Genomic DNA, 68,677 nt, shown 5'->3' on the forward strand with positions numbered 1-68,677 from the left:
ACAAATTAACAACCTAACAAGCCACCTAAAGAAGCTGGAAAAGCAAGACCACAAAAACTCTAATTTCAGCAGAAGAATCCAGATCACCAAAATAAAAGCCCAAATCCAGGACATAGAGGACAAAAAGATAATACAAAAAAATCAATGAAACAAAAAGCTGGTTCTTCGAAAGGATAAACAAGATCGATGGTCCCCTAGCTAGACTGACCAAGAAAAAGAGGAAAAACCCCAAATAAGCACAATCAGAAACACAAAAGATGAAGTTACATCTGACCCTGAAGAAATACAAAAGATCATTAGAGACTACTATGTACACTTGTATGGAAACAAACTTGAAAACTCAAGGAAATGGAGGACTTACTGTCATCACACAACCTGCCTAGGTTGAAACAAGAAATTGAGACCTTAAATAGACCAATAACAATCAAGGAAATCGACTACATAATAAGAAAACTTCCTACAAAAAAAAGCCCTGGTCCAGATCGCTTTCCAGCAGAATTCTACAAGACATTTAAGGAGGAGCTGATTCCAATCCTACTGAAGGTATTTCAGGCAATTGAGAAAGATGGAACTCTCCCCAAATCATTTTACAAAGCTAACATCACATTGATATGCAAGCCAGGAAAAGACCCAACAAAGAAAGAGAAGTACAGGCCAATATCTTTGATGAACACAGATGCTAAAATTCTCAGCAAGATCCTAGCAAACCGGATTCAACAACATATCTCAAAAATCATCCATCATGACCAAGTAGGCTTCATCCCAGGGATGCAAGGCTGGTTCAACATTTGTAAAACCATAAATGTAATTAAATACATCAACAGATGTCAAAACAAAAACCACATGATTTTATCATTAGATGCAGAAAAAGCTTTTGATAAAAACCCTCGAACATCTAGGCAAATGGGGAACATACCTCAAAATAGTAAAAGCCATCTACGAGAAACCCATAGCCAGTATACTCCTAAATGGACAAAAATTGGAACCATTTCCCCTGAAAACTGGAGCAAGACAAGGATGCCCACTCTCACCCCTCCTGTTCAATATAGTATTGGAAGTCCTGGCTAGAACAATCAGAGAAGAGAAGGCAATCAGGGGTATCCAAATAGGAAAAGAGGAAGTCAAGTTATCTCTCTTTGCAGATGACATGATTGTGTACCTTGAAAACCCAAGAGAATCTGTCAAAAATCTTCTTACACTGATAAAGCCCTTTGGCAAAGTCTCAGGATATAAAATAAATGTGCAAAAGACAAATGCATTTCTTTACACCAATAATAAACAAACAGAAACCCAAATAAAAAGCACAATTCCATTCACAATAGCCACAACAAAAAAATGAAATACCTTGGCATCGTCCTAACCAGAGATGTGAAAGACCTTTACAATGAAAATTACAAAACACTGCTCAAAGAAATCAAAGATGACACAAACAAGTGGAAAAATATCCCATGCTCATGGATTGGAAGAATCAACATTGTGAAGATGTCCATCTTACCTAAGGCAATCTACAAATTCAATGCAATACCCATCAAATTACCAGCAACATTCTTCTCACACCTAGAAAAGACAACACAGGAATTCATATGGAAACACAAACGTCCAAGAATAGCCAGAACAATCCTCAGCAAAAAAAACAAAGCAGGTGGTATCACATTACCAGACTTCAAACTTTACTATAAAGCTACAATCATCAAAACAGCTTGGTATTGGTATAGGAACAGGCATATAGATCAATGGAATAGAATTGAGATTCCAGAAGCAAAACCTCAATTTCTCAACCAACTCATCTTCGACAAGGCCTCCATCACCTACCACTGGGGAGAGGAGAACCTATTCAGTAAATGGTGCTGGGAAAACTGGCTGACCACATGCAGAAGATTGAAACAGGACCCCTATCTATCCCCATGCACAAAGGTTAACTCCAAATGGATCAGAGACCTAAATGTAAAACCTCAAACCATAAGAACCTTAGAAAAGGAAGGACATATCCTCATGGAAATTGGAACTGGCATACAATTCCTGAACAAAACCCGAAACCCATAGGTCATAAGAGATAAGACAGACAAGTGGGACCTCATTAAACTGACAAGCTTCTGCAAGGCCAAATAAACCATCAAGAGAGCAGGGAGACAGCCTACAGATTGGGAAAAAGTATTTGCCAACTCCAAATCTGACAAAGGCTTAACATCTTGGGTCTACAAGGAACTAAAACGTGCTGAAAAAAAAAAAAAACAACCCCATTATAAAATGGGCCAAAGAAATGAACAGACACTTCACAAAAGAGGACATCCGAGCAGCCAACAAACACATGAAGAAATGTTCAACCTCACTAATCATCAGGGAGATGCAAATCAAAACCATACTGAGATACCACGTAACTCCAGTCAGAATGGCAATTATCAACAACTCAAAAAATAACAGCTGCTGGAGAGGGTGTGGCATAAAGGGAACACTTCTACACTGTTGGTGGGAGTGTAAACTAGTGCAACCTCTGTGGAAAGCAGTGTGGTGATTCCTAAAAGCTCTAAATATCAACCTCCCATATGACCCTGTAATCCCCCTATTGGGAATATATCCTGAAGAACTCAAATCACTCCATCAAAAAGATACCTGCACATGTATGTTTATCGCAGCGTTGTTTACAATAGCAAGAACCTGAAGCCAACCATGCTGTCCATCAAAAAAGGACTGGATTTTAAAAATGTGGTACAGATACATGATGGAATACTACACAGCCATAAAAAAGAACAAAATCATGAATTTCGCAGCAACCTGGATGGAACTAGAGTCTATAATACTGAGTGACTCTCACAGAAACAAAGATCTGAGTATCACATGTTCTCACTCGTATAGTGGACCTTGATCATCCAACGTATTACCATAAGAAAATGACTGACAATTGTGGGAAACTATGGGGGTGGGGGGATGGAGATGGGATTAATGGTAGTAAACATCTGTCTGGGGATGGGGAGACACCTCTTATAAACAAGGGTATCTGAACGAAACATATTTGTATACCTAACTCTTAACTGTACCCCACAATATCATAATAAAAAATATTGATTATAAAAAAAAGAAGTATGACAGTACAAAACTCCAAAACAGACAACTTGATTTCCATTAGATATAAGCTCCCAGAAGGCAAAGATGACATCTTCTTGTACTTTGTATCCCCAGGATCCAGAAGAGAATTCTCAAATTCTAAATTAGTTGTGTGTGACTTCATGAAGTTTTTTTATTTGAGAAGAGATATGAAATTCCTTTCATTGAAGGGTACATGGGAACAGTTTTCTGACTGTACCACTGCTTGGAATAAGGGGATTTAAAAATATATTTGGCATTGAAAAATCCATACATAAAAATAATATAAAGAGAAACAACACAGGAGGCTTTGGACCACATCTCTTTAAGGTACCACACTCTGGCTGCTCTTTCCACAGGTTTAGTGTGGCCACAACTGCGTAGCTGGCCTCACTCTGCTGCTGGGTAGGGACCTGGACCCCAGAGCTGCATACTAAGGGAGGCCATCATGGTCACCAGTGCTGTGGACAAGGAAGGTATGGAACCACAGCCCTGCAAAGACTGATGGCAGCAGCACATCTTTGTCTTCCTTATATCTGGAAGAGGACTTGGAGACCTGAAACGCCCTCCTGTCCTGAAGAGTAGGAGCCCTGACTTAACTAGGCCCTCCATCAGCTGTGGACCACACAGACTGTTGGGCAGTGCCTGGTGCAGAGGTTGACGCACCCAGAGTGCCTGACCACAAGCGGGTGTGCTGAGCAGGAGCTGCCAAAGGCTGGTTGGGGCTGAGGAACACCTGGGGGAGTCCCTGTGGGTTGAGGTTTCCCCATGGACCCCCATCCTGGCCTGGCACTTCCCTGCTGCCATCCCACCCACAGCCAGTGAGGTACCCTCTAGAGCTGACTCACAGTAGGGGAAGGGGGAAGAGGAACAGAGGCCTAGGGCTGTGGAGACGTGGACCAGGGAGATGCTGGGAGACCTGAGATGGGTTTTGACCTGCGGAGCCTACTGTATGTCCTAGACCCCAGGTCCTCTTGCTCATTTTCACCTGATGGCATGAAGTGCTGAGATGCATACCTAAAATAAATAGAATAGAGAAAATGTAAATTCCCTTAATGTTAAATAACCTCTTATAACTCATACACACACACACACACACACACACACAGACACACACACACACACACGTATGTTTGTATATGTGTGTGTGTATATATATATATGTTTCTCCACATATGTGTGGAGAAAACGTTTGCATACTAAGGTGTCAAAGTTTAAAACACGGTAACACTGTGAATATGGAGATGGTCTCCATTTTTAGGGGTGTGGGTTACATGGATGTATTTGTCAAAACTCATGAAGTTCTACACCATCAACGTATGCATTTCCCTGTAAACACACTAAACTCCAATAAAAGAAATATGCTATATTTTTTAAAAAGCAGCAGCAAAAGAAGAAAAGCTGCTACTACTCATGGCCGTGGAGGGGTGGCCTGGGCTGCTGAGTCTGGATCTATGCTCCTCCATCTAAGAGTGCCCTGGGGGAAGGAGGCATGATTCCAGGTGATTCCACGCAATGTTCTATAGCCAACCAGAGTCTTGTTTTAAAGAATGGCAGCCAGTTACATGGCAGAGTGTTCGTGTTAAGAATACAAAATTATGGGAGAAAGTTTCACATAAAGCAGGACTTCCAATCTGTAAAAAATAATTCGGACAAAGGCAGAAATTCATTTATTCATGGAATCAATGAACCACTCATTGAGCGTCTGCTTTGCTGTGACCCACATGAAGCAAAGTCTTACTGAGCTCCCTGCCCAGCAGCAACCCATTGAAGGGAGATGAGTGCTTCCAGGGAGGCCGTGGCAGGGAGGCTGTGGCAGGGTCAGTAGGGTTGGGGGGTTTGTGGATGTGACAGGCCTAGACATCTGGGGAGTTGGAAGAGACACAAACTGAGCCTTCCAGAAGAGCTGGCCCTTGGGCTGAGAGGTTTTCCGTTTTATTTGAGGTGTACCATACATAAAGGGTGGAGTATGGCATGCATTAATCTGCATGTAAGTTTGATGACTGCTTGCATGAATATCCCAAGATGCTGCCAGCCTCAAGTGTCTTTGTATCCATCCCAGTCTTCACCCTTTCCCGGTAACCACAATTCTGACTTCCATCACCATGAATTTGTTTTCCTGTCCTGGGACTTCATAGAGATCGAATCATACAGTAATTATTATTTGGGGCCTGCCTTCTCTTACTCCATGTTATGTTTATGAGATTCACATTGTTGTATGTATATTCTTTTTTTTTTTTTTGAGTTGGAGTCTCACTCTATCACCCAGACTGGAGTGCAGTGGCACGCTTCCAGCCAACGCAGCCTCGACCTGCTGGGCTCTGGCGATCCTTCTGCCTCAGCCTTCCAAGTAGCCAGAACTACAGGCACACGCTACCACACCTGGCTAATTTTTGTTTTATTGTGCAGATGAGGTCTTGCCAAGTTGCCCGGGCGAGTCTTGAACCCGCAGGCTCAGGCAATCCACTCACCTCGGTATCCCAAAGTGCTAGGATTGCAGGCTGAGCCACCGAGCCCTGCCACATGTATACATTCTTAAGAATTTGTTGTGTCTATCGTATGAACATACCTGTTGATGGGTGCTTGGGTTCTTTAGAGTGTTGGCTATTTTTTTTTTAAAGCAGGATTCATTGAGAGGACAGAAAAGCTCCCACAGTGGGAGGAGACCTGAAGGGGTTGCCTGAGTGTTGGCTATTAAGAGCAGAGCTGTGCACATTTTAGACATATCTTTTTGCTGACTTAAGCACTCATTTCTCTTGGGTATATATTGAGAAGTGGAACTGCTGAGACATAGGGTAGCTAAGTGTCAGCTTTGGTAGAAACTACCAAATGTTTTCCCAAGTGGTTGGACCATTCCGCTCCCTGACTCCAGCAGTGTCTAAGACTTCAGGTTTTGATCTGAGCTTTGATGCGTGGATTCACATGGCAGTTTGTGGTGGTGGCAGATGGAAGCTATAGTTAGGGAGAAAGATATTTTCGGTAAAAGGAATGTCATGAAGGCAATGGTAACCATGAAAATGCGCCACTCAGATCTCCAGTAGCTGAGAGCGTGGGATAGCTCAATGACTGTGCTGACTCTACCACAGTATAGACACTGAGGCCACATTCCCACAGTGGCTCTCAGCCAATGACTAGCATGGCCGGGATATTTGTCTAGTGGACACTTTTGACTCAAGAACTCCGAATCAGCCTGGTGAAAGATTCTTAGCACTATGGCCTGAGGTACCACCTCCTCATCCCCTCTTCTTTCCCTCTTCCCTTCACAGGAGTCAGACCTACAGCAGGTCTCCCTACAATAAAAGGCCAAAACCCCTTCTTCTCTCAGGACAAATGTGATCTTGGGTTAACTTTCTAGCTCTGTTCTCATGGAAGCCAGACAAGCCAGCTAATTGAATGTCAGGTGTGGTATCAGGCAAAACTGCTGATGGGAGCTTTTGACCTCTGACTGATAAACTACTGGAGTGGAAGGACTAAGAATAAGCTAAAACATATGGTAGAGAACCACAGCCTTAGGGTTCCCTAAGTGTGAAAACTCTTCTAACTGGGCAAGTCCCTTGAGGAATCCTGGGAACTGAAAGTGTGGGTGGTTGATTCCTATGGGACAAGGGGCTTCTGAGCCAAGGTGGCCTCACATCTACTGTGTAAATCTCATCTCCTCATCCTTCCCTCTCCTCTCCTCTCACCTGGGGGAGAGGGTAAGAGAGAGGCCCTGGATTGACGTGAGGAGTTCTCCTGTGGATGAGAACTGCTGACATGCCCTGCTGGCAGGTTAGGCGTCCCATCCTCCATCTTTCTAAGTGAATCCGACACCAGCTATGGTCTGTCCAGGTCATGTGAGTCTGAATGTCTAGCTGAGCCTAAGAAAAACCCATGCTGGATATGTCTCTTTCTCCCCACAGCCCTCTCCCACCTACATCCAAGCTTGTATCCCATGTCGATAGAAATGTGATATCAACCCAGCAAGTCAAAGTGAAATCCAGCCAACCTACTCACTTCACAGGCCTTGACACTTCCCCACTGTCATATCTTCTTGGTGGGCAATTAAGATTAACAGGCATCCAGGTTTCGATTGCCAGCCCCCTTCCTATCATCCAGTGAGAAGACTTGACCAAGCTGATTAGAATCATTTAATGAATGTTCCAAACACACCCTTCACTGGGCTACAGATAAACTTCATGGGGATGGAAGCTGATGAACCACCCATCCAAACAAACCCCACGATTACTCAGTTTCCAGAAACCTGGATACCAGAGGGGTCAGTAGGAAAAGCATGATCACCTAGCCAGAGAGTTTCCTTGGGATTCTCACTTTCCTTCCTCCTCCTCCTGCCCACTAAGGAACTTCTCCAGGGTATGGATGATCAGAAAGGGAGAAGGGGAGAGGGGTCCCAGCTCTCCAGCATGAAGAGGAGTGTTGGGAACACTACACCCCAGATGCAGTAAGACAACATGGAGGCACAGGCCTGCTCAATAAATAAACAGTTCCCAGAAGTCACCACAGCGGGATCAGTGGGTCCAGGGATGCCAAACAGGAGGAGCCATCTCACCCCCCTGAGGCCTGACTGTGGCCCGCTCACTACGTGCTGCACACCAGCACATCTGCAAAGGGTCCCAGGAGGATCTTGTTGAAGATGCAGCGAACCCACACCAGGTAGGTGGTGAAGGGCTTGATGTTCTCAGTGAAGGTGTGGTTCTGCAGAGCCAGGATGTAAGGCACGTAGGTGTTCTCCCCCTGCTCCTGCAGCCACACTTCATACTTCACCTCCCGCACCTTCAGGTACTTGAGGTTCCATGGGATTTGCCAGGAGACAGTGAGGCGGGCCTCGGAGGCGCCCTGTACTGATGCCTGGCATCGAGCCTCCCGCACCTTGCCTGGGTACAGGCCGACTGTCCACTTCTGTTTCCGCGGCCCTGGCCGGACCTTCACCATGCGCCGTATGGTTTGAATGAGGGACGGGATGTCCACTTTGGTGTCCTGGTAGATTCGAAAGAGCCACTCAGGGTTCCGGCAACAGAGGTGCCGCGGGACCTCACGGCTCTGCAGGATTCGGGCCTGCTCGGCCCTGTCCAAGTGGGTGATGCCCCCCTGGTCCCAGGGCCGCTCAGGGTGTGTGACTGTGTTCTCTGGCATCATGTTCCGCCAGGCTACATACTGGAGGTCCATGCCAGGCAGTGTGGCCAGCGTCTTATAAGGGGTGTAGTGGTCAGGATTGACGGCATATGGGAAGAGTTCCACCACAGCTGCCCCACGGGGCAGGAAGAGGGTGGTGACCAGCTGGGCCCCATGCATGCTGACCAGCATGGAGGCGTTGCTGACCAGCCGCACAACATCTGCAAAGGTGTGATCCTCCAGGGACACCGTCACTGTCTTCATCTGGAACTCCTGGGCCAGTGCCAGCAGCAGCTCCGCCTCATTCAGGATGAGTCTGTTCTGGGTACGGCTGAAGACCAAAATGTACTCCTCACCCAGGGGAGCTCCTGTGCGGCTCACGTTCAGCTTTTCCGTCATGAACCGTGCAAACTGCCGGATCTCATTACCTGAGACGAGGATGTTGGCCTTCGGGCCCTGGGGCTGGACGAAGCCATACTGGTACCAGGTAGTGACCTTGGAGAGGCCCACGAAAGCATGGGAGAAGCATAGCAGCCGGCCCAGGGTCTTCAGCTGTGCCCGCAGGAGAGGCTGCTTGGGGCTGAGGAGCTTGTAGAGGTCGAAGTGTGCACCCTCGCCCCAGCCCTCCATGAAGAAGAGCCGCGCCTCGTGGGCCAGGCCGGGGAACTGCCGCAAGGTGTAGAAGAGTGGCAGCAGGTCATCATGGAAGACGTGCATGAGGTTGTCGGGGTTGAAGCGGTTGGCGATGAGGGCTACGTCGGGCACAAACACTGGCTTGGGCATGAAGCGCAGGGCAGCGGCGGGCAGTTCCACGAAATTGAAGTACTGGGTGTTGTGGTCCTCCACGGTGGACAGGTCGAGCAGGGCTGGCTGGAAGCGCCGGGAGCCCAGGTTGGGCAGCATGACAGAGGTGTTGCCGTGGAAGAAGATGAACTCCTCGGCCTCGTTGGAGTAGCAGAGCCACTTGAAGCGGCAGATCCGGTCCGTATGCGTGCGGCCTGTGCATACCATGTGCGTGCCGCCCTCCATCAGGATTTGCAGTGCCTTTGGGTAGTCGATCCGTAGTGCTGGGCCTGGTTCCGGGGCCTGTCGGCCGAGGGCCAGCTCCTCCTCTAGAGTGGCCGTGTGCTCACGCAGCCGCACATGCTTCCACAGGACCGCTGCCAGCACAGACACCAGGAGGGCATTGAACACGGCTGAGAGGTGCATCCTAATGCCACGGGGAGGCCCTAGTGAGATGATGGCCGCTGGGAAGTGGCCAGGTGGGCTTCACCCATTCCCATCGGCACCACGAGGACCAGTGAAAGCCTGCAGGAGGAGAGAAGGAAAAGAAAAAGGAGTTGACCCAGTCTGCCTGGAGTCATTATAAGCTCCCACTATGTGCCAGGCACTGTGTCTGCACATTGGTAGGCATGGTTGATTAAATGATTGTTCAAAATATTCACGGCCTCCCTGTTGCTTTCATGGTGGAGTACACAGCCCTGCACTGACTTGGAGCTTGGCCATATACCTTACTTTGGCTAGTGAAATGCTAGCAGATAGAACATAATCAAAGGTTTGGACTGGCCTTGCCCTCTTTATACTTATGACACTGTCATAAGAAGAATGTTTTCAGGCTAACTTGCCAGCCCCAAGAGGAGATCTGTGAGGAGCAGAGTTGCTCTGGCCTGGCCCAGTCTGGTTCAGCTGATCCCCTGATGCCTGAGTGAGCCAAGATCAGCAGAGCCATCAGCCAAACCCAGCCAAGATCAGCCAACACACAGACACCTGAGCTGAATTATCATATGTCACAAATTCTGAGGCTGTTTGTTATGAAGCAATGCTGCAGCAAAAGCCAACCAAGAGTGACCATAGGGAAAATCCCTTTTAGGGGCCTGACATTCCTGGGCTGCCATATAATGACTTTTCCTCAAATGGGAACAACTGGCTTTGAAGGCACCTGTTGACATTGTTCCCAGGTTGCACAGCAAGACCCCAGCATGCCCTTTCTAAGAGATACTTGCACAGGGTGAAGATTGGTTAAGATCTGTTCCTACTTAAAGCCCTTTAGAAACCATGACTGCTTGTTTTTAGTTAGAATCCATAAAAGGATAGGTAGAAACTTGCCCCTTCAGTGATCAAGTAAGAGAATTGTGTCTGGGTGTCACCATTGACAGATGTTTTGTACACTGAGGGAAAAACCCAAAAGGGTTCTAAATACCGTCTCTCACATACACACACCTACAAAGAGGGCTGGCTGGGAGGGGCTTTTACTCCACTTTTTTGTGATATCACAAAGGGTATCACACATGCTCTGGAGCCCAGGTCTGTTCAAATAGTTTAAGAATCTCACCCTCAGTGACACAGGAACAGCACATGTAACAACTGTAGCCTGCTGGGCACTGTACTAGGGAGGGAGTATCCACCCTTATTCCCTTGCAGCCAACTTCTGATGCAATTTCTACCTCCCTGCAACAAAAAGAATCAAAGTGTCTTCAGCTAGGTTCAAAGTCAAAGATAAGGATTTGAGTCCAAAGTTTGAGAAATGATCCCAAGAAATACACATAGTAGAGTAGGAAAGACAGAGAAAGGACAAAACCCAATACAGGGTACATTAATGAGCAGATCACTGCTCTGGGAGGACTGGCACACATGTCTGTCTACCCCCGTCAGCTTTAGTTGAGGGCCATTCCTGGAGGCAAGAGCTCTCCTGGCCTTCCCTCATCCAAGGGTAGAGCACACACATATACATGTGTTATGTAACTCCTTGGTCAGAATTACCCTACCAGGTGTAATGCACTCCAGAGTTCCCTTTTTCTAGTCCTCTCTACTCTAAGTTCATTTTCAGCTTTGATAATCTTAACTGATTTTCCAACCTACTAATAGTGATGGCAACTTGCTGCTTAAAAAATACTGGTCTAGACCAGAGGTTCTCAAACCTGGCTGACTACTGGGGCACTTGTTAAAAACCCATATTCCCAGGATTCCTAGGCACCGATCCTAGAGGTTCTGATTCAGTGGGTTTGGAGTATGGTACAGCAAATAACCTGTGTTATTTGCTTCTGTGTTTTTTTTCCATCTTCTTGTGGATTACTTGAATTCCATTCTGATTCATCTATAGCTTTTGAGTTATAGTTCTTGGTGTAGATTTTTTAGTGGTTGCCCTAGACATTACATCTGAAACTTACCACAGTCCACTAGTACAGACATTTTACCTTTCAAGTAAGTATAGAAACTTCCATTTAGGTTCCCTTATCCTTTCCCCTTTATAATATAATTATCTTAAGTATTTCCTCTATATACATTGAGACTCACATCAGACAATGTTATAACTTTAGCTTTAACTGTCATCTTCAAGATAAAAAGTCTAGTCTGTTACATTTACCCATAGTTTTACTCTTTAAATTCATTCTCCATTTCTGTTGTTCCAGGTTTCTTTCCATTATTTGAAGGTTTCCTTCCTTCCTTTCTTTACTTCTGTTAGCCATTCTTTTAGGGTGGATCTGCTGGCAATGAATTCTCTTAAGTTTTCCTTCATGTGAAAACGTCTTGATTTCTCCTTCATTCCTAAAGAATATCTTCACTGGGTATAGAATTTTGGAGTAACATTTTTCTTTTCTAGCATTTGAAAAATGGTGCTGGGATGCCTTCTCTGAGCTCCATGACTTCTGATAAGAAACATCTATCATTTGAATTGCTTTTCCCCTAGAGGTAATACATCATGTGTCTCTTGCTGCTTTGAAGATTTTTTTTGGTCTAGTTCCCAGAAGCTTCATTAGAGGGGTCTTCACAGACGTTTCTTTGGGTTTGCTCAGATTCTTGATTCTGTAGGTTTCTGCCATTCACGTTTGGGAAATATTCAGCCATCATTTCTTTTCATTCTTTTTCAGCCTCACACTGCTCTCCTAGGACTCCAGTTATACCAATACTAGATTTAAAATGTTTTATTGTCTCCACAAGTCTCAGAGGCTCTGGCTTTTGTTTTTTTTCCCCCCAGTCTTTTTTTTCTCCCTGTTGTCCAGGCTGGATAATTTCTATCTTTCTGGCTTCACATTCACTGATTTTTCTGCCCTCTCCATGCTTCACTGAGCCTACCTAGTAATTTTTAAATTTTAGTTACTATATTTTTAAATTCCAAAATTTCCATTTAGTTCCTTATATCTTCTTTCCTTGCTGAAGCTTGTCCTGGACATTTTGGGTATAATGTTATGATACTCTGTATCCTACTTAAATCTAGCTTTTGCTAAAACTGTGCTGGCAAGGGAAGGGAGAGCATTGATTCTTCAATGTTGGGTGGGGGTGGATGTCTGGACTCCCTGCTTGGAGGTACCAATAGCACCGTGGTCAGGAGGGACACTCACTGCTGAGTGGGGAAGGAAATTCAGGCTCTGCAGTTGGCCCCTACTGATGCCCTAAAGTGGAGGAGGGGTGTCTCATCACCACCAGGAGGGGATGGAAGTCTAGGCTCCACTGATACCTTGAGGGGACTGTGATGGTGAGGGAGGTATTGTGGTGGTGAGGGACACCTGTTACCACTGGGTGGTGGTGAAAGTCCAGGCTTCCCATCCAGGGGTCAGGGGTTGGGGGGATCTGGTTACCACTTGGCAAGGGCAGAAGTCTATGCTATCCATTTAAAGCTGGAAGGGGGAGGCAATTTTCCCCAGTGTTTTGCAGGAATAGGGTATTTATGGTTAAAAAAAATTTGTTTTGCTAAGTTGCTTCTTTCTAGTCCTTTAACAAAAGAGACCAAGCTTCCTTGAGGCCTTGTTTTAGTCTATGCTCACAGGCATTTCTGGGTTGTGGGCTTCTCTATCGCCCAGCATGAAATATACAGGAGGCAAAAAGGAAACCCGGGGAATTTGCCACTGTGTTGTTTCTGTGACTTCCGGTGTCCCTAGCTGACCCACATACTTTTCTTCACCTTTCAGTCTTCTGATGTTTTATATACAATGTTCACTGCTTTTAGCTGGATTAGTGGGAGAAATAGGGATAAGTGTGTCTACTCCATTTTGACCAGAATCTGAAGTCTCCTTGGCATCTGCTTTTTTGCCAAGCTCCTGTGTGATCTGGGGTACAGCCAGGTTTGAGAAAAACCAAGTAGTTCTTAACCAAAGAACCAGGCCAGGAACACATCACCACCTGCTAGTTTAAAAGCTTGGAAATGTTTCTGTGTTCCTTTTGTATGTAAACTAGAGTACACTCAATGTTATCCTTATAATCACATCATCATCACTCAGTCACTTTCTGAAACACCTTCTTAAATTGGGAAAATGAGGATCATGTCACAAGAACCCACAACCCTAATGCCTAGGTTGTGGGCAGTGAGCAGCCTATATGTTAGCTGGTATGAGTCACTGTTCTGCTTTACCTCACTGTAAAATATCTTTGGGTTTTCAATGACATCTTAATATGCCCATAGAAACACACTATACATGTGAATGTTCCCATTAGGGAAAGGTAAATGGCCAAATAGCTATAGCCAAAACCTGCAGAACTTCAGACCAGGTCTATCCCTTTGCTATATGACACTGGACATGCCAATATTCCTCTCTGGCCCTTAGGCGTCTGGAGGATCAGGATATAGCAGCGTGCTGATCTTGGCTTCTCACCAGCTAAGCACCAAATGTGAAGCAGTATGCCAGGAATAAGCACAGGCCCGGTTAAGCCAGGACACAAAGAAATGGTTTTATTGTTCACTCTCAGAAGGGAGAAAGGAGAGGTGACTCCCTTCCATGGTCCTCCACAGAGATTGGATAGTCACTTTCCAAATGACTTCTGTTTGGAAGAATACTTTGGCTGTAGGCAACACGCAGCCTGACATTGGAACATTTTAACAATGGCTTGCCTGGGAAGGGATTCTTACCCCTCGAAGCTGACAAGCTGGCACTAGGCTCTCCCTGTGTTGTTCTTGCTTCCTTGGGAATAGATGGAGGTATTCAAACTCCCAATCAGTGCCCATTCACATCCCATACTTGTGAGTTCTGATGCCACTTAAGAGAGCTGTGGACAGGGGTTCTTCTTCCTCTCTATCCTAAAAGGAGAAGCCACACAAAGGTCACCTGCCATGGGAGTCAAAGTGCTGGGAACATTATCCTGAGCCCAAAAATGAAGACGTGGACATGGTGAGCCAGGGCTGCCTGAACCCCTGGGTACCCAGTGGTTTGCAAACCTCAGATCCATTGAGTGCCCTTATAAGAGATAGAAAAAGATACAGAGAGAAACAGAGAAGGTCAGATGAAGATGAAGACAAGGACTGAAGTGATGTGGTTACAGGCTAACAACATCCAGGATGACCAGGAGCCACCAGAAGCAAGAAAAGATTCTCCTCTAGAGTTTTTTTTTTTCTCTCACAGTTCTGGTTATTTTAAGCCACCAAGTTTGCAGTAAAATTTGTTGCAGAAGCCCTAGGAAACTAAACTAGTTACCATAAGAATCATTTGAAAAAGGAGCTCTTTGCTTTTAAGAAGGAATCCCACTGCTACAAAGGTTAACGACCACTAAGCAAGTCCTCATCTTACACAGAGAAGCAATTTGCCCACCGTCACACAGCAAGTCTGTGGCACAGCCAGGATTAACAAGGGAAGTGTCCTAAATACTCCCAGTACAGTGCTGTCCCCCAGCGGGGGGGGCCTACAGAAAGACCAGTAGGCCACCAGCAGGCCTAGCTGTGTAGCTTGTGTGTTCAGATTCTGATGAATGAAATTAGGTGGTGTTTCACACAGCCCAGCCTCTCCACCTCTCCATCCACTTGCCAAGCTCCAGGGTCTGGGCCAGTCTGATGTGGATGAGGTGCTCAAAGCCTCTTGGGGGTAAGGAGGTTGGGCCAGAAATGGTCAGCACACTTCAGTCTCGGGTGGAGTACATAGCAGAGAGAAAAAGAAAAAGCTTCGAGGCACCAGATGTTAATAAAGGGCCACGGGGATACACTAAAAAATTTAGCATTTTAAAACATTTTGGACACACTTGGCTGCCTTCATCTGACTCGAAGCAAAAACTGATCAGTGCTGAGGCAGGAACTGTCACTTTTCATCACAGTCATTTATTTTAAATCTAAGCAGGAGAAGATTATTTCTAAAGATGGATACTGAGACCACACAGTGAATGTTGTTACCTGTGGCAACTGTGGCACCTTTGGCCCAGCCAGCCGCCAATACTCTGTATCTTCAGCCTCCCCGTTAAATGCATTAACAGATGACATAGTGGACAATGTTGTTTTCTGCAGTGCCCATTCCTTCCTCTTCCTAACAAGATTACCAGTTTGTCCAGATAGCTACCCTTCCGCTGACACTCATGGGGCTCAGAGAAACCAGGACCTTGTATCTCAGGAGGGCAGGCTAGCAGACAGCAGCCTCCTGGAGTCAGTTACTGGTCCAGGTGTGGCACATTACCTGAGCAGGACCAATCAGGCCAAGGAATGAAGAGGAACATTCCACATTCCAACCCACTGGACAGAACAAGGTGGTGTTGTCCCATGGCTGCTGGTTGTCATCTGCTGACCACATGGGAACCAACCTGGGAGCAAAGACAGAATGCCAAGGATGGCATGGACAAAGAGACAGAATTCCTCGGTGACATCTCTGAGCCACACCTCTGGACTTCTGCTGCAAGATGGCAACCTGTCTTATTGCTGAAGCCAGGTTGTGGTGGGGTTTTGGCTTATACAGCCAGAACATTCTGTTTTCGAAGAGAGAACCTGCTTGCAAAGTATCATGTGTGAGGCAAACATGTGGGGGCATCTGGCCATACTTCCTGTTTCTGAGCTCTGTGCCCTAACCCAGTGGAATCTATTTGGCATCAGTTTCCCCTAGACCCTCCTAACTTGGGTAAATAAAGCCCTGTCGCTAAAAACCCTTTCTATGAGAAATGAAAGCAAATCAAACATATTTTCTGTGGGCTAAGGAGGATCTACAGTTTTCCACACGATGCCATCTGCTGGTAGGAAATGAGTACTAAGGCCACTAAGTGTCACAGCACAGGCAGCCGATAGGCTCCAGTGAGCCCAAGGGCAATAAACACCAGACCTCTCTGAGGAAGAAACAAGTCCTGGTTTGGCTGTTTCCTGAAGCTTTTTAAAGGGAGCAGATATATGAACTCAAGGGGGTAAAGGAAGGGGGAGGGGCGTCCAGGGAGTGTGGCCCGTCCAGGGAGTGTGGCCCAAGGAGAATAAATGGTCTGGTCTGATTGGAATGGATGGTTTCACAAAGAGAAGAAATGGAGAGGAACTTAGAAAAATCAGCTAAGGCTGTGCTACCAGAACAAGGAATTTGAACTCTCTCCTACAGACAACTGGAGCTAGTACAAGTGTTTGAGCAGAGCAGCCTGGAGATTCTCTGGGAGAACAGTGGTAGAAAAGTCAATCAGGAGCCCCCAGGCTCAGTGTCTCTCTCCACAAAGGAGAGTGCCTGGGAGCTAGAATGGGTTGGGGGGCGGGGTTTGAGGGGAGTGAGCAGAAGAACCTGATGGGTCATACTCTGCATGAAGGGGAAACAGAAGTGTGTTCCTTATGGCAATTCCATTCCCGTGGTCTGAAGATGATTGAAATTTTAAATAAATTCCTATCGACTCAATGCTAGTCGTTTAAGAAAACTCCCATTCACATCCCAATGGGCCTTCATGGTCTTAAGAGGATGAAGTTACAGCTACCCTGAGGGCCCTGCAGAACTTCATGCCCTTCATACAGGTCTTCAAGGTTCTTGTGGAACAAGGGCTGGGAACTTCTGGTCCAGCCACAGGTGAGAGGCAGGGCACCATGAATGCTGTCTTAGCTGGGTTTTGACTGCTTTTTGGTCAGCCCCGTTTATCTACAAGTGAGTGTCTCTGAGCACAGGAATCCTACAGCTGAGAAATCTACTCACACTTCAGTGTTTCCTCAGTCTTTTCCAACCCATGCACCCATTGGTAATAAAGAGAAACTCTCCTATGCCCTTAAATGACCTGTGAAACCCAGTATCTCCTTCCCCTACAAATCCCTCATTCACAAGAGACTCTCCTCTGCAATGTCTGCACCTCAAGACCAGTAGATTTCATCAACCTTTACTTTCTGAAGTTGGTACTTCATATCTATATCTATCTATAAATTCCACTTTCCAATGTCTGCTTATGCTTTTTCAAATTGCATAATATCCACCTAGACATTGTATAATGTCCATCTAGACATTCTCCATCCAGCCTCATAGGCTAAGAACTACTGTGCTGTTAGGTTGGGCCACATTAAGTTGCTGATATATGACCATTTTTGACCAATGTCTCACGGTCCTGCCACAGGAACTAGCTACCCTTACCACCACTGTGGTATAGACAGTACCAAGGCTGCTCAAGAGAAACACCTGTGTACTCAGTAAGACATGCCCTCAGCTGGAGTTCTGACATCTTCTTGCTAAGAGGAGAGAGGAGAAACCAGGAACCATAAAGAGGCCAGGAGAGAGAGTTAAATCATCCTTGACATTGGGAGAAAGGGAAAAAAGGGGAAAAAATCCTGATAAAATAAGGGAAAAGACAAATAGCGTTTAAGAAAGGAATGCAAAGGCAGGGAGGAAAGAGTGTCTCAGATTTGAGTCAGGGAACTGAAGAGGGATTCATGCTGAGTGACAGGAGGAAAGCAACAGGGAGGAACATGAGCAGAAGGAACAGCTGAAGTGTTTGTGAGTGTGTATCCTCATACAGACCATTCCTAGTTCTGTCCACTGAGCAGGCCAGAAGCAACAATAGTGTGGTAGCTATGAGTACACCCAGCACCCAAATCTGGCTTTCTAAATACCTTTCTCCCCTGAAAGGCACCAGAGCTCCTTGGAGAAATGGCTGATTCCAGGGCTGGGACAGGGAAAGTACAAGATGAGCTTGGAACATCTTGTAATTCCAGAACACAAGGAAGTATTCAAAAAAATGATGGGGACATAGCAAAAAAGACACAGGATTCCACATGAAGGTTCTCCTACTCATTAAATCTGGGACAATTTTCATAACAAAATTAAGAAGTAAAAGTAATGAATTATAACCCATAGGATAAAATAAATATCCATGAGTCAATATTGACATGAATAAATAATTAGGAGAGAAGGGACAGAGCCTCCTTACAGAATTCCAATTAATAAATTTAGCAGCAATGTTAGAAACAGAAGATCATCATTTGGCAAACATCACAGTAATAAATGCTGCAGGCAAGATCTCCTGATAGATGCTAAAATTAGTGGGTGAAAGTATGATGAGAGGCAGGGTATTCACAGTCTCAAAGTATCTCCTCATGGGGTGCATATTAATTATAGAGATAAAAATAGAAACTACAGTAGAGAAGCCTGGCAGACATCCCCTGAACCAAGTAAGCAAAATGAACATCACCAGTAATAACATATTGGCATCATTTACCCCTTGATATGATGCACAGAGAAGAGACCTCATTTCTGTGGTTTTCTTGACCAAAATGCATAATTTCAATGGAGCTAAAGGGTTCTAGCTCCAGTTCTGGCTATGAAAAAGGTCTGTAGGTTAGCTAGTAGAGAAAACCTGAAACTCAAATTGAGGGACTTACTACCAAATACCTGCCAGCAGTCAATAGAGTTAAGGTCATAAGAAACAAGGACTACTGAGGAGCTGCCCCCAGATTGGAGAAGACTAAAGAGACACAACAATTAAATACAATGTGGGATCCTGGACCAGAAAAGGAACATTAGTGGGGCAATCAGCAGAATCTGAATAAGGTCTGTAGTTTGATGTGTTGTGTGAATGTTATGGTTTTGGTCATTATACTGTGGCTCTATAAGATGTTAACATTAGGGAAAGCTGGGTGAAGTGGTTTTGTAACTTTTCTATAAGTCTAAAATGTATTCAGAATAAAAAAGCTATTTTAAAAGTTAGGTAGCTCAAGAAATAAGCAAACACAAGTCTTTATAAGTAAATGACACAAATGTGATTTGCTCTAAAATACTCCAGCAAAAAAAGCATGGAAACACAATCTGACAGGAGGATATTGATAATTGAATTGTGGAAGGTGATAGTGGAGCTTTTTATATGATCCTCTTTTGTGTTTGCTTGATATAAGAAATAAAAGGAAACAATAAATAATCAAATAAATTGCTATCATAAATGACAACAGAAAGTGGACAAGAAATAAATTAATGTTTGAAAAAAATCAACTGAACTAAGCCTTCTCTGGAGAGACGGGAGGCAGATGCATATGGCACGGGTTGATACACATTTTGCTCTGATCACAGACAAGAATGGCTTCAAATAGAAGCTAAAGCTAAAACGGACACACTCAGGGAATATCTGAAAGCAAGACACTCAAGGAAATGAGGAAAGGGAAGAGGAAAGACTCACTTCCAACCTGAGTGGGCATCTCGGGTTCCATGTACTCTCCTCTCTAGTAATCGCTCTGTCACTTGCCCCTCTTCTAGGTGTCCCTGTGGTCCAAGGCAGGCTTGACAGCAGGAGGGGATGTGGGGCAGTGGCCACAGACAGGTAGGAGGCCAGGGTCCTCATCTGGACCTGGCTGGCCGTGCATGCAGTGGCCAATCCCAGATAAGCACTAAGTTCTGAGCCTTGGTGCAAAGTTCATGGGGCAGGAGACATGGGGGGTGGGGGTAGGGGGCTTTGTGGAGCAAACTGGCAACCAGTCTTTGAGAATGGGGGAGAGGAGACTGTTTCTAATTAGAGGCTAAGTCTCCCTCCCCAGGCTCTGCCAGAATGGTGTTGATGGAAGGCATGACAGACTGGCCCACAGGGTCCTGCATTGGGCACTTTGGGTTCCGGAGTTACCTTTCCAAGTAGGAAAATGGGAAGATTTTCTGGGGATGGGCAAGGCCACGTTTTGCTAGAAAGAGTGTGGTAGTTAAAAGCATAGGTCCTGGAAGTCTGATTGCCTGGATCTCTACCAACTTTACCACTTATGAGTCAGGCAGTCTGCACCAATGTCTGATGAGAATGGATGTATATGCAAGCAACTCCCATGCCCCCAGGGGGGTTAGCTTTGAAGCATGTTCTGCACAGGCTTCCAGGGTTCCCCAGTGAGATTAAGCTCCAGTTGTCCACATCAGTAATAGGCCTGATGCACAAACCTTCTGAATGCCTTTGCTTCCCTGTCTCATTTCCCCACTCCTCTATTCATGTTTATTGGTACTGAGGACAGATCTTCTATGTGCAATTGAATCCTTATCTCAGGATCTGCTCCCAGGGGTACCCTAAATAACATTTTTTTTTTAAGTTGGAGTCTCACTCTGCCACCCAGGCTGGAGTGCAATGGCACCCCCAGCGTTGACCTTCTGGGCTCCAGTGATCTTTCTGCCTCAGCCTTCCAAGTAGCTGGAACTACAGATGCATGCTACCACATATGGCTATTTTAAATTTTATTGTAGAGATGAGGTCTCACCAAACTGCCCTGGCTGGTCTCAAACCTGTGGGCTCAGGCAATCCACTCATCTCAGCCTCCCAGAGTGCTGGGATTACAGGCTGAGCCACAGAGCCCGCCTCTAACACATATTATTGTATTGCATCACTATGGAATCATATGGAAATCCACCACTGCACTTGTACCTACCATGAAGTAGCCAAGGTGTGGTAGTAGGAAGCCAACAAATCCTTGGGCAGCCACCAGCCACTATAAAATGCTTCCAGCCTGTTTCCCACACTGCTCCATGTGCCCCCTCCTCCCCAGCTGTACTGCAGCAGCCCACATAAGCCAGCAGAATTGAAGGATCAGGCAAAATCTTCAGAAAGGTTTCAAAAGAGAACAGATGGAGGCAAAGTATACATTAATCAGATCCCTAGCCCCAAAGGAGATAAAGAGGCCTTTCCCATCACTACATCAGAATGTTCTGATTAACATATACATACAATTCTCTAGGAGGAACATTCAAAATGGTGAAGAACAATTGGGCCAAGTTGCTTACTGGGGCTACTAGTTCCTGGAGAGACTGTTAGTCTCACTGACAACAGGAGAGTCACTGGGAGGTCATGGGGTGAGAGAGAACCCAGGTCACCTTCCCTGGCCTTGGAAACTGAGAAAGACTTGGACCTGAGCTGCTGCCTTCTGCAGGCCTGCATCTTTGTCTGACTGATGCTGTCTGCTTGATTCTGATGTTTGATTGTTCAGGGCAGTTTCGTACACCAACAGCCTCCCCAGGGCACTGGAAACAAGGGGATAAGAACTCTTTTAGACTGACGACCTCCATGTCCCACTTCATCTGTCACTTGGCACTGCTGAAATGGCCAGGAGCCAGAATTCTGGCCTCACAAGAAATCTTACTCTGTAGTGATGGGGAACTCCCTCCCAGTCCTAAGCAACCCATCCTCCTTTATACACTTACTCTGAGAGTTCAAAATCCTTTCCTGAAACCTCAAAAGCAGAGCTGAAATTTGCCTCTCCCTCACCTTAGTCTTATCTCTCCCAGTGAACTCACTTCTGAGGAGTAGAACAGGCACCAACCTGCCTGCAGTCAGATTTGGCAAGCACCTCATACCTCATACCTCTTGAGCTCCTGCTAAGTCTCAGTGTCATGCTAGTTAGGTCCAAGTGCCATGCCAGCTAGGTCCTTATATGCACAAACACAAACCCTTCCTTACTACTACTCAGTAGACTGGTGCCCTTTTCAGAGAGATGCTCTGACCAGAGAGAGGTCAGAGGCTGAGCCACATGTCAAAAGTCCAGATTTCAACATACCCATCCCTATCTGCACTGTTTCTCAGAAATGAGGGCTGCTCTGATGAAGTCTTGTTATAAGGAGATAAAATGGCAGTGCTTGGAGGCATGCACACCTGGGATAATATATTTTACATCTATCTAGTGCCTTCTTGGAAACCTATGCTGGTTCTTTAGGATCCATGGGAGAGCATAAAAGTCTAGTGGCCTGTGAGGAGCAAAGGACGCCACCACCCTCTGGGCTTACATGTATAGCCTTCAACAGAATGGAATCTGTGTGGAAGATCTGTCTTTTATGTGGGCGGCTGCACACAGAGAAAAAGAAGAGTCAGATCAGCCCATTTCCTACTTGGGCAAGAACATGACAGGCATCCTAACCAAGTCTTCCAGCCTTGCCCCTACTCCACGCCTGGACAGCAGCTGCCCTTAGTTTCCTCAGCCTCAGTCACCCCTTACATGTTCACATCCCAGTTTCCTTGGCCTCAAGTCACCCCTTACATGCTCACTCCAAACCTGTGAAGTATCATTATTCCCAATTCTCAGATGAGAAACCCAAGGTCAGGGAGGTTCCATGACTTGTCCAAGGCCATGCAGGTGTGAAGCCTGGATTTTAACCCAGGGCTTTTAGACCCTAAAGACCATGCTGGAAATGACCCTCAAGACACAAAAGACCCAGTTTTAATTAAAGTTGGGAAAGGAGGCGGGGAGCACCTCAAGCACTCAGGGAGGAGCAAGCCCACGTAAGGATGCACACATCCCACCCTGCTTTGTGGCTCAGTCCCCTCCTGGACCCCAGTGGTCTTTGCTGTTGAGTAGTCATCAGGCTGTGGCCAGGGAGGAGGATCTGAGGGAAGAGGCAAGGAAACTGGATGCTGGGAGGAGGGGAAGTGACCCTGGTGCCCAGCGTTGAAACTCTTGAAGGAGACAGAAGGGCTTCAAGGGGACCCACAACCTTGCTCCTTACTTGCTTGTTTTTCCTTTGGCAAAGCTGAGGAAACTAGGAAAAGCTGCCTCTTCCTGTCACTCCTCTCACTCATTCCCCAAGGGGAGTTCCAGCCCCCAGATAAGATTCTTCTGTGAGTTCACAGTCACCAGCTGATGCCCTGCGCAATACCTCCTGTCCCCACACACTGCCATGGATCCAGTCCACATTTAACTAATTCCCAGATTACTGACAACTATTAAATATGAACCAAAGTCAAAGTCACCTGCCGCCAACACTTGATGCTCCGGATGGTGAGCTGAATAAATAGCGTATGCATGTTCTTCTTTAATCCTCAAAACAACATTGAGGCTAGCACTGTGTCTCTTATCCCCAGCTTGGGACACAGAGTCTGAGAGAAGCTATAAAGTGTCCAAGTCCCTCAACATGTATAGAATGGAGTCAGGATTTGTACATGGATCCTAAGCACTATCTAATGCTGACAGTCCAGTTGCCATTTGGTCCTCGTCTTCTCAGCATTCTAGGGCAAAGCAGACCAGGGGACTCAAACATCACCATATATATCATTCTCTGCCTCCTCTACATTGGACACCAGATTTAGGACCCAACTGGTGTTGGGGAACAAAGAGCTTAGTGACTCAGCCAGGACGAACCATGATAAAAGAAGAATTTTGTTTCAAAAGAAAGGTAAAAAAAGAAATAAATAAGAGATTAAAAACATGCCTTAAAAAGCTCCTTAGAAACAGGCAGTCAGAAGGATGCAGCCAACTCACCCCCTCCCCCCAACCCAACTTACTAAGCTCCCAGAGCCACTACATATGATCAGATTCCCAAGGACTTAGCGAATCCTCCTTCCTAGGGTCATCTGCTTCAAGAAGCAATGGAGGAAGGCACCGACAATACTGCCACACCTGCAGACACCAGTGAGGGCTGGGCAGCCGAAGTGGGGCCACCAGCCAGCAGAGGCCCACCATCTGAGGCTGGGCATAGCACTGGGGCAGCCTCCACTTCTGAGGGCTCTAGCCAACCTCAGACACAGAAAAGTCCATGAGGAGTAAAAGTCTAGAGTAGGGGGTGCAGACTCACATGCCTGATAGGGCCAGGAGAAATGAGGACAGTAAAGCTAAGGGTGTGCCAGGTAGCCTGGAGGTTGACGCAGGAAAGCAGCCTTGTGCTTCCTGTCTGTATCAGTCTGCTAGGGCTGCCATCACAAAATACCACAGACTGGGTGGCGTAAACCACAGGATGTTCTCACAGTTCTGGGGAGTAGAAGTACAAGATCAAGGTGCTGTTAGGGTTGGTTTCTGAGGGGGAGGGGAGAGGGAGAAAAAGGGAGGAGGGAGAGAGAGAGAGAAGAGGAGAGGAGAGGAAAGGGGAGAGGGAGGAGGAGAGAGGGAGGAGAGGAGGTAGGAGGAGGGAGAGAGATGAACAGGGAGGAAGAGAGAAAAAGAGAGTGAGACAGATGGGTGGGAGGGAGAAAGAGAAGGAGGGAGAGAAAGGAACAGGGTGGGAGAGAGAGATACAAAGAGATAGGGAGGGAGGGAGGGAGGGAAGGATAGATGTCTCTGGTTTCTTTTTCTCTTGTGAGGACATGGGTCCTATCAGATTAGAGCTCATCTGTATGATCTCATTTAATTTTCATTATTACCTCCTTAAAGGTTCTATCTCCAAATATAATCACATTGAGGATTAGGGCTCCAAAATATGAATTTGGAGGGGTCACAAATCAGCCCATAGCAATATTCTTCTGGTTTTTCCAGAGAAGCCAGAAATCCATTTAAAATGTGAAATGTCCTAATTTGCCACCTCTGGCAACCATTCAAATTGAGTGAAGACACCACGCACCAAGGGCAGGCTGCTGGCCTCACTGATGCTGATGGAAATGGGAGCTCATTTGCAGGCTCTACTCTAAAGCAAATCCTTCACCTGCTGGCTGCCAGAACCCATGGGGAGGGGAGGGGAAACTGGACCACCAACACCTACCAGATTCAAGCTGCAGAAGATCCGGCAGGGCCCAGGCCAGGAAAAGGTCAGCAACAGCAAAGAAGGTTTTATATTGCTTTTACAGCAATTTGATCATCAAGGGCTGTTCATACTTCCAGATAAAAATTACAGAATTTGTATTTTGTCATTGAAAAGTGATTTTATCCTAAATGCAACCTGAATTACTAGTGCTGGATTATGAAAACTTCAGTCCTATATTGATGTGTCTAACATGTTGTGGAGTAAAGAGCAAACACAGTTCACTAACTCAGGCTTTTCCTAGGAAGATCTCTTCCCGTCCTGCTCCCCTTTACTTTTGTTACCAGAAATAGTACATGGAACCACTATTAGTAATGTAATGCTTACATGTGCTCTGAAGTTTAATTGTAATCTAACACCATTGATAAATTTGGATATTTATAAGAAATCAGGTTTTCTGACAAAAGTATTTACCCTTTGGCAAAATACTGTCAGCCTCTGAACGGTCCCTGTGAAACTCGACCAGTTTAATTATTAAGGCATATTTAACATCTAATTTAGTTAAGGTTCACATTCCTACACTAAAACCTTGACATGGGTAATATCTCCTGGCTTTAGCATAAAGAGCAAAGCAAAGTCAAGTCTGGACACATTAATTCTGTGTCAGTCGCTGATGACTGTGACTCTCTTATCAACAGATACAGAACCTTTCAAAGGAGGGAGAACCCCAAGAGAATTCAAGTCTGTGTTACTCTGGTGAGATGGGTGATGTCAGTCTTTGCTGAGAATGAGTCGAGGCCTGGACAAGCAAGCAGAGGCGCCCAGCCTCCCACTAGCTCACCTGCAACTCTTGCATTAGTTTTCAGCTTCCAAATGATGCAGAACCCTTTGCTTACCACACAGCCTGCCGTGCCATCCGGCTATTGCTTGGCACAATGGGTCACTTGGAAGCTACATCTGCCTATGCTAGTTCTCTGTGGCATCCCAGAGTGACACTACTGTGTGCCAATGTGGTCATAGATAGGAATGTAAACAGGGAATGGTGTAAATCCCTGTTGTGAAGCTCACATCGGTGACACAGAATACACCTGCATGAATTCTTCTAGACGAAACTGCAAATTCAAATAAAAACAGCTCTTACGGGGGATGCTCAGACCCCGTGTACATAGCTCCATATGGGCCCTTGGGCCCAGTTTGCAAGAGCTGAATTCATGGGAAGCATGGGAACATTAGTAACGTAATATTTACATGTGCTCTGAAGTTTAATTGTAATCTAACACCATTGATAAATTTGGATATTTATAAGAAATCAGGTTTTCTGACAAAGGTATTTACTCTTTGGCAAAATACTGTCAGCCTCTGAACGTTCCCTGTGAAACTTGACCAATTTAATTATTAAGGCATATTTAACATTTAATTTAGTTAAGGGAAGTATACAACATTCACATTGAGACATGAAGTGTACACAACACACAGGTTCACCACAGGAAACTGTCCAGGGAAGCTTCCTGAGGGGTGAGTTTTGAGCAAGGTTTTAGAGGTAGTGGAGGGTAAGATGAATATCGCTGTTACATGTCCATATGTCCCTACTGGTCTTGACTGCTACAAACCTCTGTGGCATCCAAGCCACAGGCCGTGATGGCCAAGCCCAAAACCATGTGCAGTTCAGTGGGCACTGCATACACAGACAGGTAGAGCCCAGGGAGCCCAAGCTGCAGGCCTGGAAGTGCCAGGGAAGGCAGGGGATGAAGCTGCCAGGAGATCTGGGTTTCAGGCTTGGAACCCTATGGGTTTAGATAACCATCTGCAAAGCCCTTTGCAGGGTGACACCTTGTGGCAGCCAGGGCCCTCAAGGTCCCTGCCAGACACCCAGGGAGCCTGGAACCCCACATCAACAAGTGGAGGGAGGTGACAGGTCTTGACTGGCATTCTCCTTTGGTCTCATCACCATGGTGTCACCCTCAACTCCCCCTTTTCTTAATAACAACACTATCATAGCTAACATCCACCAAGCCAGTCACTAGGTGCCAATAATCATCTTCATTTTATAGATGGTAAAACCAAAGTACAGAGAGGAAAGAAAGCTGTCCAGGTTTACACTGGAAGCAATGATGACACTTTAACCCAGGTAGGCTGGCTACAGCATCTTCAATCTTTTCCTTCTTTTTATTTGTAAATATTTTCAAACTTATGAAAAAGTTACATGTATAATACAAAGAACTCGCCCACATTCCTACTCAGATCTGTTTGATTGTTCTTTCTTTCTATAGGCAGTCAACTCTATGTATCCAAGGGTTCTGCATCCACTATTCAAGCAACCTTGAATCAAAAATATTCGGGGGAAAAAAACCCGCAATGAAAAATATCAATAATAAACATAATATAAAATTTAAAAACACAGTATTGCAACTATTTAAATAGTATTTACATTGTATCATGTATTATAAGTAATCTAGAAATGATTTTAAGTATATGGGAGGATGTAGGAGGTTTATATGCGAATACTATGCTATTTTATATAAGGAACCTAAGCATCCATGGAGCTTGGTATCCACTGGGGTCCTGGAACTAATCCCACATAGATACCAAGGGATAACTGTATATAAACTCTCTCTCTTTTCTGAACCATTTAAAAATAAGTTGGAGACATCTTCCCCTTTTAGCTCTTAACACTTCAGCATGCATTTTTTAAGAACAAGAACATTCTCTTACACAACACAAATTCAGGAAATTAATAATGATATGATACTACTAATAATCTGTGGTCTCTCTTCCCAGGTCCAGAATCCAGTCCAGGATGAAGCACAACATTCAGTTATCACATCTCTCTAGTCCCTGCCCACCTGGGACAGCTTTTATAACCTTGACAATTTTTAAGCATTGGGGCCAGTTATTTTCTAGCATGTTTCTCAATGTGAGCTTGCCTAATATTTCCTCACAATTAGATTCAGGTTAAGAATTTTTGTTAGGAATCAAGAGTCTATACACTTAATCATGAATATGACCCTACTTTATGTGAGTCTTTCTGAGATACTCATTTTAAGGCAGCCAGGATGAAGAAGGATCAAAAACCTTATCCTGTGCAGGATGCTTGAAGGAGAGGAAAATGGCTCTGAAAAGAAGCCCCTGGGTCCATGGCATTCTTCAAACACTGAGGAGTAGTGCAGCTAGTGAGAGGTGGCTGCGGAGGGGTGGGATGCAACCCATTCTGCCTGACTGCACACACGTGCATGGTGGTGACACATGTAACCTGGGCCCCAGGCACAGGCGAGGATAGTGGGTATATACTTGATTCCCATTCTGTCCTTGCCCAGCACAGCTGTGTGGGCTGCTCTGGAGTCCTGATGTAAGCACTGCAGAAAGAAGTCACAGGGAGGCAGGGTTCTGGGTGGTGGGCAGGAGGAGGACTTCTCCACAGGACAGAGCTGTGTGAACCTGAGGGATCAGCTACTTTGTGGGCAGCGAGCCCTCGCCTGGAAGTGGCCCAGCAAAACGAGAATGCCCTGTGAGGGCTACTCCACAGGGGGAGTGGGGTGGAGCACGTCGTGGGGTCCTCCAAAGCAGATCACAGTGTGTTCCATGGACTCGCATAGGCAGTATCACCTGGAATGTGAGAAATGCAATCCTGGGCCCCCCTCCAGACCTGCCGAACCACAACCTCTGTGAGAGTAGGACCCAGGAAGCTGTGTTTTAACCAAGCTCCCAGATGATTGTTACATATGCTCAATTTCAAAAGGAACTGCTCTGAGGATTTTTTGTTTGCTTGGGGTTTTTTTGAGTTTTTGTTTTTAAATACCCAGCAAAGCATTTCTGTCCAGCCCAGGGTAAAGAAGGGATTCAACTGAAGATAACCCTCTTCCCCCACCAACCACCAATAATGACTAAAAAATTCTGTTCCCTGCCTTTGCTAAAACGATGTGCAGCCTAAATTTTAGGGCATACTAAAAAGCCTGCCATACTCGAAGCCCCCTTGAGAAAAGATGTCCCAACCCACTCCTTCCCACAGAAACTGCAACACTGTGGTGTGGAGGTGGCAAGATACTAGCTCAGGTCTCCTGCCACAGCTAAATGCCAGAGTGTAAAGCAGACACCAGTGGGGGACACTGAGAGATGCCCAGACCTGCAGGTCAGCAGAGGGAAGATAGGTCCCCTGAGAAAAGAGGTCCCCAAAAAGAGTAAGGCTGGATAACTTCTCTAGATCCTCATAGTGCTTTTCTGCAACCCTCTGGGAAGCTCCAGGACCCAGCACAACCCATGGCAACTCCTGCTGCCATCCCAGGATGCACCTCGATTCCTGCCACAAACTTCCACTGTCAAAGGTCCCCTGGATATGTTTCTTTTTTTATTATTTACTTTTATTTTAAAGATGTGGGGTATAATCCAGGATTAGGTAGATAAGTGGTCACCGTACAGGTAAAGTTTGGGTGTATTTCATCACTGAAAGTCTCTAAAATAACCTGACACAGGGGCCTGCATTGGTAACAGCAATACTAGTGGCAATACAGTAGGCCAGGGTTTCCAACCCCTTCCTGAGGCTTGGCTCAGGGCTGAGTACCCACTACATGGCAAGGAAGGGGACCTCTGTTAAGCTTTTCAAAATGGAGGGAAAAGAAGAGACAGACTTAGCATAACACTGTATCAATGGCAGTCACCACTGGCAGAGTGAAAGATCTGATTCCCTTTTAAGTGCTGGGGCTGGAGTATGTACCCATGAGGACGTGGGAAGCCAGACAAAATGAAAGGACTGATCCCTGTCCAAGCTAGCTAAGGAAATAGGGATGTTGGCCTCTGGGACAGGGGATGGAGGTGAATGGTCCCACCATCTTACTTTACTGAGTACCTACTATGTGCCAGGCACTATCCTGAGCCCTTTTCCTGACCTATTTCATTTGAGCCTTACAAAAGCCGTCCCATACAAATACTAGTATTATCCTCATTTTCTAAAACCAAAGCTTAGGAGGATAAGTACTGCGCTTAAGGTCTTACAGCGCAAGCAGGGGCATCAGGATTTGAATCTGCTTCTGGCTCCAAGGGTCTTATTCTTAAGTACTGTGCTCATGAGTCATCAGACTTGGAGGAACAATTGGTGGCAAAGAAGCAAGTTAGCAAGTTAGATTTTAGAGCTGTGAGTTTTTAATCAGTTAAGGACAAAGCAGGTGTGAGTGGCTCTGGAAACACAGACCCACACGCCCTCAGCTGTAACTTAGCAACCCAAGGCTCCTTGTTGTAATTTCTCCTGCCTCAGCCAGGCAGAGACAGTACCCGGCTGTGACAGGTGGCTTAGGGGGCTGGGGCCATTCTCTCACCCCAAGGAGAGTCTGGGTAGCAAACTGGGGTGATAATTATCCCACCTGCCCCAGTGCTGTGCTGAGAGGCTTAAGTCATCAATTTAGAATCACAAAACTACTGCCTTTTAGAGCTGAAAGAGCCCTTAGAAATGACTTCCTTGAACTCTTTATTTTATAAAAGAAGTCTCGAGAGGCAGTGGGAGCTCTCATGGGCAGCCAGAATTAAAATGGCAGCATGCTGGCTCTCAGTCCAGGGCTCATCCTCACATTCACAGCGAGGGCTGTGCTCCTCTCCAAAGAAGAGATCGGACCCAGAGAAGTACACAGCTCCGGAACTCTTTCCAGCAGCTTAAACGAGGGCACTGCTTCTCATAACCAAGCTTCCCAGGTCCCAGCCAATCTGCACCCTCACTCAGCCCTGTGGTCCAGCGATGAGAGCCTAAAGAGGCCACAGGGCTGGCTTGGGCTGCCTGTTCCCCTGAGCTCACCCAGGAGATGCCCCCTCCAGCTTCACCATTCATCCAACACCAGACACAGCGAGGCAACACACAGCCAGGCTGCAGGTCCTGCCTCTTGACCAAGTGGTGCGAGAAGACCTCCTGCTGCAACAAGGGGGGCTGGCCTAGGTCATAACTGGGCTTCAAGAATGGCAAAGAGCACAGGCAGCAGAGTAGCAGAATTAAATACAATCAGTTCTGGAGATGCTGGGACATGAGTTCCCGACCCTGTCACTTAGCAGCTTTGTGACTCTAGGCCAATTCTTAACCCTCCAAACTTCCATTTCGTGGCCTGAAAAACAGACACAATTATGCCTACCTCACAGGGAGGTTTTGTGAATTCAAAGAGACAATACAAGGAAAGCACTGTGGCTGACAATCATTTTTATATTATTATTATTACTAATAATATTACAATCGTAATAATGATAAGACAAACTCCTATTCACCGGCGCTTACTCTATGCCAGGCACAATGCTAAGTACTTTACGTGCATTATCTCAGTTGTTCCCTACTACAAACCTAAAGTAGTTATTATTAATTACATTTCACATTTAAGGAATTGACCCACGTCACACAGCTATTAATTGGTGGGACTGGGATTTGAACCCAAGTCTGACTTCAAAGCCCATGATGAAATTTGTGGATTCTGCCTTTCACATTCATTACTTCATCCAATTTAAGAAACCCTGGGAATCACATGACTGGCAGGTGCTGGGGAAAGCATCCCACTGTCAACCAAGCTGAGATTCACAAGGACTCTTGGGGAATGAGACATTTGGTAATTTAATCTTCTGGTTAGTTCAACATTCACTAGAAGGCTTTGTTTGCTACTAAATACTTTCTAAAGCAAGGCTCAGAGCAAGAACTTGCCAACCAGCATGCTCACATGGCCACAATGAGCCCAACCACCAGCACCCTGTCCCCCTCTCTGCTCTTTCCTAGCTCTGCCATCACCTGGGACTCAGACACCTCAACTATAATGTGAAAGGAGTAGCTTGATCAAGTTCATGGATCAAGATCCATGAATACCAAAGATGGGGCAGCTGGTTCCAATAAAGATGAACCTGGGTTCCAAACTCACCTCTAACACTTTCTGTCCCGAGCAACCACTACTGCTGATATGTGCTGCACACTGATTGTATTCCAGACACCAGACTGAGGACTTGCCTGGCGTTATTTGATTTAATCCTCACAGCAACCCTGTGATTTCATTCCCAGATCACAGAGAAAGAAACAGAGGCCCAGAGAGGATGAGTGGTTTGCTCAAGGCCACCTAGCTGGTAATGGAGAGCCAAGATTTGGACCTCAGGCACATTTAACAGTAAACACCTGGTGAATGAACAAACTCTCCTCTGTGCTTTTAACCAGTAAGTCCTACCAAGCTTGTCCCATATCTCTGAAGTCATCCCTTCCCATGCCACACCTTGTTTCTCCCAAAAGCAGGCTCTGAGGGTCGTATGGTGGATACTGGCAGCTCAGCAGGGCTCTGGCCTGAGGGTCCCATACTTTAGCAGAAGACTCCCATCAGTGAGCGGGAGACAGCTTCCCACGTACATGCATGGGGTCAGAGGTCCATTGGTTTCCTCCTTCAGAGGCTACCTGGGCACTGAGTCAACCTGGTCGTGGCAGGCTCTTACCATTGGACACACGGTGTGCCCTACTGAGTTCCAGGAACCTAGCGATCAGGGCAGGCCTGCCCTTCAAAGGCAGCCCGGGCAGCCCAGGACCCCTCCGCGAACCTCGCCTGGCCCATTTGGCGCCCCCTGCGCCAAATGCGCACCATCCATCACCTCTCCCAGCATAGGGGTGTGGGGACCCGCTGCCAGGTCCTGTCCTGAGCTAAGAGCTTCAGCGGGCACGTCCGAGGGCGCCTCCCGGGCCCTGGCACCTCGATCCTTAGGATGCACCCCTACTCCGCCCATCTCCCGCGCGCCTCAACGTCACTTCTCCGTTCTGCAAACTCTCTCGGCTACTGAAGGCCTTCTAAAATCACACCCAGGACCTAGCGCTGAGCCCTCCCCTCCAGGGAAGGAGGGGCGGGGATGTCGATCCCTGCGCTCCAAACCCCAGGCAGAGTCCGCTCACCCCCAAGCGTGCGTCCCACCTGAAGCCCGGGCTCAGTGGAGCTGAAGCCACCTCCTCCGCCGCCCCCTCGGCGCCAGTTCCTAGCCCAAGAAACCCAGGCAGCCAGGCACAACCGCACCGCCGGGTCCGCTGCCACTGCCGCCGGGCTCGCAGGTGCACGCCTGGAGCCTGACAGGCCGGCGAGCCCGGCTCGGAGCCTGTGCGCGTGCGCAGTCCTGCGGGCTCAGTCGCTGGGCCCCCGTCAGAACCACCTCCTTAGCTCGCGGAATCCTGGGAATTGTAGTTTGTGTCTGAGGACAGGGCACTCATTCAGCCCGCTGAATCCTGGGAGTTGTAGTTTGCATCCGGAGAGGCTGAGATTTTCTTGGTGGTAGGGTTACACAATTATGGGAGTCATGATAATACACTGAAATACAAGTTAAACCAACAACCACATGTCATGTATAAAGTCAAAATAATTAATACGTTTACATGCTTTTAAAAAAATATAATGCTAGAGGAAATTTAAATACACAAGCGCCGTTCCTCTGCTACTCCACTCCAATTGCCCACTACTACTCTGCCCCACCCAGTATTTCCAGTTCCTCAAGAACAACTACTCCCAGCTCTTACGGTTGTCGCATCTGGTATTCACCGCCGACTCTCAGGATTTACATATACCCCTGTTTCTTGATCTATGGTTTATGAATTTTAGAACTCTTGACTTTTTTCTAGGATAAATGAGAATTTAAGTGGCTTAGAGGTGCACCTACCACGACTATCTCCACTCCCATAGAGTTATGAGAAAATATTTCTGCCCATCAAATTGGGAAAGCTCTATCTTTAATTTATAATTATTTTAAGTGATAGTGCCCAAGTGTTGAGGTAGTAAGTCAGTAAATTTATGCAGGGCAGTTTTCAAAACAATCAAAAGACTAACAACATGCAGTCAAAACTCTCTAACCAAGAAATTCTAATTGCAGATGAGTGCACAGGCTGAATAGTGACTTTTATAATGATAATAATGGAAAGGCTGGAGTTGCTATATTAATTTCAGACAGAGTAGAATCAAGAGCAAGGAACATTACCAGTAATAAAAAGGGATAATTGTGTAATAATAGAATGGTCAACTCACCAAGAAAACATAATAATGCTAAATGTGGATGTACCTAACAACAGAGTCACAAAAGCCTATGGGTCCCCTAGAACCCTGCTTGCAGACAATGATTGTGTTTCATCTTATGAGTCCATTATGTTTTTGAAAACTATTCTGGCTGTGGAACATTAGGTAGTACCTTATTTGCTGGTAGAAAGTTTTAATAGGAAGATTTAATGGACTAAGCTGGTACTTTCCATTTTATTAAATACCCAGTGTGAGCTGGGTAGTTGACTTTTTGAGGTTCTGCCCAATACTTTCAGTTAATCAATATTTATGCAGCACTAAGTTGGGTTTGGCATTCCTCGAGGCTGAGCCCTCTCCTCTCTCTGGAGTCACATTCCCTTTTGATTTCTCCATGTAGATGACTTCCAAATCCACATCTGTAGCCTGAGTTCTAAATTCACATTCCCAATCCAAGTTACTCGGGGGCATGTCTGCACCTGGCTGAAATGCCAGCATCTTAAAAGGTAAAGATTGGGATGGTTTTTAAATATGTCTGCAAATGATTTCACTATATTTCCTTCAAAAGGTAGAGTCTAGTTCCCTTTCCCTTGAATATGGGCATAACTTAGTGACTAACTTCTAATAAATAGGATATGTCAGAAGTGATGCTATATGATTTCTGAAACTAGATCACAAAATGGCACAGCTTCTCTCTCTCTCTCCCCATGCTCCTGCCCCCTCCTCCCACTGTTGCCTTTAGAACATACTTACTATGTTGTAAGGAAACTCAGGCCACATGGAAAAGACATGCATGAGTGTATTAATGTGCTTGCACTGCAATAACAAAATAGCATGGACTAGGTGGCTTAAATAACGGAAATGTATTTCTCACTGTTTTGGAGCTGGAAGCCCAAAATCAAGGTGTTGGCAGGTTTGGTTCCTTCTGAGACCTCTCTCCATGGCTTTTATATGGTTGCCTTCTCACTGTGTCCCCACTTGGCCTCTTCTCTGTTTATGTCCATCTTGGTGTCTCTTATGTGTCCCCGTCTCCTCTTCTTAGAAGGATACCAGTCAGATTGGATTAGGACCTAACCCTATAATGAGACTAATCGCCTCATTTTAACTCAATTATCCCCTGAAAGGTCCTATCTCCAAATATAGTCACATTCTGGGCACTGGAGGTTAAAGTTTCCACATACGAATTTGGAGGGGACTCTACTCAGTCCATAACAATGGATGTACCAGCCAACAACCTCAGCTAGACCTTCACCTGACAACCAATACCAATTTCTAGACATAGGAATAAATGAACCCTCACATGATGCCAGCCCCCAGTTGTCAAGCTACTTCAACTAACACCCCAGAATTAAGCTATCCCTATTTCTTAAATAACATTTTCACCCACAGAAACCACAATAAATAATAAATGACTTTTGTTTTTTTGGTTTTTGAGTCAGGGTCTCTCTGTTGCCAAGGCTGGAGTGCAGTGGCATAATTACAGTTCACTGCAGCCTCAAACTCCTGGACTCAGGACATCCTCTCACCTCAGCCTCCCAAGTAGCTGGGACTACAAGCATGCACCACCATATTGATTTTTTTTTTTTGGTAGAGGCTAATTTTTTTTTTTTTTTTTTTTTTTGGGAGATGGGATCTTGTTATGCTGCCTAGGCTATTCTTGAACTCCTGGGTTAAAGGGATCCTCTTGCCTTGGCTTCCCAAAGTTCTGGGATTACAGACATGAGCTACCATGCCTGGCCTAATTTTTTAAAAAAATTTTTGAGTCACTAAGTTTTAGAATATAGTTATGTAGCATTTGATAATCAATATCATCCTCCTGTATTAGTTATCTATTGCTGCATAACAAATCACCTCAAAACTTAGTGGTATAAAAACAACAGTCACTTTTTATATCTCACAGATGCTTTGGGTCAGGAACGTGGAAGTGACTTGGTTGATTGGTCCTGGCCTAGAGTCTCTCAGAAAATTGCAATTAGATATTAGCTGAGGCTACCATCAACTGAAATCTTGATTGTGTGAAACCAGAGGATCTGCTCCCAAGATGGTTACCTCGAAGGTCTGGAAAGTTTCCACCTCTCCATGTAGGCTTCTCTATGCAGTTGCTTGAGAGTCCTGATGACAAGATGGTTGGTTTCCTCCAGAGCAAGGGATCCAAGACACCAACGCAGAAACTTCTAACCCTTTTGTGACCTTGCTTGAGAAGCCTCTGAGCCTCACACACTGTCACTTCTGTAATCTTCTATTGGCCACATGTGTCAGTACCAATTCATTGCGGGAGAGTACCATGCCAGAGAGTGAATATCAAGAGACAAGGATCATTGAGAGTTTCTTGGGGGCTTCCCACCACAATGGTAATAAGAGATGCCATCTGTTCAGTGCCCACTATGTACTTGGCTTGATATAGAAATTATTTCATTTAATCATCACTACAACTTTATGCAGTAGATTATTTCTGTCCCTAGATTACAGATGAGAAAACTGAGGCTAGAGATCATTAAATATATTGCCCAAGGCCATGTAGCTAGCAAATGGAAGTGTAGAGTTGGAGCCCAGCTTGGTGTGACTCACGCCAGTGTCTTTGGCCTGCTATCTCTCCCTTTCCATTCTCCCCAAGGCCACTCTGCACCCCTTCTGCTCCCTCTCCCTCCCCACTGCCAAGCTGCATAAGTTCTTACAGTGTCTAACTTTTCTCCTCATCCTCTTCCCATCTTGTCTCTACTGTTTTGGTACAGGATGGTTCTATTTGTATTTGCCATCTCAAAATACATAAGATTAAAGAAGTACTAGTCTATTAAATTAATGAAGAAACTCTGACAACCTGTTGTAACTCTACTCAGTTTGAAACCCATGAATCTAGTTAGGTCTTTTAAAAGAATCGTCAAACTCAAAGCAAATGGAGAAAGGAGAAGTCAGATAATCCCAATGGAATCTGTGCCCAAATCAGAAAATGAGGCTGGGACAAGGCTGGGAGGCAGGGCAGGGGTGGGGAGGAAGGGCGTGAGAGAAGAGGCAGAGCTTGAGAGCCCTTCCTCCAGTCACGAATCCAGGGCCTCTTTCCCCAGAGATGGGCTGGAATGAGGCTTCGGGCTTTGAGGGGCTTTGAAAACAATGCTTTTGAAAATGCAATCATCACTTTTGGGAAGATTAATTTTTGTGAATCTTCCCTACTGCATGTTTTAAATTCGAAGTTGTGTTTGGTCAGCTCATTGGTGGCGTGATAGACAGTTTTGCTAGCATTTGAGCTTATCAAGTCTTTTTCCTTGGAGACACTCCACTTTCCCTCCCATGGTGGGTACTTACCACCCTGCAGGAGCAGGAGGTAGAATGAGGAATTGGTAAGACCCCTGCTATGCACTGACTTGTGTAGATAATTAAATGCTACCTGGGAGGAGGATAATTATAAAAGACATAAATTTCCTGAAACTGAAGATTAACTGATTGCAGTGCCTTTAATGAACGTTAAGTTGTGGACATGTGCAATTTGCATAATTCCAAATCATCATATTCTTTTATCTCCTCACCCCCGACACCAATGCTCTTTTCCTTTTGCTCCTGCTAATGATTGTCTATTTGAATCGTCTAGACCATGCAGTCTTGTGGAAAAAGATATTGTTTTGAATGTGAGAGGGAAGAAAGACATCCTCTAGTGGTAAATGCTCAAGAGTTACATTTTTTTAAAGGTGCATGTGGTACACATACCTGGGAAGTCGATGACTGAGAACCTCCGTGAATTGGCCTCTATATACCCTACAGGACTGTCATAGGTCACTTGCTTGTCTCGCTCTCTTTTTTTTTTTTTTTTGAGTCAGAGTCTCACTCTGTTGCCCAGGCTGGAGTGCAATGGCACACTTATGGCCACTGTAGTTTCGACCTGCTGGTCTCAGGTGATCCTTCCACCTCAGCCTTCCAAGAACCTGGAACTACAGGTGCACACCACCACGCCTGGCTAATTTTTTAAATATGTTGATTGTAGAGACAAAGTCTCACCAAATTGCCCAGGCTGGTCTCGAACCCATGGGCTCAGGCAATCCTCTTGCTTCCGCCTCCCAAAGTGCTGGGATTACAGGCATGAGCCACCATACCTGGCTCTTATCTCTCTTTAGTGGCTCATTCATTCAAATAGATACAACCACCCCCTGAATATGGCTGCTTCTGAAATCTCCATCTCAGTAATTTGCCTTACTTTCTCCTGCCCTACATCTTGAGTTTCTTGGAGGATAATTCTACTGGAAACCTAATGGTAAAAATAGGTTACATTTTGGAAGGTCTAATATTGGTGAGGGTATAAGAGGAAAGGTGAATTCATATACTATGAGTGAGAATGTAAATCAGTGTGAATCAGTTAGGGACTGTAGTGAGCCATTAGCAACAGTGGCCTGACTGAGGGATATTAGAACAATTAGGACTTTGTTTACTTACTTATAAGAAATAGCCCAGTACTCTTTGAAGGCTCTAAGAGGGATTTCAGGGACCCATTTGGCCTTTCTGTTCCCCCATCCTTAGTATACAGCTTCCATCCTTGAGGTAATAAAAAGGTTGTTGTAGCTCCTGCCATCACAACAGGAATCCATACAGGAAGTAGAGGAAGCAAAGGGGCTTTCCTAGAAGTCTCATTCAAAACTTCTGCTTACATTTCATTGGCTACTCCATCTACAAGGGTTGCCCAGATATGTAGCCTTTTGATTACTAAGGGAAAATGAGTCATAGGTAGATTACTAGCACTCTCTGCCACAAGGTGCAGCTTTTTGGGAGGACAATTAGAAATTTAAAAATTTTAATTCATTTACTCTTGACCCAGAAATCCCTTTGCTAGGAATTTATCCTAAAGATATATTCTAACATACGTGTGTGCATTCGCACACTATGAGTTATTGCTTGCAGCAGAAGAGGGCTCGAGAAAATGTGTTTCATTGAGTGTAATATTTCAGTGAATATCAGGCTCTGACCCATTGGATTATCAACTCCTCCTCCCAATAAGTAGATGGGAAGAAATGGAGCAGAAGTGTGGGTGGAGGTCCCTTCTTTGAGCCAAAGCACAAAAGTAGGGAAGGGAATATAATAAAGGTTCCCCTGCCACTGAAGCCCCCACAAAGTAACTGCTCAGCAGGAAGTCATAGGATAAGCAGACCATCTCTTATAAGACTGAAGAGAAACTGCTCAGGGATCTGTAGATAACTATCTTCCTTTGTACTTTTCTGGGTAGAGGAAGCAGGCAAGGCAGGGCTCTGCAGGTGACTGTTAATACTCAAGACACTTGGTGACAATGGAGTCCACCCTTCATCTTCAAGGGAGAAAGCTGAGACCAGAGAGGTAAGTCCAGGGACAATGGCGATGGGAATTTTCTAGGTCTGCTAGTTGGAGACCATCTGTCTTAGGGTCGATTCTCAGACACTTTGAGGCCATCACAGTTAACACTGTTGACAGCAGTTGCTTTCTCCCATATTCAGAGGAGCAGCTGGTAGCACTAGCCTGTCATTTCATCGAGTGGGAACTGCTCAGTCCTCTGGAAACTCAGGTCTGTGTGCTGTGGGACCCCTGCCTGGCCAGGTTTAAGACACAACATTAATATAGTAACTCCAAGCAAAAGGCTCTTCGGCCCTTCCCCCCAGCCACGGCACCATTCACTAACTACCCCTGCTACATGTAATCCTGAAAGGACCCCTGGAAGGGCATTGCTGGAGATTTGTATGGCAGCAACCCCATCTATGGGAAAGAATAAGGCTTGAGTTATCATCCAATGACAGTTGTGTACTTTCTCCAAATTCATGAGGCATTTGGAAAAGAAGGACTCAAAGTTGTGATATTATAGAGAAGGGGAACATGATTCTTTTTTACAACACTGACTGTTCATACAGTCACAATGGAGTGGAGTTTTTGGTTTGAGACTCATTCTAGTGAACTATTGTCAATTTGTCCTGTGTTGTACCTTTGTGGCAGGATCATGAGTACAAGCATAGCTGGTACCTCCTCTGTCCTCCCCTCTCCCCACAAAAACACCAAAGGCTTCAGCAGGTAGGGAGAAAGCATCATTTCTGGAGCATCTTTCCTCTCTGCCTGACTCCCAAGGAGCACCTACCCTGGCTTCTCTCTCTCTCTCCCCATATCCTGGTTATTGGGCCCCTTTCAGCTGAGGGATGCATTGGATGTGGGATCAGGCATGGTTTGGGAGCCCTTTGGCGTGTGCTATTGTGAGAAATGTAGCAACTAGAAAGAAGCAGCAGAGCCAAGTAGAATTCCAACGTGGAAGGCTATAAAAGAATGGAAACTGAGGCACCTTTCCCCTGCAGTCTGGTTGTTCTGGGCCTGCCCCATCTATGCGAAAGAGCTTGGTGGCCCCTCTGCTCTCTTAGCCTCATCCATTCATGCCACAGACATTGTCTAGACACTATATCTGTGCCAGGTGTGTCCCTAGCAAAGCCATGGCGTGGAAACTTCCACTGTGAAAGGCAGGAAGAAGCATTTAGAAAGACCCCAAAAGAGCCCAGGAATTAACAGCGTATATGGTGAGGAAGAAGGGAAGATTGGGTGCAGAGAAGGCAGAACAGCAGACTTCTCTTGGTTCAGCCCACCCTGCATCTGTTCTCCTTGTGGGTTTGTTCCAGGGAGTTCTTAGGAAAGCCATCCCTCCTCTACTTAGTCCATGTGGTTTGAGCTGGCTGGCCTTGTCCCCAGTGCTAGGGGTGGGACATGACCCAGGCCTTGCCAATGATAGCAGTCCTACCCTCGACCACAGAATTTGGTTCAGAAGTGGGCACTGAGCCTAATTCTAAGACTTATGTCTCCTGGGAAGAGAAGTCACTTTCTCTGGGAAAATTAAGGATGTGAGCCTGGATATGCCAAGAGGCACCTAAGGTGAGACCCTACTGGAGAATAAAAGAAGTGAAGTAAAGAGATGGAGGAGAGTATAAAAGAGAATGAAAGTGAGGGGTCCCCTGAGTCTCTGGATCCAGCCTCATATAAGCTAAAATCCCTGGGCTTTTCAGAAACAGGAACCAATCAATTCCTCATTCTTCTTTTCCTTTTACTTGATCCAGTTTGTGTAAGGTTTCCATCATTGTTAGGAATACGTCAAAGTGATAAAGATGGAGCATTGGAACAGGACGCTTTCTTTCTTTCTCATCCTTCAAGTTCTTAAGAGATAAAAAGTTGACTTTGAAGGGCTCCAGGGAGCAAAGAACATAGCCAAGGGTTTGAACAGGGCCATAGTGTTGCTGGTGGTCTCTGAGAGAAGCAGGAGGGACCACACATCTGAGACCCAAGAGAAGGTGAGATTGGAGGGTGGAGAGCCATATCAGAACAGCCCTCAACTCTGCAGTGTCCATGGGGAGAGTGAAGGATGCCCAGATGGAGGTTGGGTAGCACAGGGATGTGTCCCCTTTTCGTGCACTACTTACTGGCTTGATATTTATCATATGCTTTTTCCTGGTACTTTAACTTGGCTTTATGGTTAAAAGTGTAGTTCACTGGTCATTGTTGGAGAATGGTTGGAGTTCAGGTTTTGAAACCAAATAGATGTGACCTTGAACACTGAGTTGCTCTGTGACCCTTTTAAACCTCAGATTTTTTGCTCAGAAAATGGAAATGACAATGCTATACAGGCATGATGTGCAGATGTGCAGATGTTTCCTGATGCTCCCTTGAGAATCAGGAAGCATCACTTGGATCCTCTCCTCTCCTTGAGTCTCCTGTCTTGTCTGGCCACAAGCCACTCCAGGACTTCAGTGGACTTGCATCCTTGTAGTTGCGCTTATGAATCAGTCTGGACTGGAAACTTTGCCACTTCACAGGTTGCCTCAAAAATCTCCACTCATATAAAGCATCTGTGGCCGGGCTCGGTGGCTCAGCCTGTAATCTCGTGCCTTTGGGAGGCTGAAGTGAGTGGATTGCCTGAGCCCACGGGTTCGAGACCCACCTGGGCAGCGAGACCTCATCTCTACAATAAATCAAAAAATCAGCTGGGCGTGGTAGTGCATGCCTGTAATTCTGGCTACTCGGAAGGCTGAGGCGGAAGGATCGCCGGAGCCCAGCAGGTCGTGGCTGTGGTGGCTGGGAGCGGCCACTGCACTCCAGTCTGGGCAACAGAATGAGACTCCAACACAAAAAAACAAAAACAAAAACAAACAAACAAACAAACAAAAAGCATCTGTGAATCATAGAGTACTAGACTTAACTGAAGAACTGACACTAAGAGTTGGGACATGCCACTTACTATACAGTAAACAACATCCAAACAAAGATACTCTTCATCTACAACCACAAAGGGGCTCCGTATTTGTGTTGCTATGAAGGAATACCTGGGGTTGGGCAATTTATTTAAAAAAGAATTTTATTTAGCCTACAGTTCTGCATGGTGCTGGCATCTGCTCAGCTTCTGATGAGGCCTCAGGAAGCTTTTACTCGTGGCAGAAGGCAAGGGTAGCCAGCATGTCACATGGCGAGAGCAGAAGCAAAAGTGGGAGGAGTGGCAGGCTCTTTTGTGAACTAATAGAAAGGGACTCACTCATTACAGTGGGGAGGGCACCAAGCCACCCATAAAGGATCCTCCCTCAAGGATCGCATTTTAACATGAGAGTTGAAGGGCATAAATATCCAAACTATGTCAGGGTCTCTGTTGCCACTTCCTCCACTCCATTTCCTGTGTGCCTGTTTGCCTTTCTCTCATCTCCTCCTGCCCTTGGCCTCTCCAACACAACAATTCCTTCTCTTTGCTTTATGCAGAGATGTCACTGCTGCTCTCAGAAGCTTCAGCACTAGCTGGCTCTCAGGTCTTAAGATCTCAACTTCTGCCCTATGTGCCAGAAAAGTTCTTAGTTGCAGACAATAAAATCCACTGTTTAAGCTCCTCTGGCTTAAGAAGAGGGTTTATTAAAGGATATTGGGTGACTTAGAGATTGGGATGAAGAAGACCCAGACTCTAGACTAGGCTTCTAGGAACAAGTTTTACAACCACAATGTCCAAGAACCAAATTGCTAAGGTGACTGCTGCTATCTAGACCCCAGGATCATGTTGCCCTTGCCATGAGCAGAAAGTGACCTACCCCTGATAGCCCCTGAGAAATTAAACTCTTCTCTACCAATTCCCCATGCAGGGTACCACCTTGTGGCATTTCCTTCCTTCTTTCAAGTTACAGGGTGTATTTGCCTGGTGGTGTCTGAGTCTCAGGAGGACCCCTAGCTGCAAGGACTCTGGGAGCTGGAGTATGTAGTTCTCCATCTCCACTGTGGAGGTCATGGTGGAAGAGGGTAGGGGAGAGTGCACGGTGAATCCCTCTATGCCATCTGCTACACTCACCAAACACCTCATGCTTTCAAAAGACAATTTCTTTCATAATAGAGATTCTATTGCTAGGTTTTAAGACATTTGTTCATCTATCTTGCTATATGATAGTGTATAATTAAATAGAATAAGCCTGGAAAGCTATTGGCACAATGTCCATCATATAGTGAGGGTTTGATATCTATTAACTATTCACCAGTGGGCAGTAGGGAGGTCTCTTTCCATCTGGCCCTTCAAGATGGGGGAAGATTTCCAAAGCCAGGTGCTTAAGACATGAAAGAGAGAGGAGACTCATTATTGAAAGTGTTGATCTTGGCTGAGCACAGTGGCTCACGCCTATAATCCCAGCACTTTGGGAGGCTGAGATGAGAGAATTGCCTGAGTCCACAGGTTCCAGACCAGCCTGGGAAAGCTAGCAAGACCTCATCTCTACAGTAAATCAAAAAGTTAGCCAGGCATGGCAGCACATGCCTGTAGTTCTAGCTACTTGGAAGGCTGAGGTGGAAGGATCACCTGAATGCAGCAAGTCGAGGCTGTGGTGGCCATGAGCATACAATTGCACTCCTGCCTGGGCAACAGAGTAAGACTCCAACTCAAAAAAAAAAAGAAAAAAAAAGAAAATGTTGATCTTTAATTCTTTCCCCCCTGTGGTCTGTTTCAATTCTCTCTGAACACCTTTTCATTCTACTAGAATGACCAGCTTCACTTAGTATCTATCGACTCTCTATATTGAAACCTCTGAGCAAGTCAGCCCTACATAAGACTCCAGTCATCTGACTTAGTTTCCACTGTGTATCTCCATCAGACTTCACAAATTGAAGACTGAAGAACACATCATAATCAGGTGAAAACTCTGAGAATAAGCAAGATAGATAATATCCCTGCCTTGACTGATTCCTGAGAAAACTTGGAAGATAATAATAAATGATCGATTGTTGAGTTCCCCACTGAGAGTCTCCACTTTTTTTTTTTTACAAATAACCTTAAACAACTGCTGTACATCATATACAAATTCTATCAGTAAAACATCTGCAGATGAGAGTGGCAGTTAGTTGTGGAGGCCCAGATATGGGCTAGTTGAATTTCAACCAGATGCAATGTGGAACAGCCCAGCTCACTGCTGGAAGTCTCGCACCGAATCAGGAAGGAGCCTCGGGATGCTGGTTTTATGTGGGGAGCATTGTTTACCAATTTCCTTCATGCAGCAACAAGGTATCTGGGGTATTTATCAGTTTTGGGGGGTCTGCAATATACATTTGGGCTGAGTCACATCCATCAAAGAGAAGGTTGTAGATTTCCTGGCTTTGCTTCCTTTATTATTATTATTTTTTTTTTAGAAAAATCTAGTCTGATTGAATCTACTTGATTCGCAGCCAAGCAGGATGGGGGCAATCATCTGACAGTCATTCTAAGTGATTCTGGGGGAGGAGGGAAGGAAGAAACCCTCTGTCCTCCTCTAATCAGATTGCTATCACCTCTCTTCCCCCGGCTAGTTCACGGCAGATATTGCCAGCCATTGGCTTGATTTTGAGGACTGGAGCACAGGCGCTTTAATTTGCTCTGTCTCATATTTTGTCCTCTGTCAAATACTTGATCCTGTATTATGAAAGAGACATTTTGTAAAAGCAAAAATAGTAATAAGGCCAATCTGGCAAGGTGACTGAAAGAGCAAATGATCTCACTGGCACATTAAAATTCACCAGTGCAGAAAAAGAAGATTCCTGAATATGATGGAGGAGAATTCTTAAGACAAGTCAAAGTCAGCTTGTTAGAGCAGAAAAGTTGTTCCTTCCCTGGGGCAGGGAAGGAAATCCAATATTTTTCCACACCTCTCCTTGGAAGCTTTGCACGTAGACCTCCTTCCATGTTTCTTCTCTGATTCCAGGCTTTTAAAGCCCAATTAGCCTACTGGATGTTACATAAAAACTGTCCAAATCACCCCCACCTGTAGGGAGCTCTCTTTCCACTGAGACTTCTACTTGTTGTGCCTTTCTCTTTAGTTGGGTATATTTGAGAGGTGGTAGCAGAAAGCTAACCAGGGAGTGAGAAGTGAGACAAGGAAGGAAAGGATGCCACCACAGGATGAATTAATGGTACCACTGTGGGAAGTAGTGACTCAGTCCAGTGGAGACTGCAGAGAGTACTCTTCAGAGTCATCTCACCTAGTGGAGTGGAGGCTTTTATCTTCCGACTCCCATCCATGTTGAAAGGAGCTACTTCCAGGGGTATTGACACTTCTTCTGCCCCACACCTGTGAACTGGACAATCCAGAAAGTTCTCAGATGGAGAATCCCAGGTACTTGCCTTGAGAAGCCTTCGATAGACAAGGGAATCAGGAGGACCTGAGGGGATGTGGGTGGAAACCAGCAGCATCTGTTGTACTTTCCCTCATTTATCCATTAATTTATCACTCTGTATGAAGCCCTGTGCCATATACTGTAGCCACAATCAAGAACAAGAACAAAAGAGATACTGTCTGTGTTGTCCTGGAGCTTAAAATCTAGCGGGGTAAGCACACAAATATGTAATACAACCAGTGAGCAAAGTGAAGCAAAAGACTAGAACTAACAGCTCTGAAAAAGGGTGGCAGGGAAATGTACTTCAGCTTGAGAAATCATGGAGGACTTCTTTGAAGAAGATGTGAGTATTTTCTTTTTTTTTTGAGTTGGAGTCTCACTCTGTCACCCAGACTGGAGTGCAGTGGCCGCTCCCGGCCACCGCAGCCTCGACCTGCTGGGCTCCGGCAATCCTTCCGCCTCAGTCTTCCAAATAGCTGGAACTACAGGCGCGTGCTACCACGCCTGGCTAATTTTTTCATTTATTGTAGAGATGAGGTCTCTCCAAGTTGCCCAGGTGAGTCTCGAACCTGCAGGCTCAGGCAATCCGCTCACCTCAACCTCCCAAAGGCGCGGGATTACAGGCTGAGCCACCAAGCCCGGCTTGAGCGTCTTCTAAATAGAGGTGGGAGGGGTAAGGAAAGAGCATTTCATGCTGAAAGAATGACATGTGCAAAGGTCCTGAGGTACCAGGGACCAAGATAGCGAAGCTGGAGACCAGGAGGGAGACAGCAAATGGGAGAATTGGAGCTGAGTGAGACTAAAGAGGTGAGCATGGAACAGAGTGTGCAGTGCCATGTAACCTCTGTGCTCAAGGTTTTGGTCTCTGTTCTTAGAACAAGGGAAGCAATTGGAGACTGTTAAGCCAGAAAGTGACGGGATTACACTTGTTTTCTTCCAATTGTTTTATTGTGGTAAAATACACATAGCATAAACTTTACTATCATATCCATTTGTAAGTGTACAGTTTGGTAGTATTAAATATATTCATAATCTTGGGCAACCATCACCACCATTCGTATCCAAAACTCTTTTCATTTTGTAAAACTGAAACTCTGTACCCATTAGACAGTAACTCCCCATTTCCTGCTCCAGTAATCCCCCAGCAATCACCATTCTACTTTCTGTCCGAATGGATTTGCCTATTTTAAGTACTTCATATAAGTGGAATCATACAGTATTTGTCCTTTTGTCACTGACTTATTTCTCTTAACACAGTATCCTCAAAGTTCCATATGATTAGTTTTTGAGTTTTAAAAGATAGATGTCTTAAAAATACATAGTGTTAGGCAAAGAATGGATCAGAGTGGAAAATAGCGATGTCAAACCGGTAATTATAGATCACCATGTTTGGATCTCTGAGGAAGTGGTCTGAGCTGGAGATATGACCTTGAAAGCCTTTGGCACCAATATATTGCAAAATTACTTTATACTATTATTGACTGTTTTCTGTGTGTACACCTTGTCCTCCCATCTAGGCTGAAAACTCTGTGGGTTCAGGGTTTTTAACTTATCCCTCTATGTTTGCCATCCCCCAGCCCATTATACCTACATGAGTAGAAGCAGCATGATGAGGTGGATAAAAAATGAAATTTGGAATAAGAGAGGCCTGGCTTTAGCGCCAAACTCACCACTTAATTGCGTGACGTTGTGCAAGTTACTTGTTTCCTTGGTTGTAACATGGCAGTAATGGTAATAGAACCTCTTTTCACAGGTTAATGAAGTACTTACTATGATAGCTTATAAGCTTTGTGTTTAGAAAGGGTCCTGGTGTAAAGTAAGTACATAACAGAGGCTGGTTGCAAACTTGCTGAACCTATTTAAGCCTTCATTTTCTCCTCTATAAAATACTTAATAATGTCTTACCAGTTAGCTATTATTACAGTACAAACCACCCCAAAATTCAGGGACGTAACAATAATTTATATTATAACTCACATGTCTGCGTGTCAGTAGGGCTGTTGATCCTAGCAGTGCACGTGTCCATGGGTTGGCTGGAGCAGTTTAGCTGGGATGACTCTGCTCCATATGACTCTGGGTCCCTTCTCATGGGACCACCAAGCTTGGGGAGGGATGTCTTTTTCACGGATTTGGCAAAACTGCAAGAGCACAGGCCAAATGATATAAATGCTTGTTCACACCTCTGCTTGTATCATGTTGGCTAGCAATCCCACTGGTCAAAGAAAATCATACTGCTGAACTCAGAATCAAAGGACAGGAAAGCATACTATACCCTCTTGGAGGTGAATGGGCACAGGACAAAGAACACTGATGGACACAGGTCAAGAATTGGCAGAGTGATTTATATTCCTCCAGGTATCTTCCCAGGAGAGGGATTACTGGGTTGTATGGGCGATCAATTGCATACACATTAATTGCCATACTATTCACAATAGAAAAAACATGGAAAAACCCTGCTGCCATCGAAAGTGGACTGGATAAAGAAAATGTGGTACATATACATGATGGAGTATAAAGAAGGACAAAAATCATGGATTCTGCAGCAAATTGGATGCAGTTGGAGACCATTATACTAAGTGAACTATCACAGAAACAAAGAACTAAATACCACATATTCTCACTCATAAGTGGGCCCTGAACACTAGTCATATTAGCACAAGTGTGGGATTGGCAGTCACTGGGCACTGCTAGAGGAGGGAGGGTGGGAGGAGGGATGGGCATGTGACAACCCAAAGGATACCTGGCCCACTATCAGGGGGAGTGAGGGTCACTTAGAAGCCCAAACTTCATCTCTATGCTGCCAACTTATGTAGTAAATCCTCACTTGTACCCTACAACTCTATAATAAATAAATAGATAAATAATTTAAAAAGAATTGAGGCATTGATATACCTATAAAACAGCATTTTGTGAGGGGGAGGGAGGCAACATATATGACATGCCAAGCATAGTGTAGGTTTTCAATACCTACATCTACCCACTCTCCAACAAATGGTGGGTGACTGTCTCTGATTTTAAGAGTAAAAATAAATTTGTCCCAAGCATTTGAAACTATCTTTGCTTATTATGAAGCTTGACATACTACATAATATAGCAATCAGTTAAGAGTTTAGGGTGAGTACCTTCATACACTGCTGGGGGTAAGTAAGTTGATATAGTCTTTCTAGAAAGAAATTTGGCAATATGTATCAAAAACCTTAAAAATGTGTACCCTTTGACTCTGAAATTTTCATTTCAGCAAATCTACCCTAAAGAAACTGGAGAGATACAGACAAAGGTTTATGTATAAAGAAGTTAATTGAAGAACTATTTAGAATAGCAAAAAAAAAAAAAAAAAAGTAATGCTAGATTAGCTTGCTGAAGGAAAAAAAAAACCCTCTTTCTGAAAACAGCTGGAAAGCTTACTTGAAACAAATCTGTTTAGGAATTGGAGAGTTACTAAGACAGTCACAATTTGAGGAGTCAAGATTCCGGATATATGGGGAAATAAATAAGGGGAATCTGACATTCTATGCTACTTTCTCCTCAAAGCATTTGTGGGTTCTTGAGTGGTGTAGCCAAAGAGAGTTAGCAACCAAAAATGACTCTTAAACAACAGAGTTTCATCAAAGCTGCCAGTAGTCTGAGGAAAGGCTGAAGAGGCAAAATTAGAGTTCAGAGCTGTTAAGACAGTTAGGATTTGAGAGGCTGAGATTCCCTAAAAAGCGTACTACAAAGAAATGAATGACTTATTCTCTCAAGAGATTCTCCCATTCTGAAACAGTGCAGACTTTGAGAAACTGAACAGAAAGTAGTAGTTAAGAGGTTGATGAGATAAACAGATTTTGCAGCCTTTTAGAGATGTGGAATAAAAATTGATTTTGAAGTCCCTCCAAGAAGAAAAGTCTCTGGAAAAAACCTTAAGCTTTCATACTCCCACTATAGGAGTAAAGGTGACCTAAAAATAAGACAGATCTCACAAAGAATGACACTTACCCTCAATTTGTGATTGGATTAAAACAATCTGTCCTAACTCTAAATTAAAGGTTTATTTAGGGTTTCTATAATATGTTATACACAATGTTTGGCATTCAACTAAAATTCCAAGGATATCCAGAGATAGCAGAGAAAAAAAAATTAGACAATAAAAGCGGATCCAGAGGTGATCCAGAGAGTAGAGTTATTACACACAAATTTTCAAATAATGGTGATTAATATGTTTAAGAAAGTAGATGACAAAATGAGAAATTTTGGCAGAGTACTGGAATATATTTCTTAAAAATTCAAATGTAAATTCTAGGATTAAAAGTATAATTTAAAAAATTAAGAACTCAATGGGTAGGTTTAATAGACACATCTAATGAGACAATTAGGGATGTGGAAGATAGGCCAGTAGAAAATATCCAGATGAAACAAGAAAGGAAAAAGAAAAAAAAAAAATATGTAGCAAAGAGTTTAAGAGACAAATGAGATATAGTAAAAGGCTGAATATACATGTAATTGGAACTCTGTAAAGTAGAGACGCAATGGCACAGAAACAATATTTGAAGAGAGACTAACCAAGTATTTTTCCAAACTGATGAAAGACACAAAACCTTATAAATGATATTAAGAAACACTGGGAAATCCAAGCAAGGTAACTACAAAGAAAACCATGCAGAGGTAAATCATAGTCAAACTGCTGTAAATCAAAAACAAAAATAAAATAAAAACTTGCAAAGGAAAAATATATTGTTTTTTAAAAAGTAGCATTAAAAATGACAACTGGCTTCCTAAAGTAAATAATGGGAGTCAAAATACATCTTTAAACATTAAACATTTTAAAAATAAAAAAGTTTTAAAATTTTAAGTTAAACTAAATGTCAATTTTAGAATTTAAATGTCTTTTAAATGTAGAAAGAAAATAACTAGAATTCTATACAAATCAAAAATAGCTTTCAAAAATAGAAATATAATAAAGACACTTCCAGTCAAGCAACAGCTGAGGTAATTCATCACTATCACAGCTGCAAAAAAGCAGTCATGAAATGTATTTTTCAGGCAGAAGAAAATGTTCCCAGATAGAAGTGCGGATATTCAGCAAAGATGAAAAACAAAAGTGAAGGTAAATAAGTGAGTAAGTATAAAGGAATATTGACTGTAGAAAATTATTTTGATGACAATGTCTTGCAGGACTGAAAGCATGTATGGAATTAAAATATATGACAACAATTATACAAAAAAGAGGAGTGAATTCAGTTAAAGTATTCTAAGAGCCTTACAAAATTGAAGAAATGGTAAGAGTACTGATTGATATTAGACTCTCAAAAGTCAAAGATGTATGTTGAAATCTCTTGGATAACCACTACAAGAATAGATAATTAAGAAGTCTTAATAGAGGGAAGAAAACGAAATAACAACAATAACAAATATGATAAATCAGAGACAGCAAGAAAGGAGTAAAGGGGGTTATAACAAAGGTAAAATAAATAATAATATGGTAGTTATAAACCCCTAAGATATCAGTAATTACATCCATATACAAATGAACTAAATATTCCATTAAAAGACAAAGAAGGTCAGACTGAATTAGGGAAAATAAAATCCAATTACATGTTGGTTATAAGAAAGCACAAGGTTTGAAAACACCACAAACACTATAAACACAAAGCAATTGGAAACTGAAGATCAAGCATGTTTAAAGCACCAGGAAGTATAGCTGGAGAGAGAAGGACATTTTATCATGAAGAAAGTCAATCCAGGAAGATATAATAACTATATTTTCATAGTAATAAAATGGAAACTAGCAAGAAATCAACCCAACTCTCCAACAACATGAGAAAATTAACTATTTTATAACACATCAGTATGATAGTAGCTTATGAAGCCATTTGAAGCCACACTTTTGAAAAGCTGCATGGGAGAATGCTTCTGATATAATTGTATGTGGAAAAAATGGAATATGATTTTTGTCAACACACTCATACGTGTAAATTTGGAAAGGTGCAAAGAAAAAAATATAACATAGTTCAACATGCTTCAATGGGTAAGACAGGTTTCTGTGGGTAAGTTTATAGGCGATTTTTATTTTATCCTTTACTTTTTATATTCTAAGTGTCTACAATCAACGTATAATGTATCTTAGTCGTGGAAAACATTATTTTAAAAGATTTGTGTATGCTATAATAATTAAACGCTGGAGATGGCCTCCCTTACCTAATCAAAGTTTCAGCATACACAGAATTCTGAAAACATGAGGAAATAATCCCTCTGTTTTCCAAGGGGGGCATCATAGACTAAAAGCGAGTAGGTGGTTGGGCAGGCAATAGTGGCCTGGACACAGGCCCCAGGGAGCCCAGGCTGCTTACATGACAGACTGCTGGAGCTCACTAATGAAATGACATCTGTGGCAGTCTCCTTTCTGCAAGGCTTATGCTACTGAGGACGCAGAAGTTTGGAAATAAAAGACTTTGTGACAAACTTTTGTGTTTTCTTTATGAAGCAGTTATAATATATTCCTGTGAGCAAAAGTAAAAGCCACTATAAGCCAAAACAACACAATTTGAAATTACCTTTAATTTCACCCTCCAGAGAGCACTGCGGTTAGCCTTTTGGTATATACCACCTTCCAAAAGCTTTTCTGTGTGGGTACATCAATATGCTTAAAGAGGTCATACTGTGCACATTGTTTTGCAACCTGCCTTTTCCACTTACTGATAAATCACAAGTGTCTTGGCAAGACAAGTCTTTGGGAAGTGACAGCAATTCTCATGAGAATCACAAATAGATTAGAATGAGGGAGCTGACTCATCTGCCTTGGCCCAAACCACTTTCCCTTAAGTGTCTTAGAGATAAACATAGACGTTTTAAAATAATCATTTTCTATTTTTAATAAGCCCTTAATTTTCTTTGTTGCTATGGGTGCATGTTTTTTGCTTTGTTCAAGATTAATGTATTTATTCCATTGAGGTGAGTCTACTTAGAACAGTAATGTGAGTTAATTGTTCTTTCTTTCAGATCATAGAGAAATTATTTATTTTACAGAGGTTAAAGGAGCTTCAGCAATGATTTAGTCCAATTCTCTTATTTCATGGGTCCAAACATTGAAGTCCAAGACAGGTAATGGAACTGGACTTGGATCATAAAGCTGGAAAATGACACATCTTAGGATCCCAGAAATGCTTTGCACATTTTCCAAATGCTTCTGTCTTGTGGGAACATTGCATCCAGATGTGAGAATGTTATAACATTGTGACAAGATAGGGACCCCTGGCTGTGGATATCCAGTTGAAGTTCACCCTGCATGTTCTGTCATGTAACCTCTTCTCCCTCCCTGCCCCTCCCTCATTTGATCACAACACCCTGGCTAAGACGTGAGCATTCTTTCTCACTTCTAGAGATCCATGGAAAGCAATCCTTTTCCACACAAACCTCAGAGAACAGGTTCAACTTCTCTAGTAACAACTAAACCACCTAACTCCTATCCCATGAGTTCTACCCTCAGAAATATCTCAAGCATGGGTCTCCTTTGTTGCTTTTACTACTTTTCTATCCCATCTGCTGTCAATGTCATTCCTCCTTTTTGTTTGTTTGTTTGTTGTTTGAGACAGGATCCTTCTCTGTCACCCAGGTTGAAGTGTAATGGTGCCATTATGGCTCACTACAGCCGCAGCCTCAACTTCTTGGGCTCAAGTGGTCCTCCCACCTCAGCCTCCCAAGTAACTGAGACTACAGGTAAGCACTGCCTTGCCCAGTTAATTGTTTATTTTTTTGTAGGACAGGGTCTCATTATATTACCCAGGCTTATTTTGAACTCTTGGCCTCAAGTGAATCAGTTTCCTATCTCAGCCTCCCAAGTAACTGAGACTACAGATAAATACTACCTTGCCCAGCTAATTATTTTTTTTATTTTTTGTAAGACAGGGTCTCATTATATTACCCAGGCTTGTTTTGAACTCCTGGCCTCAAGTGAATCAGTCTCCTACCTCAACCTCCCAAAGTGCTGGTATTACAGGCATGAGCCACTGCACCTAGCACCTTCTTCCTTCTTTATAATCCTCTTTTTCTAGTTCTCAGCAATGTCCAACCAATATTTATTGATTATCTATTATATTCCAGACTCTGTGCTTCCTTCAGGCACAGACATGGTCCCTGCTATGGTAGGACAGCTGCCTATGGAGTCAATGGACAGACAATTTGATAAGCAAATACAACAGAGGATATGATGGATGCTGTCAGGGGGCACCAACCCAGGCCTGGGGGCTCAGGGAGGAGTTTCCAGGGCAAGTGACATTTAAGCTAAGAATTGAAAAATATAGGAATTGGACATACAAAGGGAGTTGAAGGGATAGTGGCAAAGAAGAGTATATCAGGAAGAAGGAAAGGAGTATGCAAAAATCTGCCAATGAGTCAGAGCAAATACATTGTTAAGAAATGGTGAAAAAAATTGCTATGGTTGGAACATGGGATAAAAGTGGTGAGCAATGAAGCTGGAGAATAAGTAGGGGTCTCTATTGGCTCTCATATTATCACTTGTATTAGTTATCTGTATTAGAACAAGTTACTCCCAAAACTTAGCAGCTTAAAACAACAAGCATTCATTATCTCATAAATTCTGTGGATCAGGAATCTGGATACAGCGTTAACTGGGTGCCTCTGACTCAGGGCCTTCTACAACAGTGGTCCCCAACCTTTTTGACATCAGGCACCGGTTTAATGGAAGACAAGTTTTCCACGGACCAGGTTGGGAATGTGCAGTCAGACCTCACTGCTAATGTTAGTCTGTATCTTCAGCTGTTCCCCAGCACTAGCATCACTGCTTCAGCTCCACCTCAGATCATCAGGTATTAGATTCTCATAAGGAGTGTGCAAACTAGATCCCTTGCAGGCGCAGTTCACAAAAAGGTTCACACTCCTATGAGAATCTAATGACGTGGCTGATATGACAGAAGACGGAGCTCAAGTGGTAATTCGGGCAACAGGGAGCAGCTCTAAATACAGATGAAGCCTCACACTGGTCCACTGCTCAATTCCTGCTGTGCAGCCTGGTCCCAGGTACCAACCCATGGTATGGGGGCTTGGGACCTCTGTTCTACAAGACTATTATCAAGTTATTAGAGCAGGGTCTACTGTTACATCTGAAGTCTCAAATGGAGAAGATTCATTCCCATGATCACTCATGTGGCTGATGGATGGTTTCGGGTCCTCCAACTGTTGTTCAAAAACATCAGCTCCTTACCTCATGCGCCTCTTCCATAGGGCAGTTCACAACATGGCAGCTGGCTTTCCAGGGCAAAGGTTTGGAGAGACTGTGAAAGAGGGCCAGTAAGATAGAATCAGTCTTTTGGTAACCTAATTCTGGAAGGGACATCTCATAACTTCTACTATATTTAACATGTTAGAAGTGAGTAGCTAGGTTAAGGGAAAGGGATTGTGCAGGGGTGTAATTACCAGAAAGTGGAGGTCATTGAGACCATTTAGAGGCAAACTACCACACTGCTTTGTGTATAATTATTTCACACGAATGGCACAAACCTTGGGGTTGTGTTTGCTTGATAACAATCCTCATTCATCTCACATACCCTTCCCTTGTATTGCTTTTTTGCTTGTAGCAAGAGAGCCTCTAAATCTCACATTCAGATTCACTTTTTATCTGGGGTCAACTTAAAAGAATTTTGGGGGCCGGGCTCGATGGCTCAGCCTGTAATCCCGCACCTTTGGGAGGCTGAGGTGAGTGGATTGCCTGAGCCCGCAGGTTTGAGACCCGCCTGGGCAGGCGAGATCTCATCTCTACAATAAATCAAAAATCAGCCGGGCGTGGTAGCGCCCACCTGTAATTCCGGCTACTCGGAAGACTGAGGCGGAAGGATCGCCGGAGCCCAGCAGGTCGAGGCTGCGGTGGCCGGGAGCGGCCACAGCACTCCAGTCTGGGCGACAGAGTGAGACTCCAACTCAAAAAAAAAAAAGAATTTTGGGAGGGAAGAGGTAATTTTTTTTTAAACAAAATGTCATTGTATGCATTGTCAAGTTACCCCTTAGTATCTTGTACCACCTGTACTATAGTTCCAGAACTGTAGCATTTTGAGTTGCCCTAACACCTCTCACTTGCATGTAGTATTGTGACTTGGAAACGATAACGTCTTCACCCAAATATTTTCTTTTCCTGTCTTTGAAAATATTATCAGTCTTTTTCATGAGTCCTCATTTTTGACATATGAAAGCTAGATGAGCTTTTAAAAAAGAATAAACAAACAAGGCTCAGAAGCTTGCAGGAATATTGAAGCCTGGCATGTGGTGGGACTTGGGTGCTAGGAGAAGAAGACTGAGCACCAGCAAGAGGCTCAGGGTACTGCAGTTCTGGGAAGCTGCTAGTATTTAGAGGGTGCTGCATAGGCTTATAGTTCAGAAACTCTATCTTGCCCAGAGATGATGAGTTGGAGAGAGGTTAATACAAACTGATTATACTCACAAAAGACTATATGAGTCAGCTTTTTAATTTACATGAGAAATGTAAATACTGGAGGGTTGGACCCTTGTGTCCTCTGGCTTGATGTTATCTCCCCATAGGACTAACATTAGAATGAATTGAAACAAGGTAAGCTAGTTCTGTGCCCTGAGTGCTTAAGAGATTTGTGTTCTAATGGTTTGAAGTAACATCTGTGTCAGGGATGCCTCTGCCATTGGGATGTCAGGTCATGTTCTAGGACTGAAGCATCCTCTCTCCTGGATAGCCTTGACAGCACTTTCAATATCTGTGGCACAGGTGTTAAGCTAACCAGCCAACCATATCATAACTTCATGTGTTAGAAATGTCTAGACTTTCTGGGTTGTAAGTAAACAAAATACAACCGGAATAAGCATGGATAGAAACTGAATTTAATGGCTCGTGGAAATCTTGAAAGAACAGGAATGAGGGTATGTGGGTGCTCTCCATCTTTTGTCTTACCTTCTCTCTACATATTGGCTTCATTTTCCCCCTACTCTAGACCACTTTCTACCCCATGGGAAAAAGCATGGTCCTTCTGATTTATATTGGAAGTGTCAGACTAATAACTAGGAACTGATTCTATTTCTCAATTCCTAAAAAATTCCAGGGAAGAGATCAAGTGCCTCCCCAGGAGAAAGCAACTGCTTCAAGGGCAGGGAGGGTCAAATCACATCATAAAATGACAACTGCTGGGCAATAGTAGGGAAATGAAAGTTGGGGCAAGAGGTAGAAACCCCTGAAGAAGACAGTGGTGGCAGAATCCACCAAGGACCTCACTAGACTGTGAGCTTTATGGTCAAGCACTAGAAACCACCTTTTGACCTAATTTGAACACTTGATACAGTCATACATGCCTACATTCCTGCATTCTTCTGCTCTGCTAGATGAACATGTATATGTTGTCAATCATAATTTAGGTGTGTTAATTTGTGTTTTGGTTTTTTCTTCTCCAACAGTCATTGGATTGGACATGCTATATATGCACTTACAATGAATGAAAATGGTTTCAGACTATGTAAAATGCATATAGTATGTCTTTTCATTAAGATTGCTTACCTTACCTATGCTCCTAGGAATAGGTGTCACAGACTGATAAGCAATCAACCAAACCACAAGCAGGTTCATCAAATTAAAGCCAGAGGAAGGACTTAGAGAAGCCAAAGAGATGGGGGAAGTGCAAACTAAGTGACGTTTAAGACTGTGTTTACTTACGTAAGCTGAAGGGAGATAAAATTTGAGTATAATTTAATAGTAGTCTTTTTTATTTTTTATTAAATAGGACTTTGAGGAAATTCCACACTGAGCAATCTGGAACTTAGAATTTTAGAGCTTCAGTGTCCTTTTGTGCTGCTATGACAGAATACCATAGGATGGGTAATTTATAATGAACAGAAATTTATTGGCTCACAGCTCTGGAGCAGGGAAGTCCAGGATCAAGGTGCCAGCATCTGGCAAGGGCCTTCTTGCTGCACTATAACATTGCAGAAAGGGCAAAGAAAGAGAGAACAAAAAGGGTGAATCTATTCCTGCAATAATTGCTTTGATTGTTATAACTATCTCTTGAGGCCGGGCTCAGTGGCTCAGCCTGTAATCCCGGGCTTTGGGAGGCTGAGGTGAGGGGATTGCCTGAGCCCGCGGGTTCAAGACCCGCCTGGGCAACTTGGCGAGGCCTCATCTCTACAATAAAAAATCAAAAAATTAGCCGGGTGTGGTAGTGCGCACCTGTAGCTCCAGCTACTTGGAAGGCTGAGGCGGAAGGATTGCCGGAGCCCAGCAGGTCGAGGCTGCGGTGGCCGGGAGTGGCCACTGCACTCCAATCTGGGTGAAGAGTGAGACTCCAACTCAAAAAAATATATACATATCTCTTGAAAGTCATACTTCCCAATACTGTTACAGTGACTATTAAATGTCAACATAAGTTTTGGAGGTACAAACATTCAAACTATATGATCCAGTCCCATTTCTTTATTTGCAGATGAAGAAACGAAGGCCTGATGGAATTAAATGACTGTCCAAAATGTCACATAAGTTATATTTGACCAAAGATACTCCATGACTTAGACACTAATGATACTTTCATGTGGTTTCTTTCACATTGCATGTATTGTCATCACAAGCTCATGAAGGAAGTGCTATGATTGCCATTTTCCAAATGAAGAAAGTGAGATGCAGAAATATTGAGTGACTTGATCAAGGCTACACAGTAAATAAATGTTGAAGCCAGGTTTCAAACCAGGAGCTCCATGGAAAATGCAGAGAGTGATACAAAATGCAGAGAAATGAGGTTTAACACTGCCCAGAATGCAAGAATCAGACACATTTTTATAGAGGAAGTGATGTCTAAGTGGAAGAAGGATTGGAAGCGGTGGGGGGAGGGAGGTTGCAAACAGAAGAGAGTTTTCCAGGTAGTGGAACTCAATAGACACACATACATTTAATTGTAGAAGAAGAAATAGCAAATGGATTTGGAGGATGGGGAGATGAGAATGAGGCAGTAGTCAGCTCACCAAGGGCCTTAAAAGCCAAATAAAGAGTTTTAGAATTTATCCCTTACAGCAGAGCTTCTTAAACTATAATGTGCATGAGGATCATTTAGGGATCTTGTGAAAACGCAGATCCTAAATCAGCAAGTCAGAGACAGAGACCAAGAATCTACATTTCCAATAAGCTCCCACATGATACAGATGCTGATGTCTGAGGACCACACTTTGAATAGCAAAGTCTTAGACCAGTGCTGTCTAATATGGTGGTCACCAGCCACATATGGCTACTGAGCCCTTGAACTATGGATAGTGAACAGAGGAGCTAGATTTTAAACTTTATTTCATTTTAACTCATTTAAAGTTAAGATCTAAAACTTACTCAGTTTGTTATTTTAAAAGTTTAAGATTGTTTGGATTAACTTGAATATGTGAATCAACTTTTCAACTGTAAAATTTATAAAATCTTAATATAGATCAAGTATTTTCAGTGAGAATTTGTAATAAATTGAGAAGTGCCTTAAGTGTAAAGTGTACACCAGAATTCAAAGATTTAGTATTTTAAAAGAATGTAAAATATCTCATTTTTATACTAATTATGTGTTAAAATGGTATTTTTGATGTATTGGGTTAAATATACATTATTAAAATTAATGCCTCTGTTTCTTTTAACCTTTTAAATGTGGCTACTAGAAAATGTAGAATTACATATGTGGTTCGCATTGGTAGCTGGTATTCTATTCTATTAGATTGTACTGCCATAGATGAGAGGGAGATATTCTTAGTTTTCATCTAAGGAGAGAATTCCTGGGAGTGGTTCCTGGTTTCTCCATTTGGAGAGTTGCAAGCACGGTGGTTTGGCTCCATCCCCCATGCATGGGTAGATGAAGGTATGAGGGAATTACATGCTGTGTCCTGGGTTCTGGAGGAGAACATTTATTTGGAGAGGCCTGTGGCTCCCTCTTCCCCTAGTCAGCATGTGTACACAGACTCCGTCGTGTTAGGAAATGCTGTTAATTCTCATTACTTTTCTAGCAGGACAAGAAGACAAATGGATGTATCTTTAAGACATGTAGCTCAAGGACTGCAAGCCCAGCCTGTCACTGCTCACTTTCCAGTACACCTGTAACCATGACAACTTCATTGGCACAAGTTGCCATGGAACATAATTTAAACTGAATCAGATTTTTCAAAGAAAGAGTGGAAAAACACTAAGCTTTGTCTCAAGAGATCATCAGAGATGGGCTCTCTGGTGATATGCTCTTAAATACCATGCTCATTTAATTACTTTTGCTTGTGATTTCCCTGGGGAGGCATTTCTGCCAGTAGTGATTTCCTGGGAAAGCTGGGAGGGATTTGCAGGAAAATGGTTGGTGTTATGGGATCCAGTGACTCCCATGTCCTTGGTTGATCTGGAGCTGGAAGATTTTCACTACATCCCCTCAAGTCCATCTTGTTTTCACTATGTTAGTTCTAATGGGGGAAACCATCAGGCTCTTCATTACATTCCAGAGCTGGGAGGTGCTCTGAAAGTGGGGAGGAGAGTAAAAGCTAGATCTCAATCTCATGTGGAGTTAGGTCTAGGGCCTATCTAACCAAATCCAAGAAGGCAGAGAAATCTGGGAGGATGTAAGAAAAGAAGATACTGTACAATGTAAGAAATAATGGGAAAACTCTGTAATCTCAAATGGAAATATCAGTATTCCATTGTTTCTTTGTTTCTAAAAAGAAATGTATGTTTACTGGCAATGAGTGGCCTTCATGTCTGGACTGTGATCTCCTAAACACCATTTCCCATTGAAAGGAATCAGGGCTCCTTGAGGAATGGCAGATTCTACACCTGAGGCAGGAAATATGCAGGGTGGTACTGCAACACTTGCCTGTGCCAGAAAAATAGCAAACCATCAACATTAGTGGGGTCATATCAGTGGCACCCAGTGGTCAACTTGAAGGGTCTCCCATTGGCTAAAAAATGGAATACTTTGAATATAAAAATTGATGCAATAGACAGGTTGTTATTGACTGAATCAAAATCCATGTTTATAATGATATTTTTTAAAAAGAGAAGTTTATTGTCAATTTTCAGATATTACCAAGGATACTGACAAAGAAAGGGAAAGGATTAAGCATTTGCCCTGTCCCTTCTGCATAAAATGTGTTTCAAGGGTAACCAAACAAGTGATGAAAATTCTCTGCAGGCAATTCCAGATGGTGAAAGTGGGTAGCCTTGTCTTGTTCTGGTTTTCAGAGGAAATGCTTTCAGTTTTTATCCATTTAGCAATATGTTGGCTGTGAGTTTATTGTAGATAGCTCTTACGATTTTGAGGTATGTTCCCTCTATGCCTAAGTGTTCAAGGGTTTTTAATCAAGAAGGAATGCTGGATTTTATTAAAAGTCTTTTCTGTATCTAATCATATAATCATGTGATTCCTATTTTTATATCTGTTGACATATTTAATTACATTTATAGTCAGTCTTGCAGATGTTGAACCAGCCCTGCATCCCAAGCATGAAGCCTACTTAGTCATAGTGGATGGTTTTTGAGCTGTATTATTGGATCCAATTTGCCAGAATCTTGTTGAATATTTTTGCATCTATGTTCATCAGTGATATTGACCTTTAATTCTCTTTCTTATGTCAAATCTTTACCCGATTTGGGTATCAGTGTGCTATTAGCTTCATAAAATGATTTGGGGAGGGTTCTTTCTCAATTGCCTGGAATACTTTCAATAGGTTTGGTATCAGCTCCTTCTTGTGCATTTTTTAAACTTCACAGGTAAGCCATCTGGTCCAGAACATTTTTTTGTAGGTAGTTTTCTTATGACAGAGTCAATTTCCTGGTTTGTTATTGGATTATTTAATGTTTCAATTTCTTCTTGTTTCAACCTTGAGAGGGTATGTGATATCTGAAGGTCCTCCATTTCATTTAAGTTTTGGGGTTTGTTTCCATACAGGTGTGCATAGTAATCTGATAATTTTTTGTATTTCTTTGGGGTCCATTGTGATTTGATCTTTTGCATTTCTGGTTGTGTTTATTTGGGCTTTCTCTCTCTCTCTCTCTCTCTCTCTCTCTCTCTCTCTCTCTCTCTCTCTCGGTCAATCTCGTGAGAGATCTGTCAATCTTGTTTATCCTTTCAAAGAACCAACTTTTTGTTTCATTGATTTTTTTCTACGATATTTTTGTCTTCTATGTCCTCTATTTGGGCTTTTACTTTGGTGATCTTCTGAAGTTAGGGTTTTGGTGGTTTTGTTTTTCCACCTCCTATCGTATATATTTTTAAATGTCTTTATCAATTAGAAATGCATGCTGAAGTAATTTGGGGTGAAGTGACATGAAGATGCTTAGGATTTGCACTAAGTTGCCCCTGCAAAAAACAAAGATACAGCAGGATGGGTAGATGAAATGAGACTGGCAAAATGTTGATAATTGTGAAAATTGAATAGATAGAGGCTCATTGTATTATTGTATTTTTATGGATGCCTGGAATTTTTTTTAATTTTAAAGATGTGGTGTACAATTCAGGACTAGGTACATAAGTGGTCATTGTACAGGTGAAGTTTGGGCCTCCCTTTGGTTCCCTCTTTTCCTTATTTGGGATCAGGTACCCTTATTGATGTTTTGTGCCACCCTCCTCCCCTGGCAGTGTCCTGTTACTGCCAATCCCTTTCTTATAGTATTATGATAAATGTTCCGGGTCCACTTATCAGTGAGGACATGTGGTACTCAGTTCATGTTTCTGTGATAGATCACTGAGTATGATAGATTCTAAATCTATCCAAACTGCTGCAAAGTCCATAATATCATCCTTCTTTATGGCGCCATAATATTCTATTGTGTGCATGTTCCACATTTTTTTATCCAGTCCACTTTCAATGTGCAGTATGATTGGTTACATGTTTTTGCTGTTGTGAATAATGCTGCAATAAACATGAGTGTGCAGATATCTTTTTTTGTAGAATTATTTGAGTTCCTCTGGGTATACTCCCAAAAGTGGGATTGCTGGATCATATGGAAGGTCAATTTATAGATCTTTTAGAAATCGCCACACTATTTTCCACAGAGGTTGTACTAATTTACACTCTCACCAACAGTGTAGAAGCGTTCCCTTTTCTCCACATCCTTGTTTTTTAATAATGGCCATCCAGACTGGAGTTAAGTGGCATCCTAATGTGATTTTGATTTGCTTTCCTTCGATGATTAGTGAGGCTGAGAATTTTTTCACATATCTGTTGGCTGCTTATATGTCTTCTTTTGAGAAGTGTCCACTTTTTTTTGCCCACTTTTTAATGGAGGTGTTGCTTGGAGATTTTTATGATGAAAGGAAATATGGACAACCTGATTCTAGAAGGAGGAAGGAAATTTATTTTTGCCCCAAAATAAATGAAAAGCAGTTGCATTTTATGTAAGATTTGAAAGCTGTCCGCAGTCCTAACACCAAACCTGTAGTCCAAGTCGCAGAGAGCCATTGGCAGGTTTTCATCACAGCCATTATTCAGAATTTAATGCTCATCAGACACATAATTAGCACTTGCATCCCTGCTTTCACTCTTTATCTACTTGAAAGGGTAAACAGAGGTAAGGTGGGTTGGGTGCCACAGGATAGTAGAAAATTTGCAACACTGAGAAAGTAAAGTTTATTATTCACTTTCCACAGACAGAAAGGGACCAGTACTCACAGGCTAGCATGGCCTCGAAGACTGAGAAGCTGGGTATATTTAGACTCTTTTTGGGAGGTTGCATTTCTTGATGTAGATAACATAAGTCACATAAGTCTTGTTTCTAGACATCCCCAGGCACTAGTATCTTCTGACTCCAGATGGTGGGCCAGAGGCTGATTACAGAAGACTGATAACAATACATCATTACTAGATTGATAACAATACATCATTATCACTATCACATAGATGTCTAGAAGAACAATTAAGTCTAGACATGCTTAAGGGGCTAGAAATATTTACCAGGTCCTAACCCTGGGAGGTCAGTTTGACTTCTTGCTAAGGATTAAGAGACAAAAAGAATAGGCTGGTCAGCAGAAAGACTCAGCAATACCTCAGCAGTACATGACAGAGCTAGGACTGAGTCAAAATGGCTGCACTACTGCTAGGATTATTTTACCAAGTTCTTTTATTCTAAGGTTCTTAGGGTTCCTAAGTTTCACTACTGCTATCTTCTCTCTTTCTAGTCTTGCACTGTGTGTGTATATATTGTAGCTAAGGCTCAGTAAAATACTGATTGATGTCTGATATTAGAGAAAATACACTGATATATATAATCACAATTTTTACAATACACCATTTTCAAGTGATTTATTTAAAAATTTTATCTTTTCTGATAACTTGGTAAGTTAACACTGGATATTCAACCTTAGCCAATAATCAGCTAACATTGGCTGTTAATCCAATGAATAGTATATTCATACAAGACTATTGTGTGTCTATATCATGATGTGGTAACATTCAAAGAAAGACAAAGTAACTAATTAGAGCAGTGTTTATATTTCCTTTCCAATTTTCACCTATTTAAAAAATAATACCCCCAAATCTCCTTTAATTTTTCAAGCCTAAGGCTACTCATTTTGCTATTTTCCCCCCATGCACAAATACCGCAATAACTGTTGAATGCAATTTTAGTTTTTCTCCTTTTGCTTAAGTTTATATTATAGGTATGTTTATCATTTTGTTGGCAACTACAATGTCTTTTACTTATATATGTATATATAATTCACATACCTTAAAATTAATGCTTTTAAAATATATGACAGTGGTTTTCAGTATATTCACAAAGTTATACCCCACCACTACCACTGAACATTTTTATCAAAAGAAACCTGTCCTCCTATTAGTCACTTCCCATCTCCTCTACTCCCAGCTTCTGGTAACCATGAATCTACTTTATGTATCTATGGATTTACCTATTCTGGATGCTTCATATAAATGAAATCAGATAATATGTAGCCTTTGGTGCCTGGCTTCTTTAAATTATCATAACATTCATCCATGCTGTAGCGTATATCAGTACTTCACGACTTTTTGTGGTTGAATATTATTCTATTGTATGGATAGATTGTATGGACGTACAATAGAATACATTTTATTTAGAATATATTCTATTTGTCCATCTATCAGTTAATAAACTTATAAGTTGTTGCTATATTTGGCTATTATGGGTAATGCTACTATGAACATTTGTGTACAGGCATTGTGTGAACATACGTTTTCATTTTTCTTGGGTACATATCTAGTAGTAGAATTACTGGGACATATGGAAACTCTATGCTTACATTTTTGAGAAACTCTCAAACTGTTTTCCAAAGCAGCTGCTTAATTTTACATTCCTATCAGCTATATAAATGTTTCACTGTCTCCACATCCTCTCCAACACTTGCTATTACTTATCATTTTCATTGTTATAGCCATCAAAGTAGGTATAAAGTGATATCTCATTGTGGTTTGATCTGCATTTCCCTACTGACTAATGATGCTGAGCACCTTTTCATGTGCTTGTTGGTTATATATATATATATATATATTATATGTGTGTGTGTGTGTGTGTGTGTGTGTGTGTGTGTGTGTGTGTGTGTGTACACACACAAATCCTTAAATTGGATTGTCTATTTATCATTCAGTTGTAAGTTGCAAGAATTCTTCATATATTCTGGATACTGATATGGGTCTGATAGGCCCATATCAGATATACTATTTGCAAACTTTGCAAACATTTTCTCCCATTCTGTGGATTGTTTTTTCATTTCTTGGTAGTAATTCTCTCTTTGGTCTTTGACAGTTTGATTATGATGTGTGGATCATAATGTGGATCTTTTGAATTTATTCTACTTGAAGTTTGTTGCATTTCTTGGATGTGTAGATGGTTTTTCATCACATTTGGGGAATTTTCAGTCATCATTTCTTCAAACATTCTTATGCTCCCCTTTTTTTCTTTCTCCATCTCTGTGACTCCCATTATGTATATGCTGGTACACTTGATGGTGTATGTCTTAGTACATTTGGGGAAACAAACATTTATTTCTAACAGTTCTGAAGTCTGGGAAGTCCAAGGTCAAGGTGCCAGCAGATTTGATGTCTGATAAGGGCCCACTTCCAGGTTTGTACATAGCTTTCTACTTGCTATGTCCTCACGTGGCAGAAGAACAAGGAGGGGGAGTAGGCTCTCTCATGACTATTATAAGGGCAGTAATCCTATTTTCAGAGTTTTACCCTCATGACTTCAACTAATCCTAGTCACCTCCTAAAAGTCCTCCTCCTAACACTATTACATTATAGGGAGTTTTAACATATAAATTTGGGGAAGACAAACATTCAGTCCACAACAGAGTTCCACAGGTCTCTGAGGCTCTGTTTATTCTTTTGCTACTCAGACTGAATAATGTTGATTGACCTATCTTTAAGTTTGCTAATTATTGACTTCTGCCAGCTCAAATCTGCTGTTTAGAAACTCTTATGAGTTTTTCAGTTCAAATATTATATTTTCTAACTCCAGAGTTTCTATTTGATTCTTGTAAATAATTTTTCTTTTTTGATAATTTCCTTTTTAGTGAGACATTATTATCAAAATTTCCTTTCTTTCTTTCCTTTCTTTTTTTTTTTTTGAGTTGGAGTCTCACTCCATCACCCAGGCTGGAGTGCAGTGGCATGCTCATGGCCACCCCAGCGTTGACCAGCTGGGCACAGGCGATCCTTCTGCCTCAGCCTTTCAAGAAGCTGGAACTACACGTGTGCACTATTTATTGTAGAGATAAGGTTTTGCCAAGTTGTTCAGGCTGTTCTCAAATCCATGGGCTCAGGCAATCCTCACACCTTGGTCTTTATTTCTTTAGACTTGGTTTCCTTTAGTTCTTTGAATCTATTTTAAATAACCAATTTAAAGTGTTTTCTAATAAATAAATATCTGGGCTTCCTTGTGGACAGTTTCTATTGATTGTCCAGTGTATGGGTCACATTTTTATTTCTTTACATGTCTCATAATTTTGTATTCAAGTGTGGACATTTTAGATAATATAATAAAGTAACTCTGAAAATCAGATTCCCCCCACTTAGGATTTTTTATTGTTGTGGTTTGTTTGTTTAGTAGATTTTCTTAACTAATTCTGCATTAATCTAAATACTTTGTTGTCTATGGCCACTGGTGTCTCTGTTCTGTTAGTATAGAGGTTAGGTAATGATTGCATAGAGATTTCCTCAAACACGTGGAACAGTAGTCTCCCAGACTTCACCAAGGATCTCTATGACATGTTGGAGAACATCTTCAACACTCAGACTGGCAGTTGACAATTCTTCTTTACCCTTCACTTTTCTTGTGCAGAGCCTCAAGTCATACAGAGGTGAGAGCTTAGGTCTTTCTTAATATGTGCATGGCCCTAGGCATGCACACAGCCCTAGGGGATGGCCTCTAGATTTCCAGAAATAGACTGGAACTTTTCAAATCCTTTAGATGAATATTTTATTCCTTAGACTTTCCTTTTATGCTTCTTGGTTAACCTATTGTTTGTCCTACTGTGGGCAGTTGTATAGTTTAGCAGTTGCTTCTCATCTTTTGCACAAATACCCCTGAAGAAAAAGATATTCTCACCAGATTAACTCTGAATCAGGTAAGATAGAGAGAGCTTTGTAAGTAATGTCTTCCAGGGAATATCCAGACAAGCCAAATGATGACAATTCTCTGGTCATAAGTTTTGAAAGTGCTCCAACCCTATTCAGTCTCCTTTAGTTGTTTCCTAACTGCCAGTCTTTTTTTCTTCTTCTCATGATTGTAGGATGCTGGTTTTAAAGGCTACTGCACAGCCAGATATGGGGAGGATGGGAATACAGAAGTCCCTCCTTATCAGAGGTTTCCCTTTCCATAATTTCAGTTACCCTTAGTCAACCATGGTTTAAAAATAGGTGAGTATAGTACAGTAAATTATTTTGAGTGTGTGTGTGTGAGAGAGAAAGCATTCATATAACTTTTATTACAGTATACTGTTGTGTGTTCTATTTTATTATTTGTCATTATTGTTAATCTCTTATTGTGCCTAATTTATAAATTAAGCTTTATCATAGATATATATATATATAGGGAAAAACATAGTATATAGGGTTCAATTTATAAATTAAACTTTATTATAGGTATGTATGTACAGAAAAAAACATTATATATATAAGATTGGGTACTATCTGTGGTTTGGGGCACCCATTGGGGGTTTTAGAACACATTCCTCTGAAGATAACGGTGGACTACTGTAGAGAAAATTTAAATGTCAACAAATTCATAGCTCTTACAAAGATTCAAGTTTTTCTTGAATAAATGCTTCCTGAATTGCTGCAAGCCTTTTGTTAATTTCCAGAGTTCTGACAACGTTTATTATAATTTTTTTGCCAGTTTTCTCATTGGTTTTATGGATGAGAGTTTTAGATGTCCTTATTCTACTGATGTCATTTCTATAACCTGTGAAAGATAACAGTAACAAAATTGAGTCACTTATGTCAAAACCCTAACTAAAATGAAGTCAGAGAGGGTTATTAAAAAAAAAAAAGCTTTCATGCTTGCATTCCTGAAATATCTGCACATCTTGCTCTATCTTGTAAACAGGACAAACAGAGCTTATCATAGACATTCCCTCTGGCCAGCAGTATTTCAGGTAGTACGCTCAGGCCAGTTTGATGGCTAGCAATGGCTGGCTCCACCAATGAACTAATGCCAACTCCTGCAATGAGTCCCTGAAACCAATGAACTTTCTTTCAAAGCAGTTTGAGTGAACTTCTTTTCTTTGTCTTTAAAACTTCTCTTTTTCCCGAATTTCCTTGGGTGTGTCTACAATTTTCATAGCATGTACACCTCTAGCAGCAACTTTTTGCTGTTCCCAGGTAAACTATTTTATTCTAAAAAGCCTGTCTCTCTGAGTTTCTTTTTTTAGGTTGACAATTTTTTTTTTTTAACTGAAGTTGTTTGCATCTTATTATAGACTTAGGCCTGACCTGTGGATGAAAATGTGTTAGATTTTACATACATTAAAAAAATGAGACAACTTTGAATTTTACAGCTGTTCTGAGGCTTTCTTAATTAATAGCAAACTGATACCTGTAATTAAGGGACCACTTTATACTAAGGAATCAAAAGTTATCTATATCTATTCTCCTGCAAAGAAGAGTTAAGAGATCTGTAAGAAAGTCAAGTCTTTAGAGTATAAAGTCACATTGGCTCAGAACTTTACCATCCATTTCAAGCCATTATAAACCACTTTGATACCACCTTTCTACAAAAATATTTTTTTTTAAAAATATTTTTTGTTAAGCCGGATTCGGTGGCTCAGGCTTTGGGAGGCTGAGGTGAGTGGATTGCTTGAGCCCGCGGGTTCGAGACCCGCCTGGGCAGCGAGACCTCATCTCTACAATAAATAAAAAAATCAGCCGGGCGTGGTAGCGCATGCCTGTAATTCCGGCTACTCGGAAGGCTGAGGCGGAAGGATCGCCGGAGCCCAGCAGGTGAGGCTGCGGTGGCCGGAAGCG

General features: G+C 43.2%; 1 protein-coding gene across 1 annotated transcript; it reads right to left on the bottom strand.

Moving 5' to 3' along the window:
• Positions 1–7,190: 7,190 nt before the first annotated feature.
• POMGNT2 (protein O-linked mannose N-acetylglucosaminyltransferase 2 (beta 1,4-)) lies at positions 7,191–32,631 on the bottom strand. Its single transcript, XM_008070573.2, has 2 exons — positions 32,597–32,631; positions 7,191–9,498 (listed from the first exon to the last, which is right to left on the bottom strand). Exon 2 carries the CDS (start codon positions 9,397–9,399, stop codon positions 7,657–7,659), a length of 1,743 nt encoding a protein of 580 aa, XP_008068764.1. The 5' UTR covers positions 9,400–9,498; positions 32,597–32,631; the 3' UTR covers positions 7,191–7,656.
• Positions 32,632–68,677: the final 36,046 nt, after the last annotated feature.

Source organism: Carlito syrichta, unplaced genomic scaffold (genome assembly GCF_000164805.1).
Source record: "Carlito syrichta isolate Samal-C Ts95f unplaced genomic scaffold, Tarsius_syrichta-2.0.1 Scaffold313745, whole genome shotgun sequence".
In the NCBI taxonomy this organism is placed as follows: Eukaryota; Metazoa; Chordata; class Mammalia; order Primates; family Tarsiidae; genus Carlito; species Carlito syrichta.

Coding starts and splice junctions, on each gene's coding strand:
- POMGNT2 (XM_008070573.2), bottom strand. CDS start 9,399: ATGCACCTCTCAGCCGTGTTCAATGCCCTCCTGGTGTCTGTGCTGGCA.